Below are 70,661 nucleotides of genomic sequence, written 5' to 3' on the forward strand. Positions count from 1 at the left end.
TAATAGCATCAAACAATGAATAATTAATTGTGAGAGTGCAATGTGATTGATAAATCTCTAACATACTTAAAATGTTTTGATTCGTTTACATCATCATCTCTCTTATCATATTAAGGTTTGATTCATAGTTCAAAGGACACCAAATTTGATGCATTACTCTCAGTACAGCCAGAATTCAAACCATTCTAATTTTTCTTCATTGATGATCCATGTCTTTATTTAATTTATGTTTTTTTTCCTACATTGTTCATAATGTGGACACATGTGGAATCCCAATAAGGTTGTTTCCTAAGCAAGGTGCATGGTTTAGGACTCATTATCCTCTTGAATCCAAGGACTCTGGTTTGGTCTCCCAACATTCTTAAGCGCCTTCCAAACAACACTGTTACACATGAAACCAGACCCAGCAGCTATCTGACAAACCCGATCACCCTTCTTGACCCTTTCTTCAAACTCAAGATACGCAAGCTCATACCAGTTGCTACTGCTCGAAGTGTTGCCAAACCGCTCCAGCGTCTTCCTCGATGCTTCCATGTACTCCTCCATCAGCTCCAGATTCTTCTGCACCTCATCCAGCACCTTCTTGCTCGTTGCCACAATACACACATGCTCGAATGCAAGCTTGTAATCTGGAATGTATGGCTTCGTTTTCTTCCTTCTGAATACCAAGTTGGTGAAGAAGTGAAACTGCTCTGAAACTGGCAGAACCAGAGGGCCAAGTGTGGTGATGTTATCCTTCAGTGCATTGCCTCCAACTTCAATCACATCTTTGCTCACGGAAATTCCCTTCCTTCCTTCACTGTCTTCCTTTAGTCGTATGCTTTGGTAGCTTTTGTTGTCCATTCCTTTGTGAGTTCGAACCAGCTGCAACATGCATTGATAATGTTTGTTAGAATTCACAGATGGAGAAACATGGGACTTCAAGGTGTATTGATATTGAGAAGGTTTGAACTTGTAGCATATAGTATGTGTTTGTTTCTATGTTTGAAGTATGCAAATGTCTCTATGTTTGAAGTATGCAAATGTGATTTTACATATAACTCATACTACCTGTTTGACAATGAGTTCAACGGAAATCTAAATAGATATGTATGTGTTTGAGTTCGTATTAAAGTAATGATAATATGTACTCGATTTCACATATTTTAACGCACACTACTGTTTGACATTGAGTTCAACCGAAATCTAAACATGTATATACCTGTTTGAGTTCATATTTGGCACGCCATCTATCTAGGCGGAAATTAGAGAGCATGATGGCGGCAGCCCCCATTCTGAAGAAGCAATTGGGGAGTAGCATGTCAGTGTCATTGCCACTGTACCATGTGTAGCTCACAGCTTCTGTGCTCACTACAAGAGCATAAGAGCTTGGATAGGCATCTAGGAGGTCTTTAGCTAGATCAATGGCTGTGATTCCAGCAGCACAGCCCATCCCGCCAAGGTTAAAGCTCTGAATGTCATGCCTCATCTTGAAATGGTTTATGATCATTGATGAGAGTGATGGGGTGGTGTTTAGTATTCCACAGTTTACTATGAGGATCCTGATATCCTTTGGTTTTACTTTTGTTGCAGCAAGAAGGTCCTTCACTGCACCAAACATCACCATGGATGCTTCTTGCCGGCCATCCTTGAGTGAGGTTCTGTAACCAGGGCGAAAAACACCTTTTGGCATGTAAGTCTCATCACCTATGCCAGATTTCTTAAGAACTCGTTCCTGAATCTCAATTGCAGTGTCATTGAAATTCCCAGACTTCTTAGCTAACTCAATGAACTCTGCCTTAGATATCTGCATAAATAGTCCCATTAGATATATGCAAACATTGGATATACATAAATCATAAATAGGCCTACATTCTCTAAATGCCAAAGAACTAAACAATCTACAATTTTAAGCTACTTATTGCATGTTTGGATCATTTCTCCTTCATAAGAATTAATTCTGAAATCCTGAACCTTCTCTCCAGAATTGTTCAATTGTAGAGGGGTTCCAAATATGCACTTACATTGACATGAAAGTAATAAATAGTCATTCACACTTTTAGGATGTGAAAGAGTGAGAACTAGTTGACTATAGAGTGTGTGTTTTGTTTACCTTGTATTCATTTGAAGGGCGAAAGCATGAAAAGTCAAGCAAATAGGTAGAGCGAGGTGTTGAATCAATATAAAAATATAGCATGAGGCACAATAGTCCTGATATAAATAGAGCCTCTGTGAGGCCACAGTTGTCACAGAGGTCTTCCCAAGTGAGCTTTCCAAAACGAGTGATCAAGGCTGCAAGGAGAGGTGGAGCTAGCAATAAGTACAAGCGATGGCTAATGAGGTAGCCATAACCCAATTTAACATATTTTAGATTGACAGAACTCAGGAAATCTGGGAGTCTTGGCCGAACTCTCACTGAGAAAGAAAGAGAACCAGCATTTGGGCCAGAGTTCTCAACACCCCTCTCCACAATCTCTGTGGAAAACTCTGCATTTTCTTGTGACATTGGGGGAAATTTCTGTTGTAAAATGAGTAATGTTGATTGAAGAAACAAGTGGCAGAAAATATAAAGCAACAACTATATGAACTTGTTGATCATGCTGAGCTTGAAAGTAAAATAGCAATGTTTGAGAAATGGTGGAAGGCAAAGAAGCTTGATGGGATATACATATATAAGGATTAGTGTTCTCTCTCGGTTGGAGAAACAGAATGCTTGGTATGATAAATGGTGCTAAGGATTTTACGTAGAATTAATGCAAACAGAATAGGCATGATGTGCATGAATGCCCATGAGCAGCAGATTTGTAGCACATTGAAATTGTGTGCATGAGGAACAAATTAATTTCATCCTATTTGTTTGATAATTAAAATTCCGTTAATCAGTTTAATTATTAGCAACAAATTAAAAAATCTAGTGTAACATAAACCATATTGCACCATCTAGTGTAACAAGAAAATCACGAGGTATGACGTGATTGTTACTCACCTCGTTTCGTAACCATGAGACTAGAGGTTTTTTTTTTCTGGTCGAAGGTATTGATTTGAAAACCAAACACGGAGATGGGCCAGGCCCAAATAGTCATGAAGATATTACAAGCAGAGACCAGAGGTTTTATAATCTCTAATGGGGATGAAGCACTTTTGTTTTTATCCGCTTACCATTTTATGTTAGCACTAACCGTGAGGATCAATCTAGCAGTGGGTACCCTGGTTTGAACTGAAAAAAGAAATAGTGTTACAAGAGTTCTTAAAAAGGCTAAAAAAAAAAAGGGTATGCAACTCATTAAAAAAGAATATGCATTGATTTTATTAAAAAAGTGTAGTATGAGTAGCCTTGATTACTCGTATTGGAATTGAATAATTTCAAATGAATGTTTATTTTATAGGCACCTATTTTATAAATAGAGTGCACAGGATTTAGTTATCAAGTTAACAAGAGCTCACTTGTGAAGATAAGGGGTTGTCTAAATGACACATAGTAAAAATTGTGTTAAATCACCCCATACTTAGGTGTACCAATTATATTATAACATGTGATCTTATATTTTCCACCTCACTTAATTAAACTATTTTATTTTACATTTTCATAATATTTATCTTATTAAATAATTTAATTGCATAATAAATCTTTCAATTTAGATAATAACATATAGCCCTTTTCTAAAAAACAGAGAATCTCTAATCCTCATTTTTCTTCCAACTTTCTTCTCTGTACGCTCTTCTCCTCGGAAGCAATATTCGTTGTTTATTGTTCCTTTACTTTAGTTTGTGTTCTTCTGCTTGAACTTCATTTATTTGGTTGATGATTTGTGAGAGTCCCACGATACGTTTGAGTACTCCTATAATTGGGAAAAATGTTGCTGTGTGTATTCTTCAGTTTTGGTCCTCTTTTTATAGAGAGGCAAAATGTTGTGTGTTAGGCCATCGTTTGAAACTCTGATCGAGATGATACCAGCCCTTATAAATTGATTTCGATTCATACTTTGTACACAGAATTTGAAACAACAATTAGGTGAGGCTAAAAAGCTGTGTATGTTGTGTGTATTATTGATTGTTTTTCAATAAAAAAATCAAGAGGCAAATTGCTTCGGCACTTATGCAATTATCACAAGGGGGTGGTTGTATGTAACCACAAGTCCACAATTCTGTAAACACACAGATCACAATTGCTTCCACGGAGAAGACGAACAGAGAAGAAAGATGGAAGAAAATAGGGATTAGGGATTTTATGTTTTTTTAAAAAATGAATCATATGTTATTATCTAAATTGATAGGATCATTCTGCAATTAAATTATTTAATAAAATATATATTATGAAAATTTAAAATAAAATAGGTTAATTAAGTGAGGTGGAAAATATAAGAACACATGTTATAATATGATTGGTACACTAAAGTATGGGGTGATTTAACCTAATTTTTACTATAGGTCATTTAGACAACCTTTTTTATTTGTTGGAAAATATTAAGTAGAAAAACAAGAGTTTAATGGATATACACTGACAGTGTAAAATAGTTTTACACAGACATCCAATTGAATTCCGCCAAATCAGAAAATATATTATTCTTTTAATTAAAATTAAAGTCAAATGTAATTATCTCTCCTATGTGGCATGCTTTGATTGGATGACTGTGTAAAACTATTTTACACTGTCTGTGCATATCCATTAAACTCGAAAATAAAGACTTTCAATTCACACATACTATTTTGTCAACTTTCTCTTTATTCAACATTATTTTTATATTCATTGGTCACTTTCATTTGTCATCAATTTCAAAAAAACAATAACTCAATCCTCATCATTCTTGAAGACTATATAGTATATACATTGCCTTTCCGCCCTAACGCCCTTTGTTTATCATTTTCTTTCTGTCAATTTAGCTGGATGCTTTCATTTGCACAAATCACATTGACCCCAAGATCTCCATTTAATTTATTTGTAGTGCATCATATGCTTAGAAAGCCAATGTAGTTCCGAACAAATTAAGGAAGTCTCCTAGATTCACCATAAGAATAAACAATTTCAACTTGATAATGTTTGTTTAACATATGACATTCTCTCCCTTTTGAATTCATGACAAATCAAAACAATAGGTATGAATTCTCTCCCTTTTGAGTGAGTACTAAAAACTTTAGATATATGCTCACTTCCTCCTATCTGAGTTATCTCACATGATGAATGAAAAAGAAACAATGTTTTCCAGTAAATAACCAATGTGGTGGAGAATTTGGTATGCATCCATTTGATAATAGAGACAATGATTATTGATTTGGCGGTAACCAATCCACATAACATGATATGTGATTTTTATAATCATATAAATTTTGAGTTTCTCACATCTTGTCTGCTAACCTTTGATCTCTGGCTCAATCAAGATTCCTTTGAGTTGCTCACAATGATGTATATATAGTGGAGGTCCATGAAAACATTCAAAATTAATTTTTTTATTAGAATGCCTCGTCAGAAAAACGAGTGAAGAAAGAAGAAAATTGTTTGCGGGTTGGCTAAAGCCGCAGAATTGACACACCAGCTGTCAGGATATTAATCTATTCCCCCTAAAGAAGAAATTTTAATAGCATGCATGTTTGTAAACTCTTCTATAATTTGATTCTAAACCCAAAATCAATTCTCGGAAGAAACTTATGTGAGTTTGTTCTCGATGACAGAATTGATTATGAGACAAAATAAGTTGATCCAAACATGTTAAGTGCATGCTTATAAATCCTCCTATAATTCATTCTAAAGTTCAGATCAATTCGGGAAAGAAGTTTAGGTTATTAGCTTATAGTTTCAGAAATCAGAATTGATTCAAGTTGATATAAACAAGCTGTAAGATTATGCAACGCCAGCTCGTTCACAAATCACTCCATTTTTGTGATTTGAGTTCTCAGCTGACAAGTGAAATTGTCAATGCTTATTAGATGCACACTCAGCGATTGCAGACAAACTTCCCACCAAACAACACCTATCATATATGATTACAGAAACCTTACGTTAACCCAAAAGTCTTATGATGGCGTTTGGAAAATTAACAAACAGATTCCTTTTGTGATAGTATCCACAGTTGCCTTATCAGGATAGAGTTTGGTTTGGCCAAGAGTTGGGTCAAAGTAGCAGAGGGAATCAAGCATATGAGATAAAAATCACACTAGGTTGCATTGCAATCCTTCATTATTACCATTCATGCTATGGTATATGCTGTACAATAAAAAATTCAAAGCTGAAAAAATGTCTTAACAGTGGGGAAAAATTTCCCTTCTACAAAGCCAATCAGAGAAGATAATAAAATCATAAATGAATTTGCTAAAAAAATCTGAAAGCTTCTCCGCCGTTAGGCCCTAGTAGCTCAAATTCCAAATTTCCAACTCCTGCCAGAAAATGAATCCAATACTAGTATAGCCACATTGTGTCATTCATGACACAGTTTCACCTGCCACCAATTGAAGATTTGGACCAAGAGGACATTGAGGAAGATAAATTAATATCCTCAAGAGTTGGGTGTGTTGAAAAGCAAAAATACTGGGAATACTCGGAAATTAGATCCCTTGAATTCAACTGGTTGAGCAAATAGGTGTCCATATTCTCAATTTCTGAGTCCTCTCCCTCATTCTTCCCCTCTAAAATATTCAACACTTGCCTCATTGTTGGCCTGGCTTTTGGTTCAGGGTATGCACACAACAAACCCAAGTGCAGCACCCTCTCCATTTCTTGTACACTGAACTCTTCTTTAGCCCTTAGCGTTTCATCAATTGCATTCACAAGTTCCCCTTCTACCATTTGCTTCCATACCCACTCCACCAAAGGTGGCTTACCTTCTTCTAGAGGCCTCCTTCCACACATGACTTCTAGAACCAAGATGCCAAACATGTAAACATCAGTACGAGTTGAAGCTCGTCCGGTTTTGATCACTTCAGGAGCCATGTACCCCACTGTCCCAACCAATTTTGTTGTGCTAGCAACATGATCATGGTTGTGCATTCGCGCTAACCCGAAATCCCCCAACCTTCCATTCATATCCCTATCCAATAAGACATTGCTGGCCTTGATGTCCCTATGCACTACTTTGACTTCCCAACCCTCATGCAAGTACATGATAGCAGAAGCCACATCTTTAATAATCCTTGTCCTGTCTTCAAGACCTAACATCTTGCTTTCATCACAATCAAACACCCTCTTGTCTAAGCTTCCATTTTCCATGTATTCATAAACTAACAAGAAATTCCCCATGTCTTTCTTGCACCAGCCTCTCAACCCCACCAAATTCCTTTGCTTCAATCTCCCAAGGCTCGAAATTTCTGCAAGAAATTCTCGAACGCCATCGTTTTCATGAGAAATGCGTTTCACAGCTACCTCTTCCCCTCCTCCTAAAACACCCTTGTACACCTTCCCATTCCCTCCAACTCCAATCACGTTTTCCTCAGAGAACATCTTTGTGGCTGCTTCTATTTCTTCATATGTCATTCTGTGTGGCCAATACTCCAATTCCCAATCTTCCATTTCATTTCTCTTCCTTATCATCCTTCGCCTCCTCTGAATCAAAAACAGTGCCAACAAAACCAGTAGACAAACAAAAAAGCAAACTCCAATGGTAACTCCTGCAGCAAACCCCTTAGACTGAACAATTGAAGTCTGTGGAAGAACAAAAGAAGGTAACCCAGTAGTAACAAGTTCTTCACTCAACGAAAAATTTGTATTGCTAAAACTCCAAGCCAGAATCTTGTGACTTTCAACCAACTGCCCAGTTGCACTAGTAAATCCAACAAACATCTCATCTACAAAAACTTCAGACAAGTTCAGAGAAACATTCATCAATGGCCTGCTAGGCCTTTTCACACCAACCTTTGCCATGGTAACATTAAGCATAGAATCTTCATAATCAATCCAAACCTGGTAGTTTTCACCATTGTTGAGCATCAACTCCTTAAAAGACTTATCATCTTCACTTTTCCTATCCTCTGGCCAATACCCAGCATCATGGGAGAAAACAGACTTGAGAGAATTCATGTCAACCCCAACATGGTTAGCATTCAAATCATTGAACTCCTGGTTCATGAACACATCGAACTCAACACCAAACACATGGTTGCTGGGACTACCATTGTTGCTGAGGTTAAACAAACCCAGATGCTGAGCTGAGCTGGTACCTTGGATTCCAGTAACCGGAGTGAAGATGAAAACTAAGCCATGCCCGGGAAGTGTGTTTGCAAATGGCGCCATGGTGAAGATGAAGGAAGTGGAGAAAGGGTAGACATAAGAAGAGTTTGGTTTTTTGGTGGCGATTTTTGCAGGGAACAGAGCACGGCCAATGGAAAATCTTTGATGGTGTGTGAGGGTGAGAATACGAGAATCAACGGTGGCATTGCCGAAGAGTAAGACATCAGAAGCGTTGTTGAAGCCGTTGAAGATGAATTCAATGGCGGATATTGAGCTGAAGAGGAGGAAGAAAGAGAGGAGAAACGGTGGAAGCGGTTGCATGTGATTGTTTGTGGTCATTTTTGCGGCGGAGAAGAAACAGAGGAGGGTGTTGTCATTGATGAATGAAACAGAGGGTTGAGAAAACTTGGAGTGAAAAACCGTGGTGGTACTAGTTGAAGGTTCTTTGGTCAACCATTGCAGCTGACAAGATAAGCGTTTACCTTTCGCAATTAACATTAATTTTATGTTGTTTTCAACAACATAAAAGTAAACTCTATTAGATTTGAATTTGGATTCTTAATTTTAAATTTCATGAAATCAGTGCTCAAATGGTGTAGTTCCTATCTAGTAAGAGGCTTCATGAAAGAAAGACTCTTTTATTTATTTGATGAATCACATCATTCATTCATGAAGCACCGAAATCGAAACAGTTGTATGTTTCTCTTGATAAACCAACACATTATTGATTACGAAATATAGTGTATCCGATCCTTGTAGTTAGAATGAAAATTTTAAAATTTGAAAAAACGGAAAATATATATTAGTTTAATTATCGACATGTCACGAAATGACCAAACATGGTCTAATGAAGATAAAATAAGATTTTTTTTGACGGTGAAGATAAAATAACTAATTAATTTTTTTTTTAAGAATGAAGTAGTCATCCGGATTTGTATGGCCTTCTTCAGGCGGATATTTAGGCTTCTATGCTGGCTATGATTTAATCTATTTGATGTTTCGTTAAAAAAAAAAAGAAGTAACTGCCAAATTATCTTGCTTAGACAAAATCAAATGAGAGATAGTATACATGATTACTTTTATGCCATATTGTGTCCTTTTCATGACAATATATGGAGAATTTCAAATTTAGCATTTTTTATAGAAAAATATAAAAGTTATCATGTTAAAAATTACGTAGGAATAAAAGATTAAGACTAATCATGTTTGGTTGATCTATATTTTTCTATAAAAAATGCTAAATTTGAAATTCTTCATATATATTGTCATGAAAAGGACACAACATGGCATAAAAGTAATCATGTATAATATCTCTCATTTGATTTTGTCTAAGCAAGATAATTGAGCAGCTACTTCTTTTTTTTGAACGAAACATCAAATAGATTAAATCATAGCCGGCATAGAAGCCTAAATATCCGCCTATACACCGAGGATTAGCTCAAGTGGTAAGAGCTAGGAGACATAAGGGTGGGGAAGGGAAGGTCCAGGGTTCGAATCCTGGAAGGGTACTTTGAAGGAAATTTCTAACTTACTAACAACTAACCACTAACATTTGTCTATCAAAAAAAAAAACCAAACATGATTAGTCGAAAAGGAATTTAATTTAAAAAAGGGTTAATGATTATATTAGTCCCTGTGTTCGTAAGTGAATTTGATTTTAGTCCCTAACCGGAACAAAGTTTGATTCTCATTCCTACGATTGTGCACATTTTGATTTTGGTCATCGTCGAAGAGCGGAGGTCCGGCAAGGGTGCTGAGTGGCACGCAAATGCTTACGTGGCTAAATCTACGTCATTTTTAATTCCACACAAATAGTTAATTAATAATAAAATTAAAATAAAAAATCATGTATTCCTAATCTTTCTTTGATCACCCACGATATCAAAGTCTTAATCTTTGGGCAAAACAATGTTGTAGGTAGGATGTGGTTCGCTTGATGGAGACAGAGAACGACGCGATCCAAATTGAGACCCAGAAATGTCACGTATGAACCAAATCGACGCCCGACACACGCCTCAATGTACCCAACCATAACCCGGATCACGAATCAACACCTCTTTCATCTATTGTGAACTAACAATGTGAAGCGCCCCTAGATTCGCCCGAGTCAAGTGTGTTTTGACAAAACAAGTAAAGGGGTGAAACAAATAATACTTTATCATCATACCTGATTAATTTGATTCTTTCTAGCATCTGGTGGCAGTGGCTCAACAAGTCCCCCTACAATGTAACAAAGCTATAATGAAACAAATAATAAATAATTTAAAGTCTAATGATTAGTAGAGAAATAAATATTAGTAGAGAAACTGAAATTGAATCTCAAAACTTGAGAGAAATACTTCAATCGGTATTTTTTTTTACAGACCAATGTTAGTTGTTAGTTTTTTTTTTTGTAAGCAAAAGAATTGCATTCAACCTTAGACAAGGAGTGCTAAACCCAAATACAAAAACGGGAAAGAGTAGCAGCAAACAAGCCACCACGAAAAATAAAAATAAAAAGCAAAGAACTAACTAGAAGGTTCACCAAAATGCAATCCGTATGTTCATTGCCACCAACTGATAAGTGCAAAATTTACCTAGTTTTCCATTGTTATTAAGGCACTTATCTATGTGATTTATGGAAAATTTATATCAAAGTTACTCTCTGTTGCTAAGAATTTATAGATTAGTGAATTCTAGCTAGAAAGTGTTTAAAATGTAATTCCAATCTCAACTTTTGTTGTAGGAATGATGATTTGAGGAACAAATGCAAGAAACCAAGGATTTTGAAGATTTTGCGTCAAAAGAGCTCAGCTTATTCCAAAAGGTGCTCAGCTGATTTATGGTGAAATGGTTCTGTCTTAAAAGAGCTGAGCTGATTTTGAAGATGCTAAGCTGATTTTTAGTGGAATGGTTATGTCTTAAAAGAGCTGAGCTGATTTTGAAGGTGCTTAGCTGATTTTTAGTGGAATGATTCTGTCCTAAAAGAGCTGAGCTGATTTTAAGAGTGCTCGGCTGGTCTGAGACGGTTTGGAGACAAAACCATCAGTGAAGGTAAACAAATTCAGCTCAGCGCATGGGAAAAAGAGCTGAGCGCCCTGTGTCACGAATTTCATATAAAAAGGCCAAAATCCCATCAGAAAGAGAACTTACTGAACCAGAACCAGAAAAACAGAGAGACCCATTCAGAAAATGAGAGTTAATCACTTGGGAAAAGAGGGGAACTTGAGGAAAGGAAGAAAGGAAGGAAGATAGAGGGCTCTTGTACCTTCTGTCGAACTGGGGACACGCCGACGATGGCACGGGTCATCTTCTTCTTCTTCTTTTCTTTTCGTAAGCTTCAAAGCATCCTTGGAAATGGATAGTTAAACCTCTTTGTGTTGGAATTGGATGTAATCTTTTAACTTCTATATATTCATCTTGATTTTCATGTATTAATTCATGTTCTTTGTGATGATTTCAATGGGTTATCTTGTTCTTCATGCTAGTTTTAGATTGATCAACTAAAACTTGATCTTGGATTTGATAGCTTAAGTGGGAACTTTGTTCTTGAATCTGAAATAGATAATCTCATCTATTGAATATAAGATCTAGGAATAGGGTTAGTTCAATAGTCAATTAACACCTTAGTTTAATGCTACTTGCTTTCTTAATTATTCAAGGAATTGATGATTAGTTAGTGAGTTGATGATCTTTTTCATGAGGGAACTATGAAGAAGTTAAGACATGGTGTCATGAAATCAAACATAGAGCATAGTTTATATGTGAGATCATAGAATACTTAGAGGTTAACTGGTGAACTCTGATTCCATCCGTTTTCCCAACTTGATTACAACCGGTTTTATTACTTCTTTCCTTTAATTTTGTAACGTTTGACCAAACAATCAACCCACCTTTGATGAACTCATTGCTTAGGTAATTTCACTAAAGAATGGCATTTGTATTAGCAATTCTCTGCGGATACGACAAAACCCTTTACTATACTACAATTGAATCTTGAAAGGGATTTGAAAGTAGTTGTGGTAAAAACCTTTCAACACCAACCAAAGAACACACTAAACAAATGGCAAAACCAACAACCAATCCAAAAAAAAGTATGAACAAACCCCATAAATGGCACACCAGCACCAACCAAAACACCCAAAAAAACACTAAACTCAGCCTAGAAAACAACAAATTACAAACCAACGAGACAATCACCTAGATTTGTTTTCCATTCAAACAGAGAATTTAGAGTTATCAGTAATGTTAGAAAATTAGTTTCTTCACCTGGATTTGAACCTCATCTTTACCCTTCAATCCCTCCAAACGCTTATGTCCCTAGCTCTTATATATCCCAAAATAATTTGGCATGTTTCTCCATAATAGTCATTAACCGTAACCGTTTTCTGCTTTTTATTTATTTATTTATCATGAAACCTAACACAAAATGTCAAAATTTAACTTCCAAATGTTATTGTAAAATTAAAACTTGCTTGAGAAAACCTAAGAAAATAGTCAAATACTTCATTTTACATGCTTGCACACACAAAAATATAATTGACTTACTCTAACTCGTACACACTCTGATCTGTAAGCCTAGTAACTGTGTATGTTCTTGCCACATGTGCACTTGTAGAAATCTTGACCACAAAGCCTCTTAGTGTTGTGCTACCTGGATTTAAGAGAAAAGACACATGATTTTATATAAATATCAGCCGGAACCATATGTTATAATTAAACAATATGATAGAAGCAGAATATTGGGCTAGTATTCTATAAGGTCCAAGAGAACTATTGGGTCAAAATTTGTTTAATTTCTGCATTAGTAATTATATTGTTATGTTTTATTTCATTTTAAAGTATTCTAAGTGGTGTTATACGGACAAAACCTTAAAATCTTCAGCCTATGCTCATCGATTGGCTCTTTCCGGGTACGCTGATCTTAGTGCACTGGTGGCTCTCCCCCTTCGCTTGGCTGGATCATGGTCTGCCACGACTCTTCCGTGGGTGATGCGAGCTGCTCGTCAGGATCCAGTGCAACGGATCATGACAGATCTTCTGTGTGGGGCTTGGTTGGAGGCTGATCTTTAGTCCGCGCATGAACACCGGCGGAAGACGAAGAGGCAGAATCATCATCGAGTAGAGCGGATGACGACGTAATGGGCACCGAAAAGGAAGAAACAATACCGGAGCTTGGAGTCTTGGTAGCGGAAGGTACCGGTTGGTTGCGTTGTGGTTTAACAGCATCGGAACTTGAACAACACAAACTCATTGACTAGAAAGCTTCTATATTAAGATCGAGATCCTATAATCATTATATGCTCTAACTATCAAAGCCAATCTTGACATACCTTCAAGCGAACTTCAGGAGTCATTTTTGATGAACAATTAATCTTCAATACTTGAGAAATGTAATCCAAGGCCTTAACATTTCAAAAGAGTATCACATCTGCAGTAGTAAAACAAGTATTTTGTAATTATTTAGATAAATGATAATGTGTAGTATAGAATAGAATATAACTTACCAAAAACAATCAAAGAAAATCCATTTGTCGTTAAGCAAAAACTATGAACATATTCGGTATGACATGTGTTCCCAGTCGAGCTGCACAGTTGAGTCCGATAAAGAAAATCCATAATTGTCTTCGTACTTTTCTCAGCTCTTTGGATTGATAATAATCTGCTCAACCAACTCGGTAGTTGCCTGAAAATCTCCTACCGGTACATTAAGCATAAATCATATTAAAGTTGAAATTTATATAATACATAACATTTACCAGTACATTAAGCATTTAAAAATAAACGTTATTTTTGTTACAAAATTTTAAGGTTAAAGGACGGTGCGTCATCCATGACACGGAAAGTTGTCGGACTTAAAAATACATATAAAAGACTCTCAAATAGACTACAAGAGTTTGAACTTGCAATCAGTTAGATATGAGATTCTCCTTACTATACCAACAATTAAATTTATTTTAGGGTTAATAGTTTTAGTCCTTAAGTGTGTGTTTGGAAAATCCATTCAGATCTACGTTTAAATTTAAATTAAAGAGATTTCCTCATATAAAAAGAAGAAGTGGACAAATACGTATCCTTCAGTTCACAGAATCCAATTTCCACCGAGGCGAGATCAGAATCTCCCCGTGACGGCACTTCAAAAACATCGCCACGTGTCAAGCCACGTGGACAATCTCTCAAAAGATCAGCACCTAGACAGGGTCCCACCGGAACCTTATCCTCGAATCTCTCCCTGACGTCACACTACTACCATTTCTGTAATAAAACTAAAAATCAATTAAACTAGTGTTCTTTACCTGTGCGTTGCACGGCGATTAAATTTATTCTAAAGATGAATCAGTAGAAATATGTTTTGACTTAGTTTAAGCTCTTTTAAGTAAGTAGAACAGATATGAAACCAAACATATGTTACAAACATGTAGATGAATGAACCACAACAAATATATTAATTTGATGAGGTTGTATAGACCTCACAATGTCAACATTTGAATAGTAATAAGAACCAAATTTTTAAGAAATGCATTACATTGAAATTGAAATAAGATAAACATAACAATGAAAACAACATGAACCCTTATTAGAAGTTGTAGTCCATGATCAATGATAAAAACTTCATAACCGATCTTGTAGTCAATCAAACATATGTTACAAATATGTAGATGAATGAACCACAACAAATATATTAATTTGATGAGGTTGTATAGACCTCACAATGTCAACATTTGAATAGTAATAAGAACCAAATTTTTAAGAAATGCATTACATTGAAATTGAAATAAGATAAACATAACAATGAAAACAACATGAACCCTTATTAGAAGTTGTAGTCCATGATCAATGATAAAAACTTCATAACCGATTCTTGTAGTCAATCAAACATATGTTACAAACATGTAGATGAATGAACCACAACAAATATATTAATTTGATGAGGTTGTATAGACCTCACAATGTCAACATTTGAATAGTAATAAGAACCAAATTTTTAAGAAATGCATTACATTGAAATTGAAATAAGATAAACATAACAATGAAAACAACATGAACCCTTATTAGAAGTTGTAGTCCATGATCAATGATAAAAACTTCATAACCGATCTTGTAGTCAATCAAGCATATTTGAGCTATAGAACCTACAAAAGAAAAAATTTATATAAGAGTAATAATCAGTAACCAATACAAATATAAACTGTATATAATTTGAAAATTTTTAACAAACCTTTTAGAAACTACAAAGTAACAAATAGGTCAGAGGAAAAGAAATTTAGACCGTATGTAGGGGAAAGAATGATAAATAAATAAGGTAATGTGAATATATCAATATTAGATTTCCTAATCTACGAAATTTATGTTGTTCCAACTTATTTTGATTATAGAATAAAACTCTTCACATTATTATTTAGATTTTATTCGAATATTAATCATATTTTTACCATTAAAACGTGGATTTCCTCCAAAAAAAAAAATAGGATTGGAAAAAAATGAAGTTTCATAAGTTGTTGTAAAGAAAATTAAAGGTAACACTGAATACTGGTTGATCAATAATAGAGCATATCTTGCATAATTTATCTTCCATAATAGATGCAACCACCTGATTACTTAAAATTAGATTTTTTTTTTTTAAAAACTTATTGAATAATCCTTCTCTGATATTCATTTAAAAAATTCATTTTTTCATAAATACGAATCAGGTTTTAAAATTTTAGTCAAACCTTAATTAATTGTTTAGATATTATTCGAATATATGTTTCCTCATATACCAAAAAAACGTGGGTTCCTCCACAAAAATAGGATTATAAAAACTTGACTTTTCCTAATTTGTTGTAAAGAAAATTAAAAGTAACATTGTATACAGGTTGATCCCAATTAGAGCAAATCTTGCATAATTTATCTTTAAATAAAGAAAAAAAATATGGAAGATTAATTATGGTTGATTGATTTAATCTATTTGAATTTGAATATTGATTTTTTTTGAACGAAGCAAATTTGAATATTAATTTCAGATATATAACTGTTATAATTGGAGCGAAAAACGGTGTGAACAACATAAAAAAATATCCGTATAACAATTTTTTTTTGAAATAAGAATATTAATGAATTAATGCAATATACGTATAAGAAAAGGGAATATTAAAAATCGTATAACGAAAGACAAAATTTGTTTTTAGCATTAAAGGATAGTTTTAAAAAAATATATGAAAAAAAATAATATTTTGAATGATTATTCCATAAGTAATTTGTGATGAGTGGAGATGTTTGATTCAGCATTAATGAACGGTTTAAATAATCATTAAACAACAATTAATAAGTTATTTCAAGATTATTTGAATGCTTGACAATGATTGGACATAAAAATAAAATCAAGGAGAAATTAATCTGGCCATAAATTAGTTAAAATGAATTAGAGCTTGACACTTGTCAGCTAAAGAGGAGGGTGAGTGAGAGTGAACTTGGGAGTGCCACCTCATCTAAGTGGGTCTCACAGAGTTATTCTTTTCTATAGTATATAGATAGATTCATAGCATAATCAATTCTAGCAATCAATTTTTCTCAATTTTAATTTCCGTTCATCGATTCGATGGTGTTGTTATTGGTATAGTGTGTGATTCGCGTGAGAGTGAGGAGGAAAGAAAGAGGGGTTAGGGTTTTAACATTCACCACCGCGATGCGACGGAACTCAAAATAGCAACCACCACCACCACCGTCAATGGCATCACCGTCGTCGTCATCGTCGTCGGCGTTTTTCGTGATCTGCATTCTTCACTCTCTGATCGCAATCACCAGTGGAGGCCTCATGATGTTCTACATGAAGGAGGTTTACACCTTCGGCCACGGCGTTCAGACGGCGACCAAGCTTCTCGGCTCCACTCCTCACGACCAGCTTCTCATCAAGACCTCCGATTCCTTCTCCGGCTTGCTCCTCGTCGCCATCGGATTCCTCCTCCTCATGGTTTCCTTCGTTAGGGATCGTGATTTCCAGAACTTCTTCGCGAAAGGCTGCACGCTGCTCCATTTCTTCATGGCTATGTGGAGGATCTACTTTGAGCGTAAGGTGGAGGATCTTGCTTGGGATTGGCTTAGGCAAACTGTTGGTGATATTCTCTTGGCGCTTTCATGGGTTTTCTTCCTTGTTTACTCTTGGAGAGAGAAGTATGATTGATTTTCAGCTTTGATTTTGAATTTACTCTGTAAAATTATCGGATCTCACATGTTTATCATCAAATGGATATTTAAGATGTGCATTATTATGTTGTGAATTACCTTTTCCTGAATTCAATCTAGCTCAGAAATGAAGAATTTGAGTATCTTTGTTGATTTCTTATGTTGGGAATGAATGATACTATATTTGGTAGTTTCTTAGCTAGAGCTTGTTCCACATTGATGGTGATACTTTTGAGTGTGTGAAGTTTCATGGTTGCTGTTATCTTTAGGATTGGAGAGTTGTGAATGGATATGGTCTTTTGGTCAGTTGTACAATTTGAGATGTCATTGTTGGTGGATAGTGATTAACAGGATTTTGGTGTGAAATTTTTCAATTGAAAAGCTCTATTTCTGTACTTCACATATTAAGAGATGACCATGGTTCCTTTGAGATCTTTGTTGTGCTCAATCACAATGGTCATTTCTGTGGGGGGAAGGGTAGGGAAATGAAGGGATTTGCAGGGTGAAGGGCCAGGGTTCAAACCCTGGTGAAAGAACTAATATACTAACAATTAACAACTAAGTTGGTCATTTCTCTGTTCCCTTAGATAATAGATACACATCTCTACAATTCTACACTTTCAGGCACCCCTCTTATTTAAAACCAGGGCTCAAGGTAAGTTGGCTATGAGCAACTCAAGGTGAGTTGTGGCACCATATACTACATTTTTGAGGTGATTCAAACTGTATAAATGTCCATTCAACGGAAAAAAAATTTCTTCAATAGCTTACATTCTTTATACATTCAAATATCTCTATTGCAAAATTACATCTGCAACTTAAAATCATGTCTGTAAATGTAATATAATTCCTAAATCTATGATCGTTCTGGGTTCTGGTACCACCTTTAGCTTTGCTGGTATCCAAAGTTTACCCAAGGATTGGGTTCAAATATCAATTGTTTGCAGTCAATTTTGGCATCTTCATATACTTATGCTATTTGGCACCCCTCTACAAGTAGCTCCAGGACCAGAGCTGGCTATGAGTAGCTCGTATGGTGGAATTCCAGCACCACATCTATTTCTACGGTTTGGGTCTCTATTTCTCTTCTCAATCTCTTTTTCTATTCTCTTGAGATCTATGGAAAACTTATAGAATGCCTCTATGATTTCATGGTCACCAGCCCAATCTGACAAATCCTTCCTCTGCCCTAGGTATTCTTCATCTGGTGAATGCTGAGAAAGCATGTTAACCACTGCCAGAAACTTGGTGGTTTCAAACAAATCTGGCAAGCAAGATAACAAGTATCCTTCAGGGTCCTCCACGAATTCTTTGTACTCTGGATCCTCTTCCATGGGCAACAGCTTCTTCATATGTGGGGGGCGCATGGGGACATACCCACCCAAGGGGTACTGCCCAAAATTCACAGCTGAATGCTGGACTGAAGCAATCCATATGACTGTGGTTAGTATTGATGCAAGATCACTAGGAGTGGAGAGTGTTGGCCACCAACTTGCATTTGCATGATTCGCGTGGCCGACATTGATGGCCTCATGATACCATGCTTGGAGCTCGCTGTCTGCTCGGATCATGAGCCCATCACGGTAGTAGTAGTTCACGTAAGTTTTCACCAAGTTCTCCAGAGCAAACCAGATAAGAAGCCCATCATTTGCATAAGGGTAATCTTCAATGAGTAGTTTTAGACCATGGGGCTGTGTGGGGTCAGGCTCTGCCACTCCCCTGCATCGTGATCAGAACAAAGATTATGAGATTGCATGTTCTAGATAGAAATGCTCAGTTAACTCTTATCTTGTGTGGAAAATGATGACAATATGCACTCATATAATCTGAGTAGACGAACCTTCTAATAAGGTCAGCAGGAAGTGCTTCCTTGTCAAAACGCCACCAATCTCTGTAGGCTGTTGAGATAATCTCTGCACTGTATTTTCCAGTAGAGAAGTCACACTCAATGATGCCGCCTGCGTTGATGAGAGCCTCACGAGCCAATGCATTTATCTGCAGTGTGTGCTTCAAATGAGGCTTCAGGAGTTTGAATACAGGGTAGGGTGCATGACACTCAGTTGGCGATGAGCTGCAATGATGAATGGCTCCATGCAGGCATGAGTCCTCAACCTGTTAAGGAGTCGAACGATATTGCTTGATGATTATAATGAATTGGATAACGGACTGCAAAATTCAACTAAAGCATTTTTGTTCTCTTGGTTAGAACTCACTATCAAATTCTTTAAAACTTTCTTAATTTAGATCATGAGATTTGACTTCCTCTTAATTTTCTTTCTATAGTGGAGACTGGAGATGGACTATGCATAGAAGGTTAAATTGAATTGCATACCAGTGTTGCACAAGCTGGTGAACTCCAGCGTCATTGGAGGAAACATGTGCTTTGGCAATTTGCCACTGCCAATAAGAGGTGGCATCCATTGGAGGGGTAAGGACCTGTTTGGATTGTGAAAGACTTAGCTCGATGGCGATGGGCTTCAAAGTGCCTACTCGTGTCCAGTAGAAGATGGTACGGGTTGCATAAGATTTCCGGTCTTCATGAGCATTGATGCCATTGAGAAATGGAAGATAAGCATCATGATAATCCAATATGTATAGCTTCTTTTCTGCCATTGCCTAAACAAACACGTTTCAAACAATGTAAAACTACAATCTCCAAGCACACACCCAAAAACGAAAAGGAAATAGTGTCTAATGAAGTTGTGTATAGCTAGACAATAAAATTGTCAGAATTGGCATGTAAAGTAAAATTTGTTGACCCTTGTGTACCTGTTGTACGGACATTCCATCTAAATGGTCTATTATGTGCTCTTCCTTCAGCGCGGACTCTAGTGAACCATACTTTGAGGGATCCAACTCACTGAGTGGAGGAAAAGTCTGGCAAATTGAGAGTATCAAATCAATAAACGTATTTGCAAAGTTTTGATTCAAAAACAAGGTTTATTTTGTTAACATGATGATAACAGAAAAAGTAAAAGTGAGTTGTTTTCTTAGAATTTAGGTTAGACCCGATTCTTTTCAAAGATTGGCTTAGGGATAAGTTTGGTATATCCTATATAAGGACTATTTAGACCATATCGCTAGGCAGTGAGTGATCTACTACACCTCCTCATGTCCTGGACATTTGGAGCGTGAACTTGGTAATTGAAGACTTGCAAGTGGTTTATATATGAGTTGTCTTCAATAAACAAATATAAGATAAACTCCGAGGTTCTAATATTATCATAGAATTTGAGTTTGACTTAACTCTATTCCCAAAGCAAGCAAGGTTGAGGATTACTCTATCATATATCAAAAGTATTTCTATATGTCTAGTTAATGTGGGACCTTAACACAACCTATCACGAGCAGGGCTAAACATCTGGAACATGATATTTCCAGCTTGGACATCGACAAATGTCCATATGTAGGTGGTCTCCGGTTAATGAATATAAAATGTGCTCTTATACTATCTTAGAATTTGGGTTATGTCTAACTCTCCCAAAAGTCATGGTTATGTTTAACTCTATCTCAAAAGTCAACCTAGCGGTGAAGATTGTTCTACCTTATTTAATGATTATTTTGATTATATCTCTAGTCAATGTGTGATCTATGTGTTTGTTTGTTCCATTTTTTATAATTACCTCGAGCCTTTTTATGCTGAGAGGATTGATGCCAGCTAATGCTTGTCGTCCAAGTTCCTCATCCGGTATACAGCAACCATTCCCTGAAATTTTTTGACCAATTTGTTAAATATTTTCACCATGAGTCATGGATGTAAACACTTTTTTCTACTGCTAGCTTACATACCACTGATAATGTGTGGAGTGTCAAATTTGAAATACTCATCCACAGCATCTTGGACCTTGCTCACATCCGTAGGAATAGGCGATTTTATTATTGTTGTTGTTCCCTCTTCGGGTTTCATTTCATGCATTTGCTTTCTCTTGTAGATATTTAGAATATCTGAAACCTGCTTGAAATCTCCAACCTTGGTAACACAGGTTCTTATGTAGGGAATCAAATTTCGAGTCACACCCTTTAACCTTTCCACATCAAAGGCTTCCTTTCGTGCACCTTCGAAGACTTCGTCTCTTGGCACATAAGTTTCCATGAATCCATTTACAGGAGACTCATATTTCTTGTCTGTCATGGTTAACAAAAAAAATTAAATATGGAAAGATGAACGATTAGCTAGATATATAATTGGAAAAGCAGAAAAAAAGATACATAATGCTTTTAATTTATATATATATATATATTGAAATGTTTTTAATTTATATATAATTAGTAGTAAATTGTTTTACTTCGACAGTATTATTTTTCAAATATTTTATTATTATTTATAATTATACTTTTGATAATTAACAACAAATATAAATTTTTATTGATATTTAGGGTAGAATATATTTTTAATCCGGTAAAATGTCCGGTTATTATATTTAGCTCCTAATTTTAAAAAGTTTACGTTTTTAAAAGATAAATCGTTTATGTTTTTGAAGAGTGAAGTCGTTTTGTTAATAAAATGGTAAGTGAAATCATATAAAAATAGAAAATATTATATATAAAAACACTAAGGGATATTTATGGTACGTCAATTATTTCTTAAGTAAAATAAAATTATTTCAAAATAGAGGATTAAAAAGTGATGTTTTAAAATCAAGAATTCAAATTAAATATTAAAACATCCCAGGAAAAAAAAACGTGTTCTTCATTTAAAAACCCGTGTTCTATCTATGACTCACTATGTCCTCTCATTTTTTTGGTACATATGTCCTCTCATTTGCAAAATAGTTTACTTTAATTTGAAGAAAAAACACCGTAAAAAAAATTAAAAAATCATTTGATGATGCAACGTCTTGTGGGAGAAAGTCAGAAAACAATGGCCAGAGACCTTAATTTATTTTGAGCTTATCGGAAATGATCCGATGAGGTGTTTTTACAATTATAGTCAATTGCCAAATCCCATTTTAATATAATGAATATTGTTTAGATAATAATACTAGCTAATAGTACACCTCAAAATATGGATTTACTAGTATTTTTTATGGTTGTGTAAAATTTATAATATAGATCGGTGGTGCAAATAATTAGGAGTTTTTTCAGCCTATTAGCATGTATAATTTTTTATCATCAATTTTCAAGACAATTAATTAAAGAGAAATTTATGTGAGGTAAAATTAAATCAGAGAAAAGAAAAAGTTAATCCAAATGTTCAATGAGTTATTTTTTTCTCAGCAAATTTATCCCCACAACGTTAGCCGTGAGAGTTGAGAAATGTATATTTATATGAAAATGGTAAATAAATCCTATCTATTAGATCTAGTTAGAAATTATCATTAATAAAAGATAATTAATGGTCACATAATCATATATGAATGTTATGAGACTTTTTAAAAAATTAAATGACTTGATGTTTTAATCTTCTTTTTGTGTATCAAAAAAAATTCTAATTGTGATGATTTATTCATAACATTCTCATATAAAGATATTTTTCTCATAAAATACCTTTTCAATATAAATATATTAACTTTTAGAACTCACCTGTTATGGCAGAAGGGCGACCGGTTCGACATCGTCGGGGACTTGGGTATTCTTTGATCCCTAATATAGGCCTAACATGTTCATTGCCTTTGCATGGATTTCCCAAATCATTGTACACATCATAATCATATATTCTCTCATTTCCTCTTCTTACTCCTTTTCCATTACCTCTTAGCTGCCTTAGTTCTTCTTTTCTTAGCTCTTTCAGACCAGCTGGTGTATGATAAGGTAACCATGTCTGCTTGATTCCATTAGAATGTCATTATGTTAAAAAATTTCATGGATTGGAAATTGTGTTTTCTTTCTTGGATAGTTCTTTTCACTGATTTTCCACTCTTGTCCAAAGTCGACCACTTAAAAATAGCTGGTGTACTAATATAATGGGAGTTGGGTTTGGGGCCTCCCCTATGGGGCTGCGCGCCCCACCCTTTTTTTTTAAACCCAAAAGTGCCCTACGGAAAGGTACTTTCCGTATTCAATTTAACTGAATACGGAAAGGTACTTTCCGTATTATATTTTGATGACTACGGAAAGGTATTTTCCGTATTTAACTCTGACAGGATTCCCCCTTTTTCCACCATTACTCCTCCCTCACCAACCTTCACCAGCCCCCCTGAACCTCCTCAATGCCTCCAGACCACCCTCTCTCTCACCCTCTCCTACCTCACTTTCATTCCCAAGCTCTCCACCACCATCCACTCCTTCATTTCCCAAGCTCTCCACCACTACAACAAGTGTTGTAGTAGAGGTAAGTCTATGTGTTTATTTGTTGTTATTTTGTAGGATTAAGTAGTGGAAGTAGTTAGATTAAGTAGTTTAAGTAGTTAGAAGGATGGGTTTTTGAATTCTGAGTCGTGATATAATACGGATTGTTATCTTCCGTATTGAATATGGAAAGGTACTTTCCGTATTCAGTATGGAAAGTAACAATCCGTATTCGGTATGGAAAGTATATTTCCGTATTGAGTATGGAATGTAACTTTCCGTATTCTCTTCCAGGGATGACATATTCATTTTTCTTTGGTGAGTCACAATTGATTGAAGCTGGATTTCACAATGGTCAACCTGAAGAGGCCACTACAGAGGTGCCACCACCAGCATTTGTGCCCCCGTGTATAAGTATAGATGTCTCGCATTTATTTGCAACTGATCAGGTATTCTTTGAACATATTTTTGCATTGTTTTGAGAGTGTAATATATCAATTCTTATTATGTCTTGATCACCCTTGTAATCAATTCTTATTATTATAACAGATTTTCCCTACCCGTGATGATCTTATCAATTGGGTTCATGGAATTGCGATTGAAAATGGATATGTTACGTTGATCACAAAGTCAGATTATGGTGGGAATGGAAGCAGAAAAGCTTATGTCATGTTGGGGTGCGAGAAGCATGGTAAATATGTTCCTTATAGAGACCCTGACCTTGTTGAAGGGACGAGATCACAAAAGACAGGTTGTCCTTTTAGACTAAAAGGACGACCTAGGAAAAATGGCATAGATAGAGATTGGCGGCTAAAGGTGATGGAAGGTATACACAACCATGAACCAGCTAGGTCACTACTTGGGCACAATTTTGTTGGTCGTCTAAAACCCGGAGAGAAGGAGCAAGTGGGAAAAATGACAAGGAGTTGGGTTCCACCGAGAAAGATGTTGACTTTGAAGGAAAACAATCCTTCAAACTTGACTACCATATCTCAGATTTATGGTGTTTGCAAGAGGTTAAGAAAATCCCTCCGCGGGGGATTGACAGAAATGCAACACTTGTTGAAGAAGTTGGACGGTGACAAGTATGTCCACTTTGAAAGACATGAGCCTGGATCGGAAGTCATTAGGGATGTATTTTGGGCTCATCCAAATGCTATCAAACTGTTCAACACATTTCCATATGTAGTGATTATGGATTGCACATACAAGACAAACAAATATGCAATTCCCTTGCTTGAGATTGTTGGACTGACTTCCACAGATAAGACATACTCCATAGCCTTTTGCTACATTGTTAATGAGGGCACAGATGACTACGTTTGGGCACTGGAGTGTATGAAGTCTCTATTAGCTGATCAAGCCATGTTGCCTAAGGTGATTGTTACTGACAGGGATCTTGCCTTATTGAGTGCTGCTAAGCAAAGCCTTCCTAACACTACACATTTATTATGCTTGTGGCACATCAACAAGTGTGTTTTGGCAAAGTGCAAACTCTATGTTGGCACAGATGATTTTGCTGAGTTGGTTATGATGAAGTGGGCAGAGGTGGTGGATGCTGCAACAGTTGAAGAATTTGAAGTGAAATGGATGCAATTGTTTAATATGTGCAAGGCAAAATACAGCAACTTTACCTCCTATTGTTCTACTACATGGTTGGTTCACAAGGAGAAATTCGCCAAGGCATGGACAAATCATGTGATGCACTTTGGAACAACAACAAGTAACAGGTAAAAAAATTACATGAGCTTAATTTATGCGTTGTTTGTTCATTTGATAGATTGTTGTTAATAAGATATCTATTTGTTGTTTGCAGGGCTGAGGGTGCACATGCCAGTTTGAAGAAGATGTTACGGGATTGCAAGGGTGACCTGGCCACTTCATGGGATGCGTCGCATAGTTTGACATGTAATCGACATACTGAAATATTAGCATCGTTTGAGCGCAGTATTCACAGAATTGATCACATTTTCATGTTCCCATTTTACACAAATATTAGAGGATTTGTGTCAAACAAATGCCTGCAGCTCATCGACGATGAACATATAAGAATGAAGTCCTACGGCGGATGCGATTGCTTGTTGAGAGAGACTCATGGACTACCTTGCGGTTGTGAACTTGCAGGTCACCGGTCAACCACTCTCTTGTCAATTAATTCTATTTGTTATTGAAAGTGACACTTTTGTGAACTTGCAGGTTATGAAAGAATTCCATATGAGTCAATTCATCCATTCTGGAAGAGACTGAGTTGGGAGCATGTACCTGAACCTGTTGCAGATACTACCAGCAACCATATTTGCGGCATGAACCATGGAGATATGCAACCAGAAGTTGAGGCATTGACACATTATTTCAGTTCTTTGGATACTGGAGGGCAGAGTATGGTAAGGAGGAAGCTTCAAGCGATCTATTGTCCTGAAAGCAGTTCACTTTGTACTCCTGCGGTTAAGATAAGGTCCAAGCGCACTCTTAAGGCGAATGAGAAAATACCACCTAAGAATAAAGCAATAGGATCCTTGACTCGTGATCTTTCAGGTTTTGAACATGTTGATAGGGAGATCAGAGAGGCAAAGAAGGTTTCACAACCACCAAAGAAGAAGAAGCGTGTGAAGAAGTCTGATACAAGCTATTTCATGGGTCATTTTCCAGCCTTTTTCCACCCATATATACAAACAGTTCAGAATGTTGAGGATGATGGTAACTGTGGCTATAGAGCCGTTGCTGCATTACTCGGACTACCATCAGGTGAGGAAAGTTGGTCATGGGTTAGGGCAGCGTTGATAGAAGAACTTGAACGACACAGAGGGTTGTATGATGAAATGTGGTCCAGACATGTGGTTAATGCCTTACATTCCCGACTCACTCTTCCTCCTGGTGATCCGGCTACCGAGGATAAATGGATGCAACTGCCAGAGATGGGATACCTTGTAGCAACCAGGTTCCAAGTGGTTTTCATATCCATCTCCTCTACGGGTTGTTGGTCATACCTTCCACTAAGAGGAGAAGGTCCACCGGATGTACATCCTGTTATAGCTGTTGGTCATGTGATTAATCACTTTGTACAGGTATTTTTTGATTGAGTACACTAATATCCAAAACCGATCCTGATTTCAATTCAAATGCTTGGCTTACAGCCCTGCAATTGGTGGAATCTGCCACTCCTGATTTCAATTCAAATGCTTGGCTTACTTATCCTGCCTTTGATTATTTACGGTGTAGTTATACGGGTTTTTTTCAATACAAGAGTCGGCATATAATGAGTGAAAATAGAAAGCATGATTAATATAAAGAGAGTCCTAATACAAAGAGTCACATGTCATAATATAAAAATACAAAAAAAATATACAAATATACAGTCAATCACTCGCCCCGACCCCTACCGGCCCCTCTACGACCTCTAGGTCCACGGGCTCTGCCTCCACGGCCTCTGCCTCCACGCGCACCCTCTGCAGGAGCACCCTCTCCACGGGCTCTGCCTCCACGGGCTCTGCCTCCACGCGCTCTGTCTCCACGACCTCTGCCTCCTGCAGCTCTAGCTCCTCGGACAGCAGCAAAGGCTACCCCCTGGGTACCAATGAAGGCATTGGATCTAATAAGATCCAGCGCCCTCTCAGTGAGGGATCGGGAATGCGTGCCCTCTGCAGGAGCATCTGGCACCTCGAGTGACTGCTCCAACAAGTCCACGGCCCGACGCATAACAGTCTGCAAAAATAATGTAGATACATTAGATACAAATAAAATATCATGAACAAAAAATCACAATTGAATGGAAAATAAAATTCAAACTTACCACTGCACTGAACTCCTCCCTCCTATCATCAGGGATGATGAACCGATGGGACACAGCGCTGTACCACCTCATGTAATCCTCCACAGCCTCTCCCGGATATGTAGCGGGGATCCCCTGAGGGCGGAGGTGCGGCGCAAACTCAGCAAAGGCAGCATCTGTGGTCTCAGCAAGGGACCCAGACGTCTGGATCTCAGAGGGGTGTCGAGGGACATCCTGTATGAAGCCAAACTGGCGCAGAACCCTCTCTGGTAGATGCCGTCGAACAACACGGCCAAATGGCGACCGGATGTAGCCAGAATACATGACCCTCGGATCCCGTGGTCGATGAGCCCGATGGTCCTCAAATGGGGTCCATATAACGTCATCCACCGTCAGCTCATCGAGCATGACTCGCCTCTCATCAAGGCCTGCATGCCCGACCCGGGACATAGCCCACCGCCGCGCCCTAGGCTGGTCCTGCGAGTACTCCGGATCCGCCCTACGGATAATGACGCGGTCAGAAAGGTACTCGTAGACCCATCCTAGCAGGAGCGAGCTAAAACCTCCCATCTGGGCTGTCCCCCTCCTGGACGCTCGACTAAGCTGGTCGTATAGCGTAGCGAGCGCAATCGCGCCCCACGCGTACTCGCACACTCGACCAAGATCCTCCAAAATCCCTATCCAGTAGACGGTCGTATGGTAGCCTCCGCTCTTGCTAGCAAAGAGCGTGGCGCCTAGCTGGTTCACCAGCCAAATCCGTGCAGCGTCCTCATATCGGTGCTCTACAATGAAGTGAATTAAGTTAATAGTTTATAACAATACAATAATAATAGATACAAAGACAATACAATAATAATTAAGACATACCCGCCAACGCAGCCTCATACCGGGTCTGCAAGACCCCAAAGCGAATAGTCTGGGACCTATTCGTATCAAACTCAGTCTCATAAATACCAACAGATCCTCCCATCAACTGAGCACAGAGCGCTGCACACTCGTCCCTCTCCCCCCTCCCAGGCGTATAGAACCTCGACCCCATGGGGAGATGGAGAAGAGCCGACACGTCGTCCAAGGTGATAGTCATCTCCCCGAACGGCATGTGGAAGCTACTAGTCTCCTCATGCCATCGCTCCACAAGGGCCAAAATAAGGCCTGCATCTGTCACCGGGTAGCTGCAATAGGGTAGCTGATGAAGACCCGTCTGCTCAATCAACTCTCGAACCCGCCTGTGACTGTCTGAATCACCATCACAAGCAAGGTTCCAAACCTTCCCCCCAGCTGTGGCCACCTTCAACTGTCGACGGTCCACATACCGCTCGTCTGTGCGTAGGAGTGCATGCCACGCCCAGGGAGCCTTGTGATCAGCATAATGGGTGAGGAGCGATAGGTCAACAGGCCCCCCCGGAAACGGCGGCAACCTCTGGATCAGGTCCTCCTCGCCACCCTGTGCCCCCTGCTCCCCCTGCTCTGGCGGCAGGACATCAGCATCAACAGTAGGCGGAGGAATACTATCCTCGTCAGATCCTCCCATGCCGGATGAGGCCTCGCCTGATGACTTCTCGCCGGAAGACTCCTCGCCTGAGGACTCCTCGCCTGAGGACTCCTCGCCTGAGGACTCCTCGCCTGATGACTCAACCATGGGAGAGGGCGGAGAAACAACTGTAGGTATCTCAACCGTGGGAGACGGCGGATAATCAACCAGAGGAACCTCAATCATGGGAGACGGCGGAGAAACAACTGGAGCTGAAGCCTCCACCGCCTGAGAGGTTGCAGCATGATCGCCGCGCCGGCTAGAAGCATGTAACCGCCGGTGTCTATCCTCAGTAGCCCCGACATCCTCACTAGAAGCATGAGACCTCTTTCTGTTCTTCATTCTCACTATATATTCAGAGCAAACATTCACTATATATACCATTTCAGCCATAGACAGAAACATGATGCAAGCAAATGGAAAATTCCTAGAATTTTATAAGTACATAGATGATAATCGGATCTTCTGTGGATTATGCATGCTTGGATCAACTTTTATTTTCCTAATAATCAATTATGGCATCTAGAAACTACTCACAAATGCTTTGGAAACCTTCTATAATTGATTCTGAACCCAGAATCAATTATAAGTGTTGGGTTTGGTTCTGAGATGAATACGGAAAACGTTTTTCCGTATTCAATACGGAAAACCATGTTCCATACTGAATACGGAAAACCATTTTCCATATTCAATACGGAAACCTGTGATCCGTATTTACCCAGAAACGCCATTAACGACAATGAGCTATCGGCCCTAAACCCAAACCACATTCAAGACATTTCAGCCAACAATACCTCTACACAAGCAACAATCGACTACCCTAGGGTTCAATGATTAACATAATTTCAAGTTAAATGGGGAAAATCCAAAAATCCTTACCTCTAGGTTTCAATTCTGAGAATGGGGTTGTGAAGAGCTTTGATGGAGATGATGGAACCTTTCAAGTACACGGTTCAAGCAAGGGGAGCGACAGAGATCGAAGGTTGAAGAGGGGAGAAGAGCTTGGCAAAATACGGAATGGAGTTTGAAATGGGTTTGAATAAACCCTTGCCGGTTTACATACTAATATAATACGGATATAAGACTTCCGTATTGAATACGGAAATGTTGCTTCCGTATTCTATTAAAGGGGGGCGTTCCAGTAATTTCCCCACTTTAAGTGGGGCGGGGAGCCCCATAGGGGGGGCCCCAAACCCAACTCCCTAATATAATTTCAAGATAGTTTGTACAAGTTTCATCTCTAAGACATAAATTAGGATGGAATTTTTCGTCACTATTAATAAGTACCTTAAAGTAAAGTGAATAAGTGATGTATCCTAAATCTAAATCCCGTTCATAACATTTATTAAACACCATCATATTACCTTGTTGCTGAAGAAAATTCTCTTCTCTGGATGATCCTTCTCGGGTTGAACCCAAGAGTTGCAGGGAATATCCATAATACCTTCAATCGAAAAGCCTTCCAGAAATATCTCTTTGTCATATTTGTTTGTGACAATTATAGCTCCTGGGAACCCAAAATTAGAATCTATCTCAAATTCAACTTTGTAAGTAGACCTCTCAGCACCAACATTGAAGTCTTTCAACCAATCCAATACAGCAAGGTTGCTCAGCTTTGACTCCATTGTTCCTTCAATTATGCATGACACTCAAATGTCAAAATAAAATATTACTAATGTTTTTACTCGTGCGTTACACGGCGAGTTAATTTATTGTATAGATACATCAATGAATTTATTTCATAAAACAAATTATCCCAAAAGCTACACATAAATGGTTATACTTTTGATACGCTCTCTCACACAATAGTTCACTTCGGCTTAAAGTATAAATAATGCACAAGTATATATCTTGTACTGAAATACAACTTCTTTTTTATTAAAAGAATTGTGAGCAGCAAACAATGATAAATAAAAAAAGACTCTGATACCATGTATATGTCATGGAATATTCAATTGTACCCCAAAAACTTAACACATGATTATTTCTAACAAAATATTGCTAATAATAATTTAAAAGAAAAAAAATGGTTGGTAGACACCTCAAGGCTCAAGTAAGAAGAGTGGAAAATGCAAGTAGAGAATACTTTTTTTTTCATAAATATAATATATAATATGTAGTGACAAAAACCCCAGAAATATACATATAAAAACACTGTGACAAAATTGCAAAATTAAAATATTTTTAGTCATTTTCATTCATTTTCTCAAGGATTCAACTTTAAGAATAAAAAATATGTTCAACTTAAAAAAGTTGTACATTTTTACTTATTTTGACCCCCTCAACCTGAAAGTCTGACTATGCCCCTTGATAGCACATTTAGATTGCGGGGGTTTCATTGTAACTAATAAAAACAATGGTGGTTAGCTAAAGTACTAGTCTCTTTAATGTTTGCTAAAGGACACAAGATAACTAGACATATAAATTTTTATTCATTATTCACGACATCGAGGTAGTTTTTAATTTAACCAACATAATTGTAGAGTATGTAGTCAAATTGATAAAAAAAAAAAAAGTTGGTTATAAGATGAAAAATTGAATCAATTTTTAGATAAAAGCGTATACTTAATTAATCAATTTATTTAACAAATTGAAGTAAATTTTATTACGATGAATTGAAAAAACATTGGTCAAGTGAGAAATTAAAGATGAGTGCTTACTTGGGTGGATTTGAGTGCTAACTAGCTGCATGACGATTCCTCTTGCACTTATTGTATCAAAATGTTGAAGCATCACGGCCATGACCTCCTCCTCTGTAGTCATGCTGGTTTTGATAGTTACACTTCCCGTTATCTTCAAAGTCACCGGATTCAGATTCAGAGCATGTTTGGGAAAGGGTGCTGGTGGGGCAGGTGGTGATTGTTGCACTTGCGCCGCCGCCGTCTTCACCTCTGAGAAAGTAGGAGGGAGCAAGGGAACCTTTTTGTGCAACTGACACTGAATATTGCAACGTTTAAGATTTGAAGGCCCATGATGAAATGCTAATTCCACCAAAGGTTGTCCCATGAATTCTTTTACCATGGCCATTTTCAAGTTCTAATTACAGTGTAGCAGTACTTGTTTTCCTTTGCACGAGTCCACGACAGTGTGAATGAATGTAAGTGTTTGAGAATTAGAAAATGTGTCGTCACTTAACTCCAGATGATTTTGAGAATGGTTTAGAACCATATATTTTATAGCCAAACGAATGTGCAAACTGCCAAGTCAGTTTCGTGAATAGTTTGATGATTTACCTATAATGAGTAAGAACGCAAAGAAGTTGTGTAAGAACACTTACATTTAATCATTTTATGACACATAAGATAAATAATTACATTTCTGTTTTATTTAAATTAAATTAAAATTTTATTTTCTAATGTAAAGACCCACAGCCAATTGTGTGTTTGGGTAAAAAAATTGATACTAACGGAAGACAAACATTAAATTCATTAAGTACTATATTCATTTCAAAAGAATTAGGCAGAAAGTGAAGAAACACAAATGTTAAGAAATATAATGCAACTAATATTGATAAATTTTTAAAATATATTATTCATTTTCTTATATTACCTATTAAAGTGTATTTTTTATCTCTCTCATTTATTTTTCTTATAAAGATATTATATAGAAAAATATCACTTATTACTCTTTTGGAATTATAAGTGAAACAGTATTATCACAATTATTTTAAAAATGAATGAATTATCAATATCAATCAATATATATTAGAAAAGAACAACTTCTAGCATAACGTGTCGCTCTCACAGTCCAAGTTAGTGACGTGTCGCTCCCAGATTAATTCTCACATAATATTTTACATGTAAGCTCTTTCTCCTTGGCCCCACCTGCCACATGTGCCCTGATTTTTCCTTACCTTATTTCTCCTTAATAAAAAAATACATTTTTAAATTTTAGATTTGATTAGGATTTAGGTTTTTTATTTCTTGATTTTATCTTAATTTATTTTTGATTTATTTTTAGAGTATTAATTAATTTTTATGGTATTTTGATTGAATTTTCGGATTTTTAATTAATTCCGAATTTTATGAGTTTTTATTGTGATTTGCTAGATTTTGATAGTTTTTATCTATTTTTATTTAGTACATTTTTAAATTTTAGATTTGATTAGGATTTATGTTGTTTATTTCTGTATTTTATCTTAATTTATATTATTATTTATTTTTAGAGTATTAATTATTTTTATGGTATTTTTATTGAATTTTCGGATTTTTAATTAATTCCGGATTTTATGAGTTTTTATTGTGATTTGCTAGATTTTGATAGTTTTTATCTATATTTATTTAGTACATTTTTTAATTTTAGATTTGATTAGGATTTATGTTGTTTATTTCATGATTTTATCTTAATATAAAATCTGTGATAAGTGATTTAAATCAATAATACATCCCATCAGCAAAAACCCTCTTAAAACCCTGCCTACCTCCACTATCTCCTCCATGGAATTCATCTCCTCCATGCAATTTTCATCTCATCTCTCCACTGAACGGAACCACCCCCCACAAAATCGTCTAAGAACAACTTCTAGCATGACGTGTCGCTCTCACAGGCCAAATTAGTGACGTGTCGCTCCGAGATTAATTCTCACTTAATTATTTACACGTCAGCTTTTCCACCTATTAATTCTCATTTAATAATTTACACATTAGCTTTTCCACCTTTGCCCTATTTGCCACATGTGCCTTGATTTTTCTTTACCTTATTTTTCCTTAACATTTTTTCAATTGCACAGCTCACTATATCTTTTCAATTGCATCTCGGTAAAAAGTCTGCTAGGGTTCCACTGGCTTTCTCCTAGCGCCGCCCCTCCTTACGGTCGTCGGTGGCGGCGCTCCAACCCTTGGTCCTGGTCGTCTTACTACTATTGTTACCCATCTCCAATTCAACATTCTTTGTAACTGTTCCCTTATACATGTTCCATAAATTTGTCTTCAGCAAGTCAAAACCAGGTTCCACACTCTCCGATGTCGATGCGGTTGTGCCCTCTTCGTCCGAATGGCGCGGCACACTCGCTTTCATATTTTGCAATCTCTCTTCACCTTCACTTAAGGAAGGAATGGGAGGTGGAGGAGGTGGGTGGCGGCCATGACCGGTTTGACATATTCTCATCTTTCTTTGGTGGGAGTCCCTTTTCATAAGGTGATTATTATTATACTAATGATTGGCTGTTTTTTGGATTTTGACTCATTTTTATCAGTCAATGGTTGTGTGGTTGTGTGGTTGTCCCTTTTGGTTTTTCGTTGAATCAGTTCCTTACTATTGAATTTGAGGTCTTTTGAATTTTGGGTATCTAGAAAACCTAACCCATCACGCTGATAATGATATGTGAGCATGCTCACTGCCACCATTTAAAACTGGTATGCCTTTTTGAACTGGGAATTTAATCTTGATCTCTTGATAAAATTCATTTGCTGATTTCCAGCTTTAGGTTCATCTTTTGCTGAATTGTGGTATCTTTACCACTAATTGATCCATGGATTCTTTATTTTATGGTAATGTTGATAGTTGAGTAGGTAAAACCACGATGAGTGACAAAACTCTTCCTTCAAGTACTTATTTCTTCTGCATTGTTTAGTACTTAATCCTAATATTAGTTTCATTCATGTTTGTTTCAGTCCTAATAAGAGAAGGGTGAAGATATGTCGTACCTGTTGCCTCACTTGCATTTAGGATGGGCTGTGGATGAGAAGGTTGCAGATGGAGGTTTCAAATTATTTTCTTCCTTTGCTTGCATAATATGTTATGGTTTTTTTCAATTTTATTTTACTTTACCTTTAACTTTCATTCACTCATGTTTGACTTCAAGGTCAATTTCGTTCATCACTTGCCATGCTAATTTCAAATTCTTTTCTTCAGGTTTTTTTTATAGATATTCCACCAAAAGAAATTCTTTGGAAGCCATGGATATGGTGAGTCCATTTTATATTCTATATGGAATTTTTCAATATTTTGATTTGTTTTTTATGTTTTCTGATTCTCCTTTGTATGTGATTCTATTTTATTCGTTTTTCTTAATTTGCATCTAAAATTTGTGTCCTATGTTATAGGAGGTGAAACATTGATTTGTGTATGTTTTGATTAACCTAATCATTGTCCGTGAAGTGGATCGAGGGAGTGAAAGAATTGAGGGGAGAGAAAGGAGAAGTTGTAGATTTTTTTCCTTGCAACTTTTTTATTTGGTAATTTTTTCTTTTTGCCTGCTTCTTGCACCGAGGAAATTAATTATTATTGTTGGTGCTTGCCGTTACAACTACAGAACTACATATCATGGATGAGATTTTACTGTTTATCTTTGTTCGCTCAAGCTATACTATTGAGGTTAGACTTTTAAAACAGGTGCTATCCTTTCTAATATGCTAAACGCCTAAACCAATGTTCTAACAATAAATTGATTTCCTTAGCTTCCCTGGAAACATTTGACATTAATTTATCCGTAGGTACAGAATGACAATGAGGTGCATACCTCTTTCTGACTACACTCTCTGATTCTCAGCTAGCTGAAGATGAAACATGATTGATGACTCAAGATCTTATCTTGCTCTCATTTCAAGTAAGCCACGAAACATGTGAGACCAGTACTCATTGAGGTTTTTCTCAGTCCATTATATGTATATATTCACCAGATAAGAGATAGAGATGTGTGTTTGGTGTTGCACTACTGTGATGCATATGTATATATTCACCAGATAAGAGATAGAGATGTGTGTTTGGTGTTGCACTACTGTGATGCATATATAGTTTTACTGACTTAGTTCATCAATTCTACATCTATCTATCATCATTACATATATTAAAAGTCACTTTTCGAAGGCAGTATTAGATTTTATAATTAATCATTGTTCTACTATGGTTCAATTAATCAAACTTTAGTGTGATTGGAAGTCTTGCTTGCATGAGTGTGTAATTATCACATTACGATTTAGTATCAGCATATGTTTTTGATTTGGTTATTGTACTTTCAACAACAGTGCTACATAAAGCAAAAAGTTGTTTTAGCCGTTCAACAAATATAATGAGTCTAAAATTTCTAGAGGGGTTTTCTTCCATTCATCTTCTTTAGTAGCATGTGATTAGTTTCCCCTTACAAATAGATCTGATTGGTTATGGAAACCACTGGAAGGCCATAGCCAAAAAGTGGCTTCAATTCATTCTTTGGCTTTCATATCTGTTTGCAAATTTGATTGCTATCTTTGCACTATCATAGCTAGATTGATGTTGCATGTATTGCTATTATGTTTGGTGGTCTTTAGTCTATCCTACTCTAACATGTCTATCAATCTCACTTTATGAGTTTTTGATTTCCTGTTACTTAGAATGCAGATACGGCTGGAAGCTGCTGATTTAGAAGCAAGTTTCATTTGAATTAGCATGAGTTCATATTAATTCATGTTAAAGTTGGACAACAATCACGAATAGCACCTAGGATTGCTGCTGATTTGGAAGCAAGTTTCATTTGATTTTTTAATTAGAATTAAACATTTTAATGATTTAAATTCAAAATGTGATACTTTCTTACTTTATGAAGTGTTTTTTTATGCCAGAGAACAGACTCTGGTTGCAGTGAAAACAAAATTTGCATATGATGTTAGGTACTGTGTGGAATTTGTGAGTGTGTTTGTGGATAATTTATAAGAAAAACGGTGGTGATAGTGAGGTAGAGAAATCTGAGAGAGATTTTGATGTAAATGGAGATTTTTCTTTCTTATGAGATTGGACTTTTAACCCTTATCCACACCATTCGAAATTTTCATTACTATTATTTTCGACACTTATGTCACTGACAAATAATAATTAGGTTCTGATATAATGTATATTCTGTGTAATGGAGAATTAAGTAGTTGTTTTTAAGTGTCTTTTATATATAATTCAGATGCAAACAGTATGCACTCAGTTATCACTTGAGCACTAGAGCAAGTAAAGGGAGCATACTACGACTGCTTTACTATTCTGAATTTTTTTATCGCAGAAATGCTCCGGTAAGTACAACAAGCTCAAAAGCAGAATAGCATGATGAAACTACTAGATATTATTAATGAACCAAACCTTTCAGTTCCAAACTGTCAAGACCTTCGCTAGAAATTTGTTCTAAAGTACGCCCATTAGTACTACTATAAGAGCAAAGCAACATGCTTCTTATATTGGGAGATAGACAAAAGCAGAGGTTGCCTTAGTAAGCTTTCTCGCCTGGATCAACAGAAAAAGCAACTGAAACTCGATCGATAAAAGTTGGAATGACAAGGTTTACTCTTAAAGTCTTCGGCAGGAGGAGGATACAAGAGATCGACCTTGAAGCAAGCAAGGTATGGTGTGTGTCATCATCTTCATCGATATTACCCACCAAATAAACTTGAGAAAATACTTTCAGGCATCCTGAGAGTAAGGAGAAGCTGGATCTAAATGTATTAGAAAGAGTCTAAAAGCTTTTATATATAGGAAGAATATTTTACATGAAAATACTTCTACATAAAAATAAATGTTAATAAGATTTCATCGGAATTAATTTTTTACTACATAATAATATAGTCCACTTTAATTTTTTTGTACAAATTATTATAGGAGTTAAATTCTCCTACGGGAAGAAATATATTTTAACAAGAAAGTGTCTTCATTAAGTATTAATTAATGTATCAAATACAATAACAAATTTCGCGGTACATTCTTTTTTTTCTAAGATTAAAATGTGTTTTGAATGCTTTATTGGTGATTCTTAATATCTACAATTTGTGTTATTGTCTTTAGGCTCATGAAGAATGTGAAACGACTTCATGTTGATATGGGTCAAACTTAGTTTATTTTATTGTGTAAAAAATGAACTCGCATAATCACGTACATAAAGAATCTTTTCTCTTTTTTTCATTGTAGATTAAATCAGCTATTGTTTATTAGCCATCATTAAAGCACATCCCCTAATATGTTTTGCATAATTTGAGATTTGGTTAACCAATTTTTTTATTAGTTATTCAATTGTACGAAGTTTAATCTATGCAACAAGAGTTTTAATTTAAGACTTTTTGTCCACTTTGCTCATCATTTCATACTCTTCTATTTCATCAGTTGTTTATTATATTTTTAATGATCAAGGTATTAATTAACCTATCAAATATAATAGATGTATTCTCCGTGCAACGCGCGGGTAAAAAACACTAGTAATATTTTAAAATATGTCTTCTCACATTCATTATATACAATGGCGGAACCAGAAATTTTGGGAAGCCTGGGCACATTTATGAAGTAGTCCATGAATTTTTCCCTTACCTTTACATTTGCCATTTTTTATTTTTATTTTTGGAGCTAAATTATGATCTGGACCAAAGAAAAAAAAAATTTTGGCCAGAGCCTGGGCACAGGCCCAGGATGGCCAGGCGGTACATCCGCCTATGATTATATATCAATCAGGGTTGTTTAAATTTAGGCTAAATTGGATTTATCCCTCACATCAAGTTTTTTCTTATAAGCATCACTCACATCAAGTACTTTTTTCTTTAATTTATTTCTCACCTTAGGTGCCCATATAATTGTGCAATTATTGAACTATTTGAAGATTGTAAACCACATGTTCACAGTTCACGTACGGTATGTTAGCGTAGCCCCAGTCTCCCTGCCCTAAAAATGACAAATAGTAGGAAGCGCGTGTCTATGTCTTACTTGGCATGTAGCACGTTTTATCACAGATGTTGTCTAAATAACTTATGATAAAATTTGGATTAAATAATTTATCGTGTAATCACATTAGAGATAAGTGAGTTAGAATTTATATATTTTATTTTATTAATTTATTTATAAAAAATTATATTGGTACGCTGAGTTGTAGGTTAGTAACCCGTATTCCCACGTGAATCATTTATACAACCTTTTTTATTTTTATTGTAAGCTAAGTGCTTTTATATAACACACAAAAAAAACATGCGAAAACACATATATTACGGAACGTGTCTAAATGATGAGTTTCGCTACCTGGCCTGCTCCATAATTGACGAATCGTAACTCTTAATTCTAACCATCAATTACCTAGTTAGATCTAATCAACGTTGATGTTATAGTCAAGTCAGTATTTTATTTTAGAGTAAAGTACACGCACCCCCTTCAAGGTTTGTTAGAATTATACTCCACCCCATTCTTATCTAAAATCTACACTCCACCCCATTTTATATAGAGGCAAATTTAGTGACGAAAAATATTTTTCATTAATAATTAGTTATTATTTAAATTGTTAATCAATAATTTCAAAAAATATTTTTAATATATTCCAATAAATTTAAAATGGAAAACATCACAGTCCTCCCCATTCTCTCAATCGCGTTCTTCCTCCTTAAATTCACAATGCAAATTTTGCAATAGCACACCTGACCGGTTTACAAACCATATCTCGAACATAATGAAACATGCTTGTGTTTTCATATTTGATATTAATTCAATTTTAATCAAAATAATCTATTTATACCTCCAATTTTTAAAATTGGATTGTAGACCCAAAAAGTAACACAAATAGGTGAAGAAAATAGAGAAACAAAATTAAAAAATATGAAGTGGATCGGAGGTTATTAGAACCCAACGATGCGGTGGAGCACCGTTTTTAACAAAATCCAACAACATCTTAAACCAACAGAGCGTTCACTCACAACTTAAAGGGGTGAAGTTCACAAGAAGTAGTTGAACAAGTGGGCTTTGAGGATGTGCGATTCACGTTCTGGGGTTCAAGTCGCAACAAAACTTTGAGGCATGGTGGTGCCATGGGGTTTCACATTCTGGGATGGTGGTCGCCGTGTTAAAGAGAGCAAAGGCTTGGTGGTGATCGTTTGTGGTGAGAAATATGATTTGGAGATAGATGGGACGTGAACTTAACAGACAGAGTTGATGGTTTTTTAAAATTTAATTCAGTAAAATTATTTTCATAAATTAATGTATGATAGTGTATATGCATTAAATTTATTTAAATTTTCACTAATTAGTAATTATTTTTTAGTAGTGACGAATTTGTTTTCGTCACTAAATTTTGCCTTTATAAAAAATGGGGTGGAGTGTAGATTTTAAAAAGAAATGGGGTGGTGTGTCATTCTTGCAAACCTTGAGAGGGGTGAGTGTATTTTACTCTTTATTTTATTTTGATAATTTGTCAAGTCAGTATTTTAAGAAAGAAGTTTAAGAAAGAAGAGTTGTCACTTCGTTAATCTAGTCATGAAATTCAAGAAACCAGCCACTATGAAATAGGTTCACGTCAGTAGTTAATTAAGGCACTTGTTAGTTTACGTTGTTAAAATTAGTTTTCAATTACATTAGTTATTGTTATTGATAAGTTATTTTATGCATGTTTGCCCTAGAGTAGGAATATATATATATATATGTTAGAGCCGGAGGCAGGAATTTTAAAATGGGGACTAAGATCTAAATGAATATAATTTGTAAGAAAATTTCAAACTCCTTCATTAAAAGCTAAATTTTTAAGAGGACTTTTTATAAACATTTAGTATGCATAATTTTTATCACGTTATTTCAAGCAAAATACAAGTACCACAAATTCAATCTCCTATAACAAAGAGGTTCAATTGCAGGTACACAAGTAATTTTTTTATCAGTCGAACAGTTATATTAAGGGAAGTAGTAGGTGTATTTTAAATCACAAGAAACAAGAGAAACTCATATAGTAGAAAAATACAGCAGGGGAAAGGGAATGTCCCCGTAAGAGCTATCAAAGGATCCACGAAGAAATCCTATTCCAAATTTCACAAACGCTGTGTCTGCAAGACACAGAGACAATAGCCAAGAAAGAATCCAAGAAATCAACTTTGATCCACAAAGTCCCACATTATAGCAATGACAGATCTATTGATGCTAAACCTGGGTGGATAGGACTAACTAAAGTCCCACATCGTTATTAAAAAAAGTCCCACATCAAACTAAACCTTAGCAGAGAAATTCCAAGAAAACCACGGGTGACTAAGCTGGGGGAAGTCACCCTTTGGGCCAGCACAATCTGCATGTTGTTGAGCCGAAAGTCACATTATTTAGAAGCGGAAACTTTGAAATTTAGAATCGACATACTCTCTTATAAAATGAACATCAATAACAATATACAATTTGATCGCTTGTATGAGGTTGGGTTCGTCGTCAAAACTATAAAAGAAACATTATTGGAGAATACCATTCGAGAAATTAGAATATCAAAAACCTTGAACAACTACCTCAACTAGAAGAGTTTAGAAGCAATCATGCTCGATATTTCGTCCTCAGTTGAGGATCGTGCCATAGTAATAGCCTGTTTTTTTAGTGTCAACTATGATTACTTGCGTGCTCCCTCCGTCAGTTCAAAGTTAGTTTTACTACTCTTATGTAGCGTCAGCCAATTTAATTAGCAAAAAGTGTCGCTTTGAACTTTTTAATGTCAGTCACGATACCAACATTAAATCTGCAATTGACACCTCACATAATAAGAAAATCACGAATCGGAGTCAAAGCCGTTTTAATGTGGGATTCATTCTCAAATGTAACAAGTTTCACAATTTTAGTTTATTAAACGCCTTGAGAGATCCATCGCTCTCACTCACGTGGGACGACGCTAACGTTGTTTGCTCTTTGCTGTGTGAACTTCATATGGTCCCCCATAGAATCTTTTTCCACAAACCCTTCTTTGTTTTGATGCTGTGCATCATGCTGAAAGTTCCTCCTTAATTAATGGTTACTTATATTATATTATAGAAGATCATGAAGTTCCTCCTCCTTGCCCAACGGACTTGGACTCTCTTTGGGCCCAAATATTCTCTCGATCCACATTGCAGTCAATGGATTTCACCCTTTTTTGGGTTGGAAATGATATTTTAGTGGGTCAATATTTGAACATAGGCCCATTGAATCTTAAAAGTTTTTCAAGGTCCCATGGATCTTTGACAAAAAAAATGGTTAATGGATCTTATTTTGTACATGTGCATTCTTCTATCTTATCTTAAATCTTACAAGACAGACAATGTCTTGGTTTGTTCACTTCCCACAGAAATTGGGAAAGTTGTATGATATAGAGCAGATGATGGACCAATACAGTTTTTTCAGTTTTAAAACAGTTCATTGTCAACCCCTTATTGAATTGAATTAACTGCATAATGATCAATAAATTCCAATTCTGTCATCATGAATCAGTGAGTGACTTTCAAATTCTTATTTGTTTTATGCCCAACCCTTTTTGCAAAATTAAAGATTAGTGTCCGTCACAAGTCATATATATGTAAAATTAGACCACTAGGAAATGAAAGTTTGGATAGAGATGATGACACTGAACTTTACTTGATGCAAAAAGAAAAGGGATGATGAGCAAACATACATTACTTTCATCACCATCGCTGACCTTGAACTTGTTGATTAGGGTAAGCTTTTCCCTTGGTTACCCGGGGTCTTCATACCATTTGGTACTTTTTCTTCCCCACCACTTTCTCATTAGCTAGACCCTACAAACCCCTATTGTCATAAAGTTTCATATCATCAAAATTCAAAGGCATGTTAAACATTGCTACCTCAGTATGGACCACTCTCACAACTTAGACACCATCATGAACTAACTTGCAACATCGTGTGTAATTAAATCAGTGTTATCATAATCAATTTGAATATATAGAATGATTTTTGGGACTAATTATGGCAAAAATGAGATGAAATTAAAGTAATTGATGTTTGTATATCTTTAAGAAAAAAATATTGTTATAGAATAAAATTGTGAAATTCAGATGTGAATTGATCATATAAATGATTATATCTACAGGAAAAAAACTATCATTCCAAAATTAATTTTGGGTTAAATATGTTTTTACCATATAATATAGAGGTGAGTCTAAGTTGGTGTACATGATCAAATCTGTGACTGTGAGTGATTTTCTTAAAGAAATGCACGTGTAAAGTCTAGGTTGCCTATGAACCTATTTTAAGCGTTTAAGAAGCACTATCTAACTAGTGGTTCTATAATTCATTTGGGGAATGATTATTTTATTAATCGTGGAGGGCCAATTATAAGCCCACCTTTATTCTGCAATGAACAAAAGACTTTGCTATATAAGAAGTGGATTCCTCCCCTGTTGGCTGTTGCCATCTTTCAATATCTTTCCCTTTCTCAATTGCAAGTCAGAGTGGAAGCACTAACAACAAAGAAGAAAGTAAAAAGATATTGACACAGTTTGGACAAGTAAATAGCAAGATAACAAGGTCTTGATTCATAAATTAAGTTCCCTTTTACTCTTCTTTGGATGCAAATCTTACCCCTCTCCAACCCCCAAAGAAAAATTATAGTTGCCCTTCCCTAATGCAAACATTTGTTTCACTTTTTAATATTGTGACTATAATTAACATATTATTTTCTACTAAAGAAATTTAAGGTGTCTGAAACGTTACCAGCTCAATATCTAGTTGAGTCTCAATGAACCTGGTGAAAATTAACCACCAATTGACATGTGTTTAATTGCACTTAAAAACCATAAGGATTTTTTTTAAACTCTAGATTGTAATGTTTAGATACCGGCCGGTACAATCTGCATATCTCCTTATATGTCAAGGGTCGTATGTTGGAGGATCATTATTATTTTTAAATGGAGAATTGTTATTAGATATAAGGAAATTGTAAACATTTAGGCTATGTAACCGCTTAAACGAGGAAAGTAATAGCATGCTCTGAATAATGTTGGATAAACAAATCCAAGCAAAGTAACTTAACTCCATAAGCTACACTTCTCCAGAAAATGAACATAGGGCTTTTAACCACATAACCAAACACATGCTTCAAAGTTTTGGTATTTTCTTGGAGAAAAGGAATACAATTTTGACATGCATGCAAGTTGCAACTTCCTCCTATGAGGAAGTACCAATTGAGATTCTGTTGTCATGATTACCGTGTTGCGTTTGATGCTGATAAGGCTAACATTGTTTATGAAGAGCATCTCTCTCACCCTTTTTGGTTTTTTATCTGTCAAAATTTGGACACCACAACTTGGTATAGCCTTTTCCTGTCTTTGGAATGCCAGCATACACTCTCAATAAAATTTTAATATTGATCTTATTTACTTATTTAGTGCTCAAAGTATCTTTTAAGGAAGAACTTCCCCTTTTAATTATAGACAATAAACTGCCAAGCTTGAGTAATTGATCTTGACAATGTTAGATATTAATTTGTTTTGCTGGCACTAGTGGACCATTTTTTTTGTGTTGGACTAGTTCACAAAATCAAGGAAGTTTGATTTCACTCTAATTGTCATTTGAGCAGCAAGGGAAGATGTTCAAGATTGTTTTCTAAGATGTTTGAAATTTTATTGATTTAATCACAATAAATTTTATTATTAACTTTTCATGCAATGGTTTTATAACCGTCACAAACTGCAGCTAAAATGTATATGTCAAATGAATGAAGACACTAACGTATGTACATAAATTATTTTCCAATAAATTAGTCAAGCCATTTGAGTTTAGTTTATGCCTTAAATTTCTACAGCCGAAAGTTGGCATTAACAGAAAGTCTGCTTTAAGAAAGGTTGGCATCAAAAAGGGATTTACACTGTTTTCTAGTGACTATATGGAGTTTTGGCCATCTTGCTGTTTTAGAACAGAGACTTTCAAAAACACAAGTGGGGGCTGTGGTCCTAAACAGGTTCAGGATGAATATGAATGTTGATTTTGTTAGATTATTATTCCTCCACAAGCATTAATGTCATGATTTCAAAAACTGTATGAAGCACTACTAATGTGAAAAAATCCCATCAGTGATATGCAATTTAGTGGCACAATATTGAAAAGTAGCTACAATAGTTCCACATCCACATTCATCGGTTATTATCTCTCGTTTGCCAAGACAAAACCGCCACGTTAACATCCATTTCAGAAATATTTAATTATAAACTTGTAATTGGTGCACAGGTGACTCAATCCATGCTGTAAAGTCTACCAATGTGGAGCCTTCACCACATTCCTTGAAATTTGGCATCATATTCTACAAACTAGATTGCATGCTGCACTATTGATAATTCACTCCTAATATTATGTGCTATCAACTGTTGAAAATTGGACAAAGTTAATTGTTAAATTCAAGGGGTCTGCTATGCAAATAATATTGAGTTGTAGTGACAGAGTAAATAAATTAAGAATGAAGAGTGGTCATGGGTTATGCTACATCATCTCGTATCACATGCCGTGTGTTTATCTTACACTTCATAAATATTCAACGGGTCTTACCTTAATTAACATATGCAAAAAGAGAGATTGACACAAAATTTTAAAATGATAAATCATGTGTTTTTACATGAGAGAATCCTGATCCGAACGGTAGATACATATATTTTATAAAAAAATTGTGGAGTGTAGATGCAAGTTGTTGTTACTTGCTGCCCAACAAATTGAGAGATCCCAATCATAATAATTACTTGAAGACTGGTGTAATTTGTGAGCTTAATTACCACAAGATTAATTTCTAATAAAAAAAATTCATAAATATCCTGCATCTGCATATACTTAAAACCTTCTTGCAATATATATATGTACTTACCCTCTTGACTTTGAGCCTTTGATACATTGACAATCCTGCCTTCTCCTCAGGAAGATAGCCATGACAAAACAAAAGCTTCCTTTCATGTATTTCTTACTGAAGTTACAGCTTTGGAATGTTGCAGCTTGAACAACAGTATGTGTTAGGATTTGAGCCAGTAAAAGTTGTGTTTAACCAAGTAGGTTACTAGGAACATGAGAAGTCCAATACATTTTCACCACTGGTACTTTTTAAACGTTTGTCTCTTGAAAAGGAACTCTTTATGCCTCCATTTCTGGTCCCAGGCAACCATCAAGGGGTAATTTGAACTTAGAATCAAATCTTGGGTACATGCAAAACAAAGTACAAAAAGATCAGTGTATCTGAAATCCACCCAGCCAAAAGAGAAAAGAAAAGGTTTAAAACTCCAAATGGTCATAGGAAAGTGAGAAAGTTGTTAGGGTTAGGAATTGGTCATTTTCAATTAGTGGTCTGTTTTAATTTAGTGCTGTTCAGGGGCGAATCCAGCTTGTATTGAGCCCTCAAAAAAAAGATTAGCACTTACCCCTATATATTTTTTTACCCCTCTATATATTTCTTTTGAACCCCTGAAAATTTTAAATTATACAAGTAGACTAAGTCTTGCACCTATTTGCACCAAAGACTCACACTCACTTACTCCTCTCACTCTCTCTCACACACACGATTGAGAATGATGTATTCAATAACAATGACTCTGAGCTTATTGTTATGAAATCACGTAGAGAACAACTATGACTTATATAATTTTTTATATATAAACATATTAAAATTGTTTTTAATTATATTTTTACCGATGTGTTCATTTAAAAAATTTAAACCCCTGACCTCGGGTCCAGGATCCGCCACCGATGCTGTTAGGCTTAGTCACATTCTTTCAACATCTGCAGTTAGAAGAGGAAATGCTTCTAATCTTTTGGTTCAGAAAACAAAAGTTCATACATTACATAGTATAGAACCAAAATGATTCGCGCTACCGATCTTCTTTCCATTATCATTATCATATACAAAGAAAAGATATTGTTCCCATACTCTTATAAAAAGAGAGGATTTCAATACATTTTGTTTAAAATATTAGCGTTAGATTGTAAATTACAAAAGTTTATTTCAGAAGATAACACAAAACATTGATTCTTCATTTTAAACGGGTACTAGAAAAATCAGAACATTCCCTCGACATTGTTATGAAAAAGTGGGTTTAATATCTTACAGTTTATACCAACAAGAGCACAAGTTTGAATATAAAAAAAAACATTTATTAGGAGGGACATACAACTATTTTTCGAATAAATTACGATATAAAAAAAATCTTAGTGTCTATTATTTAAACATTAGGAGTAGATTACAAGTATTTAGTGTGAGAAGTCAGGGACAAAATGGTAGAAAGACTTTAGTTTCTACAAACATTCCTTGTCCATTTGTCTTTAGATCAATGGATCATGTTAATGCCACGTATACTTCTATGTAAAACCATCCCACTCAGTTATGAAGCAAGAAGAATATTCTTTGTTTTGGCCATGGAAAAGCAACATATGTCTTCTAGGATATCCAAGAGAATAAACATGAGATAAAGTTGCTTAATGGCTTGATATTTTCAATTAAAGGGATTTAGTGATCATAGATGAAGAGACTAATATCTGAACAAGTTTTACTTTTGAAAAAACATCAAATCTACTTTAATTAGGTAGAATCACTAATAGTACGTGTACCAATTCTAAAACTTATTATGCTTTGTGGCTTTTCCTTAGGGATGATTGTATAACTTCCAAATTAAAACCCAATATAATATTTTTAGTATGATAAATAAATTTATATAAATTAAATATTAAATATTTAAAGTAATAGTTAATTTAAAATTAGTCTTACATATATTTCTAGTCCCTATAATATAAGGGTATTTTATTTTTGGTCGACATTTCCATTTTATTAATTTTGATCCATGTCTTGAAACAAATAGGGGTGAGAGGTGATTGTGGAGGTTTTTGAGTGGCTATGGAGGGTGTGTTGGAAAGACGAAGAGAGGTAAGGGTAAGGAGAGGAGCGTTGCTAGGTGAAAAAAGTTCTAGGGTTTGGTGTGTGTGGTGGGGAATATGGGAATGGGGAAGAAGATGAAGGATGGTGGTCCAGTGGTTCGGGAAGAAGAACAAAAAATAGATAAATGATTTGAAGACATTCGCACAACGCAAACACCTAAGTAAATGAGAAAGAAAAAAAAAAGAGAAACAACTAATGTTGTTCATATAGTGATCCCTAGGAGATCAAACAAGTATAAGAACCTCTTTTTCTTTTCTTTCTTTCTTTGCATTTGTATAAAAACAAACATGTATAAGAACAACATACACTTAGCCTTCGAAATACGAGTGACCATACCCACAACTTGTGACCTTCTACCCTTTATACACCCCATATTAATCTATCGCATTAATGAGGCATTAATCTGCCCCTTCTTCCTCTCCCTTAACCCCGCCCCTAATCCCATGATATATGCGATGATCTTCCTACCATATTTCAGCATATCATTAGATACACATAAAAGACCATTTAAATGAATTACTAACGGTGAGATATTAATCGGTCAAGACAAATTTAAAAAATTCAATCTCTCATAAATGTATGTTTGATTCGGCGTTGCTACAAAGTACAAACGCTAATGTAATTTTACTTGGTCAAGGTATTAATTTGCCACATTGATTGACTCATTGTCTACACTTTCTATAATTGTCCCAATCACAAGGCGAAACAAGTCCAATATCTATTCATGTTCCATTTTATTTCTGATATAGATACGGTCGTATGTCTTCTAGTACCCACCATTAGTATCTATCTGTGTCTGACACTGTTTGCCGTATTCTTTTCCCATTGGTCCAATTTCTACAACAAAAAGGCAACAACCTCAACTAAACTAGTTGTCTTCCCACATTCATTGAAGCCTTAGAATTTCACAGAGAGAGAAAGAAAAAGCTTGTGTTTGTGTCCCTGAAAATGATTCCAAAGTTTAGTGATAGAGGGGATGATGGTGGAACTGGGAGGGGAACTAGGCCTATTTGATTCTGAATAACATTAACACCCCACCTTTTGCAGAACCTTCTTTCAACTTGTTATGCTCATGTTAATGGGTAAAGTTCCTTTCTTTTCTTCAGTCATGGGGTTTCTTCTTCCTGGGTCTATCACTGTTACAAACCTTCTAGATGATGCAAACGGTACACTCCCTTGCTCTGAAAACTTTTAGCTTTTTTCTTTCTACAATTGGGCTTGGATTTACATATTTCTGTTTCTGTGTAAACTCATTCTAATGTTATATTTTTAGTATTTGATTGTGTTAAATTCAATACTGATGAATATTTGATAAGCAGAATTTATAAATTGCTTGGTGATGATGAATATCATTCTTTTCTGTTCATATGTTTGATCCCCTCAATTTCTCTCTGTGTCTCTTCCAAAGGCAAATTAGAAACTTTGGAACTAATTGACTTTTATATTGGGTGCTGAAATCAGCTATATATTAATTTGCAAGGATCTTTACATGTATGGAAGGAATCTTGAGGAAATAGTCAGTTATTATTTTCTTCAAATATTTTTCCAGTTTCATATAATCAAATCAAACAGTGATATTTTAGGTTGTCTCTTTTATGTGCAATTAAGAATATATATCCATTCATGAAAAGCAGTTCATCAATTTAATCAAATTCCCAGTTTTTCACTTGCCTCGTGAGTCAGGGTGCTATATTTGCGGTTGTAGTGGCTTTATTATAATCACTATGTCATTATTTTGTTGTTTTTATTGTCTTTCCATAGTGAAAATGATTAGAGAAAGTATTCACTAGTCTTGTTGTTGCAGGTTCAAAAGAAATGATGTGGTATTAAAAGCCCTTTTGGCAATGGCAATTGTGTTTCAAATTGGACTTGGTTCTGTCAGACAGCTCATCTCATCACTGCCTTCTTCCCGTGAATCAAGGAGCAGAAAGTATATGTTTGATAGGGTGTTTCTGATAAAATCCTTGGTTTCATCTCTGAAAGTTAGTGATTCTGGATATTAACCAATCTCCCTTAGTATTAGATAGATCAGATCTTGTGTTTCGCTTCATCGTGGGGCAAATCTCCTTTGGCAATATATCTTCCGAGTTCCAATCTTGGAAGAGGCAAATTTGTTAACTACCTGGAAATTATTTATGTTTGATAATTCAGCTGTATTGGGTAAATCTCCTTTGGCAAAAATCACTTAATTTTCTTTGACTGGATTCCTGGCAGTTAAGATATATCTGAAAATAGTTTTTGTCTTCATCTGTGAAAATATAAGCTATCCGACTTGGAATTCCGCACTTTCACTAGGGTAAATCTCCTTTGGCATCTTTTGATTATCTTAGTCAGCTTTCTCCAATTTCTCTAGTTTTTTTTTTTCCCAGAAAACCACAAAAACCACCTCATAGTTGTAGCTCCTTCACACTTGTTTGCAAAACTCTCTCCATTTTCTTTCTGTGGAAGTTCCCATCAAGTTGGGCAAATCTCCTTTGGCATTTCTGAGTCCTTAATAGACTCCGGTTATCCTATCTGGCAAATCTCCTTTGGCATCAAATTTCCAGTTTCCTGGATCAAGGTAATCTTTTTAAGAAACTGGCTTACTATCTGTGACAAATATCAGTATCAATCAGACACATTTCGTATTGTACACAAGTATCCTCTGAAGTCAATATCATCGCACCTGTTTGGGAGCGCAACACATACCTATCCTGAAGTTTAATGCTTCTATTTGCTTGAGAAGGTAAGAGTCTTCTTGAATCCTTATTTTTTTTCATGTTCCTTTATAGATATGTTAAGCTATTGTTGTCTAAACTGATCAGTTAGATGCTCTAGGGTTTCTTTTATAGGGAAATGATATTACTAATAATTCTTTCAAGCATAACTCATTCATAGAAAAATAAAATTGAGTTAAAAATTGACATCATAATTACTAGGTTTTGCGCATTCTTCACAAGGTATTGTCGATTTCAGATTCATTCGGATTGCATCTATATTTCAGTCTGTTGAGAACTCCTGTCCAGCAACTAACAACTATGCTCTTTCCTATTACTGTGTTTTGAAGTTATTTTCTTGTTGTTATTGCATTGATGGTACTGGAAAACACATTGCAACAGGCATATAGTTGATGGATGCTCATATTACTGATTCGGACTGGGAGACTTCCAGTGAGAGCAGCAGCAGTGAGGATCAAGAGGATATTGATTTTTTATATAGTGGGCAAGCTCGGAGCATACTATCAAGTTTAGAGGAAAGCATTGGGAGGATTGATGATTTTCTCTCATTTGAGAGGGCATTTTTTCATGGGGATGTGGTCTGCTCCTTGTCAGACCCATCTGGACAGATGGGGAGGGTCATAAGTGTTGATGTGTTAGTTGATTTGGAAAGTATTCAAGGACACATACTAAAGAATGTGAACTCCAAGAAACTTCTGAAGATTCGCTCCATTTCAGAAGGTGATTATGTAATCAAGGGGCCATGGCTTGGTCAGGTTCAAAAGGTGGTGGACAGAGTCTCTGTATTGTTTGATGATGGAACTAAAAGTGAGATCATGACCTTAGAAAAAGATAAGCTTTTACCAGCTACTCATGATTTTCTCGAAGATTTACAGTATCCATACTATCCTGGGCAGAGAGTAAAGGTCAAGTCTTCCACTGCTTCTAATTCATCTAGATGGCTTTGTGGCACTTGGAGAGATAGTCATGATGAAGGAACTGTTTGTGCTGTGGAAGCAGGTCTGGTGTATGTTAATTGGCTTGCCTCTGTTCTTTTGAGCTCCAATTTGAATGTGAGTGCTCCTCCATCCTGGCAAGATTCCAAAAACTTGACCTTGTTGTCATGTTTTTCACATGCAAAGTGGCAGCATGGTGATTGGTGTATTCTCCCAGTTGCAGACCAAAAGGAACACCTGATTCAAGATGCATCTACTTGTGAACTTCTTAATGAGCATAGCATGGCTAGAGGATATAAGAGAAGAAACCTTAACTCTGAAATGGGGGAATTATTTATAATTGGGAAGATAAAGACCAAGGTTGACATTGTTTGGCAGGATGGTGAACATGCTTTGGGGTTAGATCCACAGAGCTTAATCCCAGTGAATGTCATAAACACTCACGAATTTTGGCCTCAGCAGTTTGTGTTGGAAAAAGGTATTTCTGATGATCCTCTTAAGCCTAGCAATCAAAGATGGGGTGTTGTTCTATCTGTGGATGCAAAAGAGCATACTGTAAATGTACAATGGAGAACTGTTCCCATATCTGGACCAGATAATTTGGCTGGAGAAACAGCGGTGGAAACTGTGAGTGCCTACGAACTTGTTGAGCACCCAGATTATTCCTGTTGTTTTGGTGATATTGTATTCAAGGCGGCTCAAAAACAGCTTGGTTACCAAACTGAAGAAGACAATGCAAATTCATTTACTGGCTTGAATGTGGACGCTCCTATGAGAAACCAGGACCAAATCAGTTATCAGAATAAGCCTGAAGATAACTGTTTTCTGTCCTGCATTGGGAATGTTATTGGTTTCAAAGATGGTGATGTGGAGGTGAAATGGGCTACTGGTTCAACAACGAAGGTATGGTTTCAATTTTCTGCGAATATATTGTTGTACCTGATGATGCTACTTGTTATATGTGGTGATGTTAAATGAGAAAAGTTTACACTTCCCATTTGTGCATTATCTAGGTGAACAGTTTAATAGATAATGTTTGATCTTATCAATTTAGTGATCCCCTCCCTCCCCCCTCTTCCTCTCTCCTCCTATCATCTTTGATTCTAGAAGTGTTAAATTTGTGGCTGAGGTATAAGTTGTTTCTAAGCTGAAGCCAGGGTTGAGCCAGGGTTGGGTTTAGAAGCTATGTGGTATTGTCAATTGTGGTGTAGTTAAGATTTGTTTAGTGCGATTCTTTCTCTCTGTTGGCGTATAGTAGAAAATTCTTCCATTCATTGCAATATCTTTGATCTAATAATAATTTGCAAAGAAGCTTACATGTCACAGCAACTGATCTTGGACTACATCAGATTTATTTGATTTATCCTATTAAGCTTAGACTGCACTAGTATTAGTCACATAAGAACAATTCTTTCGTATATTCTATTGTAAACTTTCCTTACTTTACAAAATTGTACCCCTATATCTCCAGGAAGTCGTTATAAATTTATTTGTGCTCCAACAGGTTGCAGCTTACGAAGTTTTTCGGTTTGATAGACATGAAGGTTCAGCTGCAACCCCTGTTTCTTATGAAACGAATCTTGAGGAGTTGACTCAAGAGATGATTGGACATGGAAGTCTTTCTTCTGAACAGATGGGAAAGGTGAGAGAAATAACTTCACTGCAGGTCCTGTACCTTTGTGCATCCATATGTTTATTTATAATGAGTATGTCTCTATAGTGAATAATATTTATGTGAATTATTTAATTGGGATGATGAGGTACAGAGGTCTCATCTTGACATTATAGTGAAGAGTCAGGACTCAGGTAGTTAATACCAAGAGAAAATCAAAACTAATTTCTAAACTCTCAAAAGTATGGATCTATTATCATCCTTAAATAAGTTGAGCTTACCAGAGTGATTGTCTAATCATAAGCTGCATATTACTTTGATGATCAGGACTTGTTAGATTGTGATGGTGGTAAAGATAACTGTGAAAAGAATCCAGGAGAGAGTAGTTCCTTATCCCTTCCTCGAGCTGCCTTTGAACTTTTCTCCAGCATTAAAGCCAGCATAATCCAAACACTTGGTGTAACATCATATTATGAAGCAGTTTCCCCTGTCTCTGCATTTGAAGAGGGAAATGGATCTGATTACCTGGATAAGAAAGATTTGGGCTCTTGTGGCCCTGACACTGAATCACATCCAGTTAGCATATTGCAGTCTACTGAAGATACAGCTCCAAATTTGGAGGTTGTTGGGATTCATGAAAAGAATGATTTTCCAGTGTCTTTAGACAGAAACAACTCAGATAAGTTGATGCAGTTTGATGTAATTGATAACTGCTCAGACCACCACTTTTTTAATGAGGGAAAAGGGTTGTCATTATCTCAGGTTATAAAACTGACACATCATTACTTACGGTGAAATATAATTACATTGAAAGCTTCAGGGATGACTTTTTCCCCTCTCCTTTTGTTCCTTTGTAGGTTAAAAAAGATTGGGTGAAGAAGATACAGCAAGAATGGAGCATCCTAGAGAAAAACCTTCCTGGTGCGCACTTCATGTTATTTATTTTAACGCATGTTTATTTTACATGCTGTACTGCCTAAGCTGTTATACAATGCTTAGATTTCAAAAAAAATATCAGAATTAAGTTGGTGGTACCTGTAAAGACAAACAAAAAATTGCCAGCATTCCATCTTTCAAAAACTGGAATTCATATATTTAATGGAAGTTAGCATGCAACTATGCAAGCTCTATTGGTCATTAGGATTTAATCTGCAAATGACCAGAATATAATTAGCCTGTTGAGTAAACAAATGTATGAGTTGATACTTACCAGAAACAGAAATTTCCGGAAATATGCTATAAACATTCATCATAGTTTCTGCAAATTAATGTACAATCTTTACTTTTACAAGCAGAAACGATTTATGTCCGTGCCTTTGAAGAAAAAATAGATCTTATGCGAGCAGCCATTGTTGGTGCATCTGGGACACCTTATCATGATGGGTTGTTTTTCTTCGATATATGTTTCCCTCCAGAGTATCCCAGGGAACCACCTGTAAGGCCCTTGAATGTAGTTTTTCTGTGCTTTGTAAATACAAATCATTTAATCATGCATGAAACTCCTCCACTATGATTTAGTATCCTCACAAAGAAAAACTGCATATTTGTTTCTAAATAAGCTCTTATCCTAATATCCTGTCATTTGGGCCTTTGAAATCTCATGCAGATGGTGTACTACAATTCTGGTGGGCTGCGATTAAATCCTAATTTGTATGAGTCAGGGAAAGTCTGTTTGAGTCTCCTAAATACTTGGACAGGTACAGCCACTGAAGTGTGGAACCCTGGAGCTTCCACAATTCTTCAAGTCCTTCTCTCTCTGCAGGCCCTTGTCCTTAATGAGAAGCCTTATTTCAATGAGGCAGGGTATGATCAACAAATTGGCAGAGTTGAAGGAGAGAAAAACTCAATGAGTTACAATGAGAATGCTTTCCTTGTCTCCTGCAAATCCATGTTATATCTATTAAGGAGGCCGCCCATGGTAAAATTACTACTTCTATGCTTTTGTTTGCCTCTACTTTTACACTGGACATGTGATTTCCTAGGAATCATAGACAATAACTCTGATTTTCATGTCTTGGGTTGTACATCTTTATTTAATAAAGAGCAATTATTATTGGTTGTTATAAATGATGGAGAGGCTCTTTAAACTAGGAGTAGTAGGGCAACTAGGTTAAGTGATAAATAAGTATGTAGGAAGATTTTAGGGTTGGCAGACTTTGATAGTTGAGGATTGTTGGGAGAGTTAGGGCTCTCAAATATTCTTTCTTTCTCTGAAGGAGAATTTACTCCAAGAGAGTACTAGTGAATAAAATTCATTCTGTTAGTATTTTATTTTTCTACCTATTATTGATATACCATTAACTTACAGTTTATTGACTTGCTTAATCCTTATGTAAAACCTTAATTAATAATTATTTTGAAACCAAGGGAGTATGGATGGAATTGTTACTGACAATGATTCTGATTGCAGCATTTTGAGGCGTTGGTGGAAGAGCATTTTAGACAGCGCTCCAAACAGATACTTCTTGCTTGTGAGGCATATCTTGAAGGAGCTCCTATTGGATATGCTTTTGATGATGATGGAAAAACTGAGCATGGAAACCTGAAGGGAGCTTCCACAGGGTTTAAAATTATGCTTGCTAAGCTCCTCCCCAAGCTGGTAGAGGCATTTTCTGATAAGGGAATTGATTGCCACCAGTTTGCTGAGATGCAAAAGTAACAGCATACCTGGCGAGGATATCCCGACCTATGTGTGATATTTCTTTGTTTTCCAGCATCTGTATAATATGCATGTTTAATTAAACCCCATTGTGACCCCTCCACCCCTTCCCAGAATAAAAAAAATGTCAGAAGATGTACTGATAAATATAGACCTTATGGTATGTGTATGTATCATCACAGAAAATGGTTTGTGCAGGTGTGAGATCATGTAATAAGAAACAAAATTATTGGAGTGATTTGCTTTATACGTGCCTTCATCCGTTTGATAATTATTTATAGATGTATCATGGCATGCTAAAGATGATGGGGTTGGTACTAGGTAGGTCAAGTGATTTGTATTGGAGAATAATACTGTAAAAGTAAGTTTAAAAGAATAATTTTATGTTGATGATAAGATAAAATTATTTTTGAAGTGTAAATGTAGTTAAATTCTTTTATGAAGGGAAAAAGAAAGAAAATCTCCACTCGGGGTTAAATTTTCACTCTCAATTTTTTTTTTCTTAATGAAAAGTATTTTGTACTCTACTCAAATAAATTGTTATCTTAAAATTTATTTTAGTAAAATGCATTTTACCCAAAAATTCATTTGTAGTCATCAACAAATAAACACTTAACATAATACAATAGACATATTCCTCGTGCAACGCGCGGGTTAAAAACACTAGTATTCCTATCATTTTTTATCATTACACATCCAAAAGCAATTCTAATCTAAGATATCCAAATAAAATTCTCTTACGGGAATCACTTTTTCATTACTGTATCCTAATACAAATCACGTCACTTTAGCTCATATTTACAAGACTCAATTTTGACCGAACTCAATTCTGTTAACGCTAATCTAAACACACACTAACTTCACTTGCAATTAGGGCTGTCCAAAAAATCACTACTTACCGAAACCCGATTCACCCGACATAACTGTGATATGTGCAAACTGAATCCAAACAACCTATAGCCACTAATCGGTCGGTGGCAGATATGGTGTTTTAATGTTTTTCACCCGACAAAACCGACTATTTTGCCCGGAGAATTTTATGGTGTAGGAGTAAAAATTTGGATACCATACAGAAGTGATGTGGACCAATAGAGATATGCCATCTGTAATATTTAATGATGATATTTATGATGTATCAGCTAATTTTTTCTAGCCCTACCAATTATATTATTTACGTTTTTAGCCCAAAGGACTTACCTTGCAAATTTAGAAACTTAGTTTAATTCTGTTGAGGTTAAAAAAAAAATCAATCTTCTCTCATTCACGCTTTTTTCTCTCATTCACGGGTTTTTCCATCTTCTCCAACAAGCTTCTTTGTCGACCCTTCTTCACCTCGCAGAGGAAGCATCGAATCTGGTTTTTCCATCTCCAGCAAGCTTCTTGGTCGCCCCTTCTTCATCTCGCAGAGGAAGCATTCTCATAAAGTACCAGAAACCATTCTCAGAATAACTGGGCAGAGTGCCAATTCTTGATTTGATTCAACAAATCAGTCCTCCTTTTTTTTTGGATAAGAAATTGATCAATTAAAAGGCACAATCTCATGAGTGCCACTCAAAACACAACCATAGGTACAACACACACAGTAGCATTAAGAACAACAAAATTAGATAAGGAAACACAGACAGCAAAACGAAACACAAGTTCAGATGAATTCAAACACACAACGAACACAAAGTAATGCAATCGACACCGGCACCGGCACACTCAGCAGAGATGAATTCAGTCACGAGATTCCCAACCCACATAAACCCTAAATTTGTAATTAGGGCTCAGATTTAACAAGAAAAACACACAACGAACACAGAGCATTGCAATCAATCAATAGCGTAGCGTACCTATGAAGTGCGAAGACTAAATGTTGAGACGCCGACGAGATGCAAGGTGATGGCAACCGGAAATCGCGAGGGAGAGAGTGGGAGAGAAGGAGGAGAAGACAAGGTTTCCAGGAGAAGGAGAGAACAGTAGAAAAAAAAAGTAACGATTAAAAAAATAATTACTACTCTATTAACCAATGGTAAATAACAAAACAAAAAATAAAACAAGGGCACTTAAGCAAATATAAAAATATTCTGTTCTGAATTAATCATGCTACCTCATTTAAAATGTGTATCATTATTACTGGTACACATAACTCAGGTAAATTACACTCATTTGTGTTAAGGCACCAGAGTGTGCACCTATATCACCATTTTGCCCCGAGTTCAATCGAAACCGACAAATGGACAACCCTGGGGAGTTGGGTTTGGGGCCCCCCCTATGGGGCTCCCCGCCCCACTTAAAGTGGGGAAATTACTGGAACGCCCCCCTTTAATAGAATACGGAAGCAACATTTCCGTGTTCAATACGGAAGTCTTATATCCGTATTATATTAGTATGTAAACCGGCAAGGGTTTATTCAAACCCATTTCAAACTTCATTCCGTATTTTGCCAAGCTCTTCTCCCCTCTTCAACCTTCGATCTCTGTCGCTCCCCTTGCTTGAACCGTGTACTTGAAAGGTTCCATCATCTCCATCAAAGCTCTTCACAACCCCATTCTCAGAATTGAAACCTAGAGGTAAGGATTTTTGGATTTTCCCCATTTAACTTGAAATTATGTTAATCATTGAACCCTAGGGTAGTCGATTGTTGCTTGTGTAGAGGTATTGTTGGCTGAAATGTCTTGAATGTGGTTTGGGTTTAGGGCCGATAGCTCATTGTCGTTAATGGCGTTTCTGGGTAAATACGGATCACAGGTTTCCGTATTGAATATGGAAAATGGTTTTCCGTATTCAGTATGGAACATGGTTTTCCGTATTGAATACGGAAAAACGTTTTCCGTATTCATCTCAGAACCAAACCCAACACTTATAATTGATTCTGGGTTCAGAATCAATTATAGAAGGTTTCCAAAGCATTTGTGAGTAGTTTCTAGATGCCATAATTGATTATTAGGAAAATAAAAGTTGATCCAAGCATGCATAATCCACAGAAGATCCGATTATCATCTATGTACTTATAAAATTCTAGGAATTTTCCATTTGCTTGCATCATGTTTCTGTCTATGGCTGAAATGGTATATATAGTGAATGTTTGCTCTGAATATATAGTGAGAATGAAGAACAGAAAGAGGTCTCATGCTTCTAGTGAGGATGTCGGGGCTACTGAGGATAGACACCGGCGGTTACATGCTTCTAGCCGGCGCGGCGATCATGCTGCAACCTCTCAGGCGGTGGAGGCTTCAGCTCCAGTTGTTTCTCCGCCGTCTCCCATGATTGAGGTTCCTCTGGTTGATTATCCGCCGTCTCCCACGGTTGAGATACCTACAGTTGTTTCTCCGCCCTCTCCCATGGTTGAGTCATCAGGCGAGGAGTCCTCAGGCGAGGAGTCCTCAGGCGAGGAGTCCTCAGGCGAGGCCTCATCCGGCATGGGAGGATCTGACGAGGATAGTATTCCTCCGCCTACTGTTGATGCTGATGTCCTGCCGCCAGAGCAGGGGGAGCAGGGGGCACAGGGTGGCGAGGAGGACCTGATCCAGAGGTTGCCGCCGTTTCCGGGGGGGGCTGTTGAGCTATCGCTCCTCACCCATTATGCTGATCACAAGGCTCCCTGGGCGTGGCATGCACTCCTACGCACAGACGAGCGGTATGTGGACCGTCGACAGTTGAAGGTGGCCACAGCTGGGGGGAAGGTTTGGAACCTTGCTTGTGATGGTGATTCAGACAATCACAGGCGGGTTCGAGAGTTGATTGCAAATAAATGCGAGACATCTATACTTATACACGGGGGCACAAATGCTGGTGGTGGCACCTCTGTAGTGGCCTCTTCAGGTTGACCATTGTGAATCCAGCTTCAATCAATTGTGACTCACCAAAGAAAAATGAATCTGTCATCCCTGGAAGAGAATACGGAAAGTTACATTCCATACTCAATACGGAAATATACTTTCCATACCGAATACGGATTGTTACTTTCCATACTGAATACGGAAAGTACCTTTCCATATTCAATACGGAAGATAACAATCCGTATTATATCACGACTCAGAATTCAAAAACCCATCCTTCTAACTACTTAAACTACTTAATCTAACTACTTAAACTACTTAATCTAACTACTTCCACTACTTAATCCTACAAAATAACAACAAATAAACACATAGACTTACCTCTACTACAACACTTGTTGTAGTGGTGGAGAGCTTGGGAAATGAAGGAGTGGATGGTGGTGGAGAGCTTGGGAATGAAAGTGAGGTAGGAGAGGGTGAGAGAGAGGGTGGTCTGGAGGCATTGAGGAGGTTCAGGGGGGCTGGTGAGGGGTTGGTGAAGGTTGGTGAGGGAGGAGTAATGGTGGAAAAAGGGGGAATCCTGTCAGAGTTAAATACGGAAAATACCTTTCCGTAGTCATCAAAATATAATACGGAAAGTACCTTTCCGTAGGGCACTTTTGGGTTTAAAAAAAAAGGGTGGGGCGCGCAGCCCCATAGGGGAGGCCCCAAACCCAACTCCCACAACCCTGCCATACATGAGGGAATTGGGTTTAACACCCCAGCCCTTAGGCTTCCCGCCCCACTTAAAGTGGGGAAATTACCGGAAACCCTCAGGATTAATATCGGTAAATGATTTTCCGATACGTATCGGTTTATCATTTACCGATTCGTATTGATATAACAGCATCAGATAGGTTTTGAAACATAATTTTCAAAACCCATTTCCCTCCCCAAATCACTCCCTCTTCAAATCTCTCCCAAACTTGCGTTCGGTCCCATCATCATCAAAGCTTCCTCAAAGCTCCGGAACTCCCATTCCATTACATTCAAAAGGTAAGTTCCATTTTTATTGATTCTCTCACATTGATTGATGATTAGAGGTAGTTGATGGATTATTAGGTGAATGTTGAACACTAGGGTAGTTGATTATTGATTAGAGGTAGGTTTTATTGACTGAAATGGCATGAAACGGTCATAGGCACGAGTGGGTCGTTTCCAGTTCTGGTTTCTGGGTTACTGTAAAATCGGAAAAACATTTTCCGATTCTGTAATGGAAAATGTTTTTCCGATTCTGTAATGGGAAAACATTTCCCGATTCTAAACCAGTTTAAGGCAGTTTAAGGCAGTTTTTTTAAGCCAGTTTTTTTTAGTTTTCCTCCATCTATTGGGCTGAATATTTTGTACAAATTTTCAAATATTTTAGAGTCATGACACTGGGAAAGGGTGTTGATGGTATCGGCTTATTAGAACTAGGGAACTTCCTTAATGTTGCATTTTAGTTATCTAGATTGACAAATTAGAAAGGGTGTTGATGCTATATGAGAGATGTTTGTTTCTATATGAGAGATGTTTGTTGCTATATGAGAGATGTTTGTACAAGTTGTAACTGTTAAAGTTGTTCAAGTTGTAATTTGATGTTAAATTTGTTTGCTTTTCATAGGAGAATGAAGGGCGGGAGGAAGAGGTCTCGATCTTCTACAGTCGATGATGCAGAGGATCGCCACGAGCGCTTGCATGCTTCTACGCGGCGCGGCGACCATCGAGCAGCTAGTCAGGCGGTTGAGGCTTCGGCCCCGTCTCCGTCTCCGTCTGCTACTCCGGCCGGGGCTCCGTCTCCGTGTCCGTCTGCTACACCTCCGTCAGGTGGTCCATCTACTACAGCTCCGTCAGGTACTCCGGCTGAGCCTCAGCCTCATCCTACTCCGGTCTCTCCGATGGTTGAGTTACCTCTTGAGGAGACATCTGGCGAGCAGTCTTCTTCGGAGCCCAATGGCGAGGAGTCTGCTTCTGAGACTGCTTCTGAGACTGCTTCTGAGGCCAGTGGTGAGGAGGAGGAGCCTCTTATTCTCCAGGAGGAGATTGATGCTGCTGATGTTGTGCCAGATGTGGTGGCAGAGGGCGGCGCGGATGACGACCTCATCCAGAGGGTGGCACCGTTTCCCGGGGGGCCTGAGGATCTGTCGCTTCTTGCGCATTATCCTGACCACAAGGCTCCTTGGACGTGGCAGGCACTTCTTCGCACAGACCCGCGGTACGTGGACCGTCGGACATTGAGGGTGGCCACTGTTGGGGGGAAGGTATGGAACCTCCCCTGTGATGGCGATTCAGAGGCCCACACAGCTGTGCGACAGCTGCTGCAGCAGACGGGTTTGTATCACCTGCCTTGGTGCGGGTTACCGGAGACAGACCCAGCTGTCGTACTGGCCCTTGTTGAGAGATGGCATGAGGAGACGAGTAGCTTCCACATGCCGTTCGGGGAGATGACTATCACCCTGGACGATGTGTCAGCTATTCTCCATCTTCCCACAGGGTCGAGGTTCTACACTCCGGGCAGAGGGGAGCGAGACGAGGTTGCAGCGCTCTGCGCCCAGCTCCTGGGAGGATCTGTTGCTGCTTATCTGGCTGAGTTTGAGGCGGCGGGTGGCCAGAACATTCGGTTCATTACTTTGAAGACCATGTACACGTCAGCTAGTGATGGTTGCTCCTCTGGATTATCATTTTTCAATCCAGCAGCATGTATCAATTGTGATTCACCAAAGAAAAATGACTCTGTCATCCCTGGAACAAAAACGGTAAATCAATAACCGACCATATAACGGTAAATCAAATTCCGACCCCATAACGGTAAATCAAATTCCGGTACTATAACGGTAAATCATTTACCGATTCAGTTCACGATTCAGCAGCCTAAATTACCAACTTAACTAACTAAACTAACTACTTAAACTAACAACTAACTACTTAAACTAACTATAAATAAAGTACCAAAGCTAACAACACTTACCAGAAGTTAAAAGCTTTCCCTTGGTGGTGGTGGTGTTGGTGGTGGTGGTGGTGGAAATGTGGAGATGGTGGTGGTGGTGGGAAGGTGAAATGTGAGGGAGGAGTGGAGTAATGGAGAATAAGGTAGTTTGGGCGAGTTATGGGGGGCTGGTGGGGGGTTGTTGGAGGGAGGAGTAATGGTGGAGGGGTTGGTGGAGGGAGGAGTAATGGTGAAAAGGTGATCAAACTTACAGATTACAAATCGGTAAATGATATACCGATACAATATTAGAATCGGTTAATTATTAACCGATATTGTTCTTCGTGTTCTGGGTAATGGGATGAAGGTGTTCATACTGAGGAACAATAACGGTAAATCATTTACCGATTGGTATTTTGACATCGGCAAATCATTTACCGATGGGTAGTTTTGGAATAAAAAAAAAATGCTGGGGCGCGTAGCCTAAAGGGTGGGGTGCCAAACCCAAATCCCCATACATGATGTGGGATATCATACAAAACCATATTAAGAAGAAAATAAGAAGTGTATCTTGTACGTGAATCCGCACTTTCTATTTCTGCAGATTCGATCCCAATTTGCAAAACCCTACAAAATTAGAATCACCATCCAAATGTGACCAAGCTTCAGCAATGGAATCTTCTTCTTCTTCTTCTGTAATCATCTTCCTCCTTCTATTCTTCCTCTGCAACTTCTCCTCTGTAACCTCCAAGCATTCAGATGCGGATTTCCAAACCACCTACGCCCGTCTCTGCAATACTGTGGTCCCCGCATCGCCGCTTCTGGACGATGCCGGACCCGTCCACGGCGTCGCCGAATCTCTCCGCTTCGAATCCGGCTACTTCTCCGGCGGCGACCGGTTTTTCAATCAGTCCGCCGCTCTCAGCCACTCGAAGCACGCGTCGTTACGCGTGACTTCCGTTCAGCGAACTGGAACCGACGGCGTGTACGCTTTGCGAGGGCATGTGATCCTCCGGCAACGAGGTGGAGTGGGTTCGATCCGGGGCAGGTTGCTTCGTGTTAAGGTTTTTCCGGGAAGAAGGGTTTCTCATTGGAGGTCACAGCAGTGGATGCGCGCTTCTCTGAGTGGGTTTTGGTCGCAATCTTCTGGTAAGCTTTGCATGTTTGGAAATGGGTCTTCTGGTAATGTTGTTCTTAAGCTTCGTTACCCTTCTCGTAATGTGACAATTTTTGATAATTTGGTTAATGGGACTCTAGAAAGCTTTGATGATAGGAATAGCTTGCAGTACTTTGAACCCATTTCGATTTTGGCTTTGTCTCAGAGTTCAGATTACAAGTTTACATTGGTTGGGAATGATAAGGGGAATGGTTGTGTAGCTGGATCAGATGGGGAGGAGGATCTGTCCCTTGGAAATTTAAGCCAAGGTGCGTGCGCCTCGTTTAATGGACACATCGATAGGTTTGAGCTGGAATATGGTAGTCAGTGTCGTGATGTTAGTTGCAATCCCCTCGGTGCTGGTGTTGAGAAGTTGCCTGATTTCATGCATTTTTATGCCACTCGATGCGTGGAGAAGCGGAAGGTTCAGATGCTGCTGGGTTTTCCGGACTCTACTTATGCTGACTTTGTGTTTCCGTTTCATCCGAATACAACTTTGATATCTGAGGGGGTGTGGGATGAGAAGAAGAATCAACTTTGTGCAGGGGTGTGCCGGATTTTGAACTTCACAGGATCTTCGGTTAATGTTGGAGATTGCTCGATTAAGCTCAATTTAAGATTTCCTGCAGTTCTGTCTTTAAGAAACAGGAGTACTGTGTTGGGGCATATTTGGAGTGACAAAGCGGTTGGTGAATCTGGTTATTTCAGTAAAATTGGATTTCAAGGCTCCTGGAGGGGTTGGCAGGTATCAAGTGGCCTCCAATACAAGTATACTGAAATTGAAAGGGTAAGAAAATCGTGTACAGAAAAGATGATGGCTGGAGGCAAGGGAAAGATATATCCAGATGGACATTCTTCTGATGCAGCATTTAACATGTTAGTGACAAACACCAAAGGACAAGTAGCTCAAGGTTACTCATCACCACTATTTGTCGGTGATCAAAGTTATGGGGGACCGTCATATAGGCTTCCAAGTATGTTGACGACGGGAAATTTAAAACCACACAATATTCAACATGACAATTTGTTGAATGTCAGCTATACTATGAGCTTTAGGCCTCCTCCTGATTTCAAGTTTGGTAGTGAAGTCTCTTCAACCAAAGTTAAAATTGGTGCTGAAGGAATGTACAATAGGAATACTGGATTTCTGTGCATGGTAGGATGTCGGCCCTTGAGATCAACTGGCAAAATACTGGCAAAGAACGAGTCTCTGGACTGTGAAATCATGGTTAATGTCCAATTTCCTCCATTGAATGCAAAAGCAGGTGAATCTCTTAAAGGAACTATAGAAAGCACACGACAAAAGTCAGACCCTCATTATTTTGATCCCCTTAAGTTGTCTTCATATTCTATTTACACAAGCCAAGCAGATGCATCCATTTGGAGAATGGATTTGGAGATAATTCTGGTAATGATATCAAACACACTTGCTTGTGTGTTTGTAGGATTGCAACTGCTCCATGTGAAAAAGCACCCAGATTTGCTTCCTCACATTTCCGTTGTGATGCTTGTTGTTATTACTCTAGGTCACATGATTCCCCTGATGCTGAACTTTGAAGCCTTATTCAAGCCGAAGCATAATAGTGCGCAGAATGCTTTCCTTTGGACTGGAGGCTGGCTTGAAGTCAATGAAGTGGTCGTGAGGATGGTGACAATGGTAGCCTTTCTTCTAGAGCTGCGTCTCGTACATTTGACCTGGTCTTCAAGACAGGGTGAGGGAAGCGAGCCGGGTTTGTGGGTTTCTGAAAAAAGGGTTCTTCAAATGACTCTACCATTGTATATTTCTGGTGGATTGACTGCTTGGTTCGTGCACATATGGAAGAATTCTCGCCAGAAAAGATATGAGCCACTCCATCTTTCACGCCACTTTAGGAGTCCTCGCATACATCTTCCTCAACCTCCATCCCTCTGGGAAGACCTTAGATCTTATGCTGGTTTGCTCCAGGATGGGTTTCTGCTTCCACAAATACTGTATAACATGTTAGTTAACTCAGAAGGAAAAGCCCTGGCATTTGTTTTTTATGTTGGGACAACCATTGTTCGTATACTGCCCCATGCATATGATCTTTATAGGGCTCACAGTTTTGCATGGTACCTTGATTCGTCATACATATACGCAAACCATAGAATGGATTTTTATTCCACTGCCTGGGACATCATAATCCCAATTGGTGGTCTTTTATTTGCTCTCATAGTCTACTTTCAGCAAAGGTTTGGCAGCCGCTCCATTCTTCCAAAGAGGTTCAGAGAAACTTCTTCCTATGAGAAAGTACCTGCTATTGGCAATGATAATTTGTGATGTTGCATCTTGTAAAATTATTTGTAGCCTCCAACTTTTTGATTGAGCTATGGGAGGCATAAATTGCAATGACAGATATACACTTTAAAATATAGCAGTAGAGGATTTTGCCATATCAAGAAACTTGTGCTACCATTTTAGAGCACCTTTTGATAATTTTTTTCCTCGGCATTTCTTTTGAGAGAGAAAGTCATTGCTAAGGACCTATCAGTTCTGTTTAGGGTACACGAGTTTTGCTAAATTCTATATATTTTTTTCGTAAGTCAAGTTTAGGGTACCTGACATTATATTAGACAATTCAAATTTGTTTATAGTTTGGCTAAATCCCAAAGGAAGGTTCTACCTCGACTGAATTAAAGACGAAAAGCAGAACAGTAGATTTTTTAGGTATCACTATGGATTCCATATCGTGAGTGTTTTTGTGCAATTATAAAAAATGTGAGCAAACTAATTTCACCCGAAATCATTTATTAAAAAAAATATATTGATAATATATAATTCAAAGAAGGCAATCTTGAACTGCAAATTGAAAGTACAAAAACAAAAGTCCTCTAAAACAAGTAAATAATACTCATCTCTAACCAAATAAACTGTATAAATTGCCAGAGTGAGCATTTCTGTTTTTTGTACGTTCACACAGTGGCATAGAGTCATCTTCACAGGAAATGAAATTCAAATTTATTTTGATTTTGAAATTGAAATTGAAAAAGAACGGTTGTTTATGCTATTTATGCATCATGTCCTATAGAGATTAAAACTTATTGAAGGAAGGTTATATTTAGAGTTAAATCTCAATGATATTTCATCTAGTAATGAATTGATGGAGAATTGAAGCTTTAAATATGGACAGCTTGGACCGCGAATACTTCAAATAAAGATGATGAGTTGATTCAGGACCACGTTGAAGAGGATGTTGATTGCGGTGGACTTGATGGAGATTAAGATCAAATATATGAGATCAAGATGAAATAGATGATTGTGATTAAAACTTCATGAAGTTGATAGTTTAGCCGACTAGAATAAAATATGACTGTTATAACATACATTTTATCTACTTACTAAAAAAATTAATTGACTACTGGATTCTTTGTAATTGATATATGCCGCGTAAAGTTGAATGCAATAGCTTTCTCTACATGAAAGAAATTTAGGTGACTTCCCATTACATGACCCATTTGTTAAACTCAACTTCATTAGTTAGCCACCAGGCAAGCTTTATAATAACAATACTCATACATCCAGCATTTTTGGCAGCTGTTAAACAAAAGCAGCAAGATGCAGACGAGCAATGTTAAGAGTGTAAAATCGCTGATTCGGTGGAAACGAAATATTTGGTGGTTAGAGTGGGTTGCATTAAGATATGGACAAGATATACAGCAAGTCGATTGTCAATACTAAACTACAGAAATTCACAAACTGTTGCAGGAAAATCTGCAATGGGAAGCATGGTAATGTACTAATGTAGAAGATCATCACAATCCCTAATAGATTGTGCCAACGAGAATGATAAGTTATCTAACATAACATAAGCTACCACTGTCATGTAAAAAAGGCTAACACTTTAGGTCTTCGACATTGCATAACCTGAAAATAAACACCAATATATGAATTAGAATTATAAAATTATATTCTATTAACGATAACTTAATGAACATACGATATAAGTAACATGATAGAAAAGGAGACATGCATTGTCACAAAACAGCATGATACACATCATTAAAAAGACCCTACAGGCCACAACCCCTAAAATATTCTGCATCAAGTTAATGAAAAACAGAGATTCACTACATTTGAGATTGATTATATAAATGCTAAAAGTATAATCTACCTTAGTTATCATATTCCTGCTCATTTTAATTGGATATGAACCGGGTCTAATTGTTTCTAAAAACAGAATATATTCAGTTCAACTTCAACAGTTGCTGTAATCAGCAATAAGGTATAGGGGACGGGCTTTATGCTGATTTCTCATGACATACTTGTCCTATTAAGGTCTGCAGTATTTTGTGCTTTGAAGCATGGTAAATGTAGCAAAAAATATCCAAGTTAGATCTTGGAAGAAATTGCAATAGTGTCATTTGCTCAAAGAATGAGATAGATACTAGCACATCCAATGTTACACATTAATTAACATTAGTCTGCACAGACATAGCTTCAGATAATGTGAAAATCATAGCATGATTTTACCTACCTTCTTTCATGAATGCAGCCATGGTAGAAAAATTACATGGATTGCTGCTAAACTAAAATAGTTTGGATATGTAATTAAGAAACTATGTCTTGATTCTGATGTGTACATACATACATGGATTTATCAGGAGGCATCCATTCATCATGGCAGTACAACGAGCCCTGACTTTCCATATGTGGCGCTAAATCTTCTGCGTGAAATTAGTAACTTGTTCTGGTCCACTATCAAGTTGATACTCCTACCTGGGAAATTACAGAAATGCATCTTTCAAGCGGCAATGCCTACACCTTTTGTTTTAGGTGACCTGCACATGCAAATTATCATACGAATGTAATTGTAGTTTGTAATTGTATATGTAGTTAAGAAACTATGCCTTGATTCTGATATGTACATGCATGGATTTGTCAGTAGACACAGCAGCATACATTTGCAATTTAAGTAGAAACTTTAAATTGGACCGACATTCCAGAATGGCATGGCCGCATGGCCCAAGCTGACTAGATACCTCAATAGTAAGGACAATTAATGAAGGACTACACAGAATATTCAATTAATGAAGGACTACACAATATTGCTAAGAACATGATGCAAAAATTACCTCTTCTGGTGACACTCAGTCTTAAGCAGACTTCTTGCCACTAAGTATTCGAGATATCTGGAGACCCCTGCTGAAAGCTTCATTGAAGAGAATCCTAGTTTGCATTGATTGAAATCCAGGCAACCATGAGAGCAGTGCCACAGGAGCCATAACAGTAATACCAAACAGCAAATCATAGATCCGAGCCAAGGAAACTACTGTCTCCCACACGATTGTTGACTGCAGAAAAGGCCTGAGCACCTGGGCGATTAAAATCATTCCCCAGCCTGTGGGAATGAACGCCAATGAGCTTGTGAAAAGATCAATAAATTTTAAGCCAGTGAACTCCAGTAAAAGGACAAGTACAAGAACTATGACCACAATCACAAGAAACTGAACTAGTCGATAATATAGGTGCTCCGTTGTCGCATATTTATCCCGCGCATATGCTATGGTGATATAAATCCCAACAACCACAACAACGTATACCCAAGATATCAAGTAAACAGCTATACTAGTACTTCTACCTGCAATGCCTAGCTGATAGACAATGGCATATTGAAAGAAGAAAAATCTAAGGTCTAAAATGATTTCCAACAGCTTTCCCCATATACCAGTTGTTCTTAGATGGTCTTGCTCCTCATACCACCATGTTTCCCAGCTATATTCTGCCTTTCTGAACGGTCCACCAGGAGACCATATCCAATTCATGAAATCTTCAAAATCATATACAGTCTTCAACCAATCAAACCCAGAAGGATTGAAGACAAAAGGAGACATTATCCATGAAATAACAAGGAACCAACTTGAGATTGTCAAAGCTATGTATACAAAAGTATCCTTAGCCACGGGACTATGAAAAGCATACACTACTAAAATAATTCCAAGTTCAATAGCCTTCACAAAATGGCTTCGAGCATATAGTCGGTAGTTCTCAGCAAAACTCTTGTGCCCCACCACAAAACCACGACCAGTGGCTCGGTACTTGGCACCACCATGAAGTATAGTCCGACCAAAGAAATGGGTGCGAGTTCCCAAAGAAAATGTGTAGAATAGTGATGCAAGCTGAAACTGCATTGTCAAGAAGTCCCATATTGCCGGAAGGAACCCATGCTCAAGAGAGTTCTCAACAACCATTGGGAGCGCAGTGAAAAGACCAAGCTGGATTATAAACTGCTGATTTATGACTGCACCAAGGGCTTCATAGTTGGAAGTATTATCCTGGGCTTCCTTTTCAATGCCACTGAGAGCCATATAAAGGCGGCCCCAAAGGAAGGCATATACAGTCAGCACAATAACCATGGAGTTAAAATAAAATCCTACCGTCGTGTAGAACACTGAGAGCATGCGGAAGAAGTCTAATCTATGACCTAGCCGGTACACATCTCTGCTCAGGACCTGCTCCCCATTGCCACTTGCGACCTTTGCCTCAAACATGGATATCTGATTCAAGCCGACATCTCTCCCTTTGCCTACCTGTATATATTCATGATGCGTCACATTGCCACCTCTCAACGTACAATTGAAGCCTGCGAAAATATCTTCACTAATATTTATCACTCTAGAGGCCTTGCTGATTCCACCCCGGCTCAAGAACCAGAATCTGTCAAACACATCTGGATGACCATAATGCATTCTTACTTTCAAAGGGTTTGCCAGAACACGCTGGCCCAGGGTCACAAAACTTGTCTCTTGAGCTGACATGAACCAAGCCAACGAGGAAACAGATCCCGTGAAGATATTCTCTCGGACCCCCAAAATGGTTGGCCTATTAATACCATAGGGGGTAATAAACTCCTGCAACAGATTCCGCATTTTGAGAGCCTCCTCAAAATAGTTGTCTTGATTCATATCAATGGTCTGAAGTGCATCACCCCGTGTGAAGATTATGGCATGATTCTGGTTTTCTGGTTTCCCTTCTCCAAGTTTCAAACGACCAGGCAACCTGACCCGATAAATCTCAACCTCACGCTGCAACTCCTGATCAAACTTCACGAGAACAGAGTAATATTCAGTCTCTTCCCTACCCAAAGAAACCTCATCCACATATGCTACTCGAAGAGCCTCATTTTTTTTCATCAAATACAATATATCATCAGCACGGGGATTCTTGTCTGCCTTGTGGCGCCCATACATCTGGCATGCCAGCACATAGGAGAACTTCATCAATGCACTCCCATATTCATGTCCCTTGAATAACAGTGACACACTGCTTTCTGCCCTTCTGATATTCCGTTGAGATGGAGGCCCATCTGAGGGTAGACCATTCAAATTGCTGTTTCGGTTTGTTGAACTTGAACCACGTGAAAAAATATTTTCAGATCCCTGTCTTATGTCCATCTCAGATGCTGAATCAAGAAAGGAAAGCATCTTAAGGGCCCTATAATAATACATCATCCCCCTGACTGTACGAGATAGTGTTTGACCTCTATAAGATACCCAAAGACG

At 37.2% G+C, this 70,661-nt stretch overlaps 8 protein-coding genes, 1 long non-coding RNA gene, 1 other non-coding gene and 1 pseudogene across 14 annotated transcripts in view; 4 read left to right on the forward strand and 7 right to left on the reverse strand.

Moving 5' to 3' along the window:
* Positions 1-222: 222 nt before the first annotated feature.
* Positions 223-2,488, reverse strand: LOC130724577 (3-ketoacyl-CoA synthase 15). 2 transcript variants are annotated; one of them, XM_057575844.1, is made up of 3 exons: positions 2,093-2,488; positions 1,202-1,786; positions 223-864 (listed from the first exon to the last, which is right to left on the reverse strand). In XM_057575844.1, the coding sequence occupies exons 1-3, from the start codon at positions 2,483-2,485 to the stop codon at positions 307-309; spliced, it is 1,536 nt and encodes a 511-aa protein (XP_057431827.1). In that variant the 5' UTR covers positions 2,486-2,488; the 3' UTR covers positions 223-306. The 2 variants fall into 2 exon arrangements, with proteins under 2 accessions (XP_057431827.1, XP_057431828.1); XM_057575845.1 differs by lacking the exon at positions 2,093-2,488 and having other exon boundaries at positions 223-621; positions 709-864; positions 1,202-1,792.
* A 3,624-nt stretch (positions 2,489-6,112) lies between these two features.
* LOC130724193 (L-type lectin-domain containing receptor kinase VII.1-like) lies at positions 6,113-8,774 on the reverse strand. The gene has a single exon (XM_057575366.1). It carries the CDS (start codon positions 8,630-8,632, stop codon positions 6,407-6,409), a length of 2,226 nt encoding a protein of 741 aa, XP_057431349.1. The 5' UTR covers positions 8,633-8,774; the 3' UTR covers positions 6,113-6,406.
* Positions 8,775-9,411: 637 nt separating this feature from the next.
* Positions 9,412-13,803, reverse strand: LOC130724194 (uncharacterized). 2 transcript variants are annotated; one of them, XR_009014451.1, is made up of 4 exons: positions 13,621-13,803; positions 12,985-13,544; positions 12,662-12,767; positions 9,412-10,354 (listed from the first exon to the last, which is right to left on the reverse strand). It is a non-coding gene; the product is annotated as an uncharacterized LOC130724194 (long non-coding RNA). The 2 variants fall into 2 exon arrangements; XR_009014450.1 differs by lacking the exon at positions 9,412-10,354 and having other exon boundaries at positions 12,552-12,767.
* A 2,850-nt stretch (positions 13,804-16,653) lies between these two features.
* On the forward strand, positions 16,654-17,428 carry LOC130722922 (uncharacterized). Its single transcript, XM_057573809.1, has one exon. The coding sequence runs from the start codon at positions 16,821-16,823 to the stop codon at positions 17,271-17,273; it is 453 nt and encodes a 150-aa protein (XP_057429792.1). The 5' UTR covers positions 16,654-16,820; the 3' UTR covers positions 17,274-17,428.
* An 809-nt stretch (positions 17,429-18,237) lies between these two features.
* LOC130722920 (lipoxygenase 3, chloroplastic-like) lies at positions 18,238-31,907 on the reverse strand (annotated as a pseudogene).
* Positions 26,758-30,014, reverse strand: LOC130722921 (protein MAIN-LIKE 2-like). Of its 2 annotated transcripts, XM_057573807.1 has the most exons (4): positions 29,683-30,014; positions 28,140-29,150; positions 27,294-28,054; positions 26,758-27,205 (listed from the first exon to the last, which is right to left on the reverse strand). In XM_057573807.1, exons 2-4 carry the CDS (start codon positions 29,143-29,145, stop codon positions 26,864-26,866), a joined length of 2,109 nt encoding a protein of 702 aa, XP_057429790.1. In that variant the 5' UTR covers positions 29,146-29,150; positions 29,683-30,014; the 3' UTR covers positions 26,758-26,863. The 2 variants fall into 2 exon arrangements, with proteins under 2 accessions (XP_057429790.1, XP_057429789.1); XM_057573806.1 differs by lacking the exon at positions 29,683-30,014 and having other exon boundaries at positions 28,140-29,644.
* A 16,263-nt stretch (positions 31,908-48,170) lies between the features above and the next one.
* Positions 48,171-55,526, forward strand: LOC130724377 (probable ubiquitin-conjugating enzyme E2 24). The gene is made up of 9 exons (XM_057575585.1): positions 48,171-48,522; positions 49,161-50,081; positions 50,455-51,911; positions 52,513-52,650; positions 52,948-53,382; positions 53,478-53,541; positions 53,916-54,055; positions 54,227-54,538; positions 55,031-55,526. The coding sequence occupies exons 3-9, from the start codon at positions 50,466-50,468 to the stop codon at positions 55,277-55,279; spliced, it is 2,784 nt and encodes a 927-aa protein (XP_057431568.1). The 5' UTR covers positions 48,171-48,522; positions 49,161-50,081; positions 50,455-50,465; the 3' UTR covers positions 55,280-55,526.
* A 1,327-nt stretch (positions 55,527-56,853) lies between these two features.
* Positions 56,854-59,112, forward strand: LOC130724378 (uncharacterized). Its single transcript, XM_057575586.1, has 2 exons — positions 56,854-57,834; positions 58,367-59,112. Exon 2 carries the CDS (start codon positions 58,372-58,374, stop codon positions 59,089-59,091), a length of 720 nt encoding a protein of 239 aa, XP_057431569.1. The 5' UTR covers positions 56,854-57,834; positions 58,367-58,371; the 3' UTR covers positions 59,092-59,112.
* A 3,424-nt stretch (positions 59,113-62,536) lies between these two features.
* LOC130722359 (uncharacterized) lies at positions 62,537-65,565 on the forward strand. The gene has a single exon (XM_057573060.1). It carries the CDS (start codon positions 62,659-62,661, stop codon positions 65,440-65,442), a length of 2,784 nt encoding a protein of 927 aa, XP_057429043.1. The 5' UTR covers positions 62,537-62,658; the 3' UTR covers positions 65,443-65,565.
* Positions 65,566-66,759: 1,194 nt separating this feature from the next.
* LOC130722358 (callose synthase 11-like) overlaps positions 66,760-70,661 on the reverse strand; it is a 7,018-nt gene continuing 3,116 nt past the window's right edge. Inside the window, exons 1-3 of one of the 2 annotated variants that reach the window (XM_057573058.1) lie at positions 68,235-70,661; positions 67,751-67,940; positions 66,760-67,026 (exon numbers count right to left, since the gene is read on the reverse strand). The exon at positions 68,235-70,661 is cut by the window's right edge and continues 3,116 nt beyond it. In XM_057573058.1, the coding sequence (XP_057429041.1) occupies positions 68,256-70,661 (2,406 nt within the window). In that variant the 3' untranslated portion in view covers positions 66,760-67,026; positions 67,751-67,940; positions 68,235-68,255. Of the gene's footprint in view, positions 67,027-67,746; positions 67,941-68,234 lie in introns of both variants that reach the window. The other variant, XM_057573059.1, reaches the window with a different exon arrangement.
* LOC130727120 (small nucleolar RNA J33) lies at positions 70,539-70,621 on the reverse strand. Its single transcript, XR_009015156.1, has one exon. It is a non-coding gene; the product is annotated as a small nucleolar RNA J33 (small nucleolar RNA).

This window comes from Lotus japonicus, chromosome 6, assembly GCF_012489685.1.
Source record: "Lotus japonicus ecotype B-129 chromosome 6, LjGifu_v1.2".
Taxonomy (NCBI): Eukaryota; Viridiplantae; Streptophyta; class Magnoliopsida; order Fabales; family Fabaceae; genus Lotus; species Lotus japonicus.

Bases quoted from the DNA above. Each gene is read 5' to 3' on its own strand.
- LOC130724577 (XM_057575844.1), bottom strand. From the start codon at position 2,485: ATGTCACAAGAAAATGCAGAGTTTTCCACAGAGATTGTGGAGAGGGGT. The intron at 1,787-2,092 runs GTAAACAAAACA...CTATTTATGCAG, and splicing joins GCCCTTCAAATGAATACAAG to ATATCTAAGGCAGAGTTCAT. The intron at 865-1,201 runs GTATATACATGT...TGCATGTTGCAG, and splicing joins CCAAATATGAACTCAAACAG to CTGGTTCGAACTCACAAAGG.
- LOC130724193 (XM_057575366.1), bottom strand. From the start codon at position 8,632: ATGTTAATTGCGAAAGGTAAACGCTTATCTTGTCAGCTGCAATGGTTG.
- LOC130722922 (XM_057573809.1), top strand. From the start codon at position 16,821: ATGGCATCACCGTCGTCGTCATCGTCGTCGGCGTTTTTCGTGATCTGC.
- LOC130722921 (XM_057573806.1), bottom strand. From the start codon at position 29,208: ATGTTTCTGTCTATGGCTGAAATGGTATATATAGTGAATGTTTGCTCT. The intron at 28,055-28,139 runs GTATGTCTTAAT...ACTTCATTGTAG, and splicing joins GTATGAGGCTGCGTTGGCGG to AGCACCGATATGAGGACGCT. The intron at 27,206-27,293 runs GTAAGTTTGAAT...TTATTTTTGCAG, and splicing joins GGGAGGAGTTCAGTGCAGTG to ACTGTTATGCGTCGGGCCGT.
- LOC130724377 (XM_057575585.1), top strand. From the start codon at position 50,466: ATGGATGCTCATATTACTGATTCGGACTGGGAGACTTCCAGTGAGAGC. The intron at 52,651-52,947 runs GTGAGAGAAATA...TTTGATGATCAG, and splicing joins CTTCTGAACAGATGGGAAAG to GACTTGTTAGATTGTGATGG. The intron at 53,542-53,915 runs GTGCGCACTTCA...TTTTACAAGCAG, and splicing joins CCTAGAGAAAAACCTTCCTG to AAACGATTTATGTCCGTGCC.
- LOC130724378 (XM_057575586.1), top strand. From the start codon at position 58,372: ATGAAGAACAGAAAGAGGTCTCATGCTTCTAGTGAGGATGTCGGGGCT.
- LOC130722359 (XM_057573060.1), top strand. From the start codon at position 62,659: ATGGAATCTTCTTCTTCTTCTTCTGTAATCATCTTCCTCCTTCTATTC.